General features: G+C 42.8%; 1 protein-coding gene and 1 long non-coding RNA gene across 2 annotated transcripts; one reads left to right on the top strand and one right to left on the bottom strand.

Annotated features, from left to right (window-relative positions):
* Positions 1 to 13,767: 13,767 nt before the first annotated feature.
* On the top strand, positions 13,768 to 43,172 carry LOC123154940 (putative fucosyltransferase-like protein). Its single transcript, XM_044573545.1, has 7 exons — positions 13,768 to 14,172; positions 24,395 to 24,555; positions 25,040 to 25,281; positions 40,509 to 40,613; positions 41,076 to 41,232; positions 42,140 to 42,367; positions 42,704 to 43,172. Exons 1-7 carry the CDS (start codon positions 13,858 to 13,860, stop codon positions 42,957 to 42,959), a joined length of 1,464 nt encoding a protein of 487 aa, XP_044429480.1. The 5' UTR covers positions 13,768 to 13,857; the 3' UTR covers positions 42,960 to 43,172.
* Positions 43,173 to 43,875: 703 nt separating this feature from the next.
* LOC123154941 (uncharacterized) lies at positions 43,876 to 45,329 on the bottom strand. The gene is made up of 2 exons (XR_006477130.1): positions 44,624 to 45,329; positions 43,876 to 44,526 (listed from the first exon to the last, which is right to left on the bottom strand). It is a non-coding gene; the product is annotated as an uncharacterized lncRNA (long non-coding RNA).
* Between the last annotated feature and the right edge of the window lie 26,760 nt (positions 45,330 to 72,089).

The raw sequence follows: 72,089 nt of genomic DNA, 5'->3' as shown, positions 1-72,089 counted from the left end.
GTCAAAGTCGACTCCCACAGAAAACGATAGCCACCATCTCATCGAAACATCGGGACCCTCGCCTCTATCTAACTTTTAACTAAACAAATCCCAAGGAAAAAGCTACTAGATGGATCTACTTATATAGGAGCAAGGGGTGGCGGCCAAGAAGGTGAGAGGACGTCCCAAGGCAGCCTAAAACTAACCCTAGGTCGTACAAGGCTCATGGGCCCAAGTGGAGGTGATGCAACACCTTTGGGCTTGTAGTTTGACTCGGATTCTGCTGCAATGTCAGATTGTTTCATCCGTAACTCAACGCTCCGGACGAATTTGAAGGTGAATCCAATTGGGTTGGAAAGAGCACGAAATCTAATTTCCAACAAAAAAAGAATCACCCAATTCGGAGTCCGTATGAAAAAGATGTTGGCGTTTTGAGTCAGGTATGTCTGTGTAGTCCGAATCTGAATCCAGAACGTGAGAGACTTGGATTCTATCTTCTCTTGGCCCAAAAGTGACGTGAGAGGACTTTTTGAACACAACCTAAACTTCTCCTTTTCCCTTATCTTCATATGTGGATTATACAAATGTCCCATACACCTGCAATTAGACAAAACACAAAAGTGTGTGAAGTATTTTTGTTCTGGATAACATAAATAGATTATTGAATAGCTTGCATTAGAAATCACCTGACAAATATGCATGTATGCAATATTTTTGGTCGTATCCAAGGTAGTCATGTCCTCATCATCCTCCCCTTTTTGAAAACAAAGCCGTCCTCGGTGTTGCTCAATCTGAAATGTGGCTAACAAGAGAGACAAGGTGTACATGTTGTATATGTATATGTCATCCAGTTTAACTTCCCTTGATTTTTGCACGTATGACACATGTATACATGAGTAACTTTCATAGTTCATAAAAACTAAAGCCAAAAAATTATCACAAGAAGTAGAAGGCATGAAAATATTAGAACTCAGTTTGCACATATAAGTGAAGCTCTTATTCATTTCAAAAGATTCGCAATGTTCATCCTTAAACCATCCCAACTTTGGTGAATAAACCTTACTTGCATCACATTTACATGCTACAACATGCTTAAATAAGCAAGCATGCAATAAGTCATTGGACACAGAATCACCACCAAGATTGGAGGCCATATCAAAATGATTAAACATTAGTTTTTTTGCATCAACAGTTAATTCAATGGGTGCACTCAAAATTGTTGATATTTCAGTTGTTTGATCACATGACGCATTCATGACAGTAACAAGATTCTCTAAAATAGGTGGTGTGCTCAAATCAACAGGTAACTCAATACATGACGCATTCAAGTTAACTAGGTATGCATCATTCTCATGTGAAGTTATATCATCAATACCTTTACTGTTACCTTGTGGCACAGATGTAGCTGATGTATGTACGAACGTTGACAATGTACCATACCCTTGAGATGATGCCGCGCTCATAATCCGAGGTGCAATGATGGAGGAACCCACCAGCGGTGGTGAGCATGAACTGGAATAGTAGTTGTTGTAGTCACCTAATGCATCCTCCTGTATCTGTCTCTCAAAGGTACAAGCATGGACATACATACCAGTAATGCAACGAGGAATATACTGAAATCTTGCCTGAATATCATGGTTCAAACCACCAAAAAATCTATTCATTGTATCATTCTCAGATTCTTCTATGTCACAATGATGCATATAAGATTTGAACTCTTGGTAGTAAGCATGAACAGTGTTGTTGCCTTGTTTAAATTGTTCAAATTTGCGAAGCAATTCACGACGATAATAAGGAGGAAAAAATTGTTGTCTCATTACAACTTTCAAAACTTTCCAAGTTGTGGTTGGTTATCAATGTTTTTCTTACAATGTACACTCCACCAAACAAAAGCAAAACCAGTAAATGCTCTAATGGTAGCTCGTACTCTCTCAAGTTCAGAAAAATCATGGTGACTAAAAACTTGTTCTACTTTAAGCTCCCAAGCTAGATAAATAGCAGGATTAAATATACCCTCAAATGATGGTAAAGAGATAACCTGACCATATGCTTGTGTGTGTTGTCCCAACTCTCGTGATGGTGAAGATGTGTCCGTCATCCAAGAACTTCTATCTCTGGAACCTGTCATGACTAGTAGAAACAAGAACCAAAATTCGAGAATAATGTTCCTATGAACTACTAGGATGTGGTTGTAAAGTGCTCACAGTAAAGCAAATATCAATATCTTACAAGTTCTTACCATGCGGCAGGTGGTGACAGGCAACCAGCGGTGTCAAATAACTCCGAAGATTGTGTAAAACGATTGCCAGGGGAACGTACGTATACACGATGTAGAAATATGTGGAGCTGGGTTGGCTATATATGGTAGCAAAAGATTAGCAATAATCAATTCAGAGATGCAATGTTGAATAAACGCTCAACAACGGTACTGTGCTGGTCCTAGGCTAGACCAAACTAGAGACGCGAGCCTAGAACACTAATGAGGTCACGTCGTAGCACAACTAGCATCAATAAAGGATATGAAGTAGCTCTGGACAGCAAGATATAAGTGAAGATCACAATAGCAGTAGACCTATTTAGAAGCTGATGTTGAGGTGCCAAATACTGAACTAGCTTCTGCAACTATTTAGATGCGGCTTGTCGCTAGCTTTCATTTGAGTACTCGCGGAGCCAAAACAGACTTCATATGAGGAAGTTATGCCTGTTTTACTGAACAGTGCACAAAACAGATTCCAATCCGAATTCAACTACGAGATTGAGTCTAGATAGATCCGAATTTTGTTTTTTTTCTCCTCTCTTTTTTTCTCACACTTTTTTTTCTTTTCCTTTCTTTTTTTTCCTCTGACTTTTTTTTTACTTTTTTTCTCTCGTTTTTTTTCTCTATCTTTTTTCTCTCTCTCCCTCTTTCCAAAACAAACTAGATAAGATGTAGATTGGATCAAGCGAAGATGGGAACGATCTCAACTATGATTATGACAATGAACGGTGGGTAGCACGTGGAGGAAATTGATGGATGGGTGGTGGACAGCGGAAGGGATAACGATGCAGCGGCGACGTGACTAATGTGAACAGAACTCGAAACTCTAAACGACCTAGACACTAAGACCAACAACTCGACACGACGATGCAACCGATAATTCAACTATGCAAGCAATGAAAATAAAATTGCAAAGGCTCAGACTGGCTTGGACAAAGGATGAATAGATCTAACTCTTTTTTGTGGATTTTTCTTGGATAATAGGTAAGAAAATAAATCTAATCTAGGAAAACTGGAAATTCTCACCGAGCAACCTGAAAACTGATACCACTTGATAGAGGCGAGGGTCCCGATCTTTCGATGAGATGATAACTATCGATTTGGTGGAGACGACTTTGACGATCCGACTACTAACGTGCACGACGTTGCGCCTTAGCAATCGCTAAACCAATCTCCTGAGGTTACTAACGATGCTGGAAGCATGATCAGCCTGACCACGAAGGTCTATTCCTGCAAGCAATCGAAGAACGAGCAAGAATATGATAAAGCAATCTAAATATTGCGAATATATATGAAGTATTGATAATGGTGGGGATCCGTAAGCGGTCTTGGTCTGGTTGTTGGACACAAACGAAGTACACGAAGTTGCAATGGCTAACTTTTAACTAAACAAATCCCAAGGAAAAAGCTACTAGATGGATCTACTTATATAGGAGCAAGGGGTGGTGGCCAAGGAGGTGAGAGGACGTCCCAAGGCAGCCTAAAACTAACCCTAGGTCGTACAAGGCTCATGGGCCCAAGTGGAGGTGATGCAACACCTTTGGGCTTGTAGTTTGACTCGGATTCTGCTACAATGTCAGATTGTTTCATCCGTAACTCAACGCTCCGGACGAATTTGATGGTGAATCCAATTGGGTTGGAAAGAGCACGAAATCTAGTTTCCAACAAAAAAAGAATCACCCAATTCAGAGTCCGTGTGAAAAAGATGTTGGCGTTTTGAGTCAGGTATGTCTGTGCAGTCCGAATCTGAATCCAGAACGTGAGAGACTTGGACTCTATCTTCTCTTGGCCCAAAAGTGACGTGAGAGGACTTTTTGAACACAACCTAAACTTCTCCTTTTCCCTTATCTTCATATGTGGATTATATAAATGTCCCATACACCTGCAATTAGACAAAACACAAAAGTGTGTGAAGTATTTTTGTTCTGGATAACATAAATAGATTATTGAATAGCTTGCATTAGAAATCACCTGACAAATATGCATGTATGCAATATTTTTGGTCGTATCCAAGGTAGTCATGTCCTCATCAGAGTCGAGAAAGGATCTCTGGCCGAGGTTGATAACACTACTGCTACTTTACTTTATGATACTCTACTCCCTCCTGTTGCTGCAAGATGATGGTATCCAGAAGATGCTAGTCATCGATAGGACTAGGCCTTTCCTCTATTCTGGCATTTTGCAGTTTAGTCCATAGATATAGCCCTTTTCCTTTGATACAGATTCATACTTAGTTTAGATCTGATGTAAGTCTTGCGAGTACTTTGGATAAGTACTCACGGCTGCTTTGCTACCTCTTTTTCCCCCACACCCGATTGTTGCGACCAGATTACGGATCCCAGGAGCCAGACGACACCACTGATGATTACTACTACCCCGAGGGTGCCTACTACAACGTGACGGCCGATGATGACTTGGAGTAGTTAGGAGACTCCCAGGCAGGAGGCCTTGCCTTTTCGATCATTGATGCTTTTGTGCTAGCCTTCTTAAGGCAAACATGTCTAACTCATGCATGTACTCAGATATTGTTGCTTCCGCTGACTCTTGTGTATTCGAGCTTATGTATTCGAGCCCTCGAGGCCCCTGGCTTGTAATATAAAGCTTGTATTATTTTCATTTGTGTCTAGAGTTGTGTTGTGATATCTTCTCGTGAGTCCTTGATCTTGATCGTACACATTTGCGTTTATGATTAGTGTAGGATTGAATCGAGGGCGTCACAATGGGCTAGCAACCTGACCTTGCTGACCAACCTCTTTATCTCTGCACTATCCTCCTCCTTGGGACTTCGGGGACGCCAGTTGAGGCGCTTCTTTAAAGGAGCACTGGAAAATTCTAGAAGGCCGCACCGTACGGGGTCCGACAGGGGGATGCCGTCTATATAGAACCATTCCGAAGACCACTTTGGGTATACCTCTTTGGGAGTTCCAATGGGGTATCCGGATCCAGCTATGCGCCATACTTCGGTGCCGCCCACTTCAAATATGGAGCCTCCTCGATGGTGGGGAATGAGGCAAAAGAACTTCTTCCATAATTCAAAATGGGCCTCAATGCTGAGGAACAGTTCGCAAAGGGCAACGAAACCTGAGATGTGCAGAATCGAACCTGGGGTAAGGTTGTGCAGTTGGATGCCGTAAAATTCCAATAGGCCCCTGAGAAAGGGATGCATTGGAAATCCTAGGCCCCGCAGCAGGAATGGAATGAAGCACACTCTCTCCTCCTTATTGGGGTTGGGGAAATTCCCAGCCATCACATCGTTGCCGAGTGAGGCCAATCCCGCTCGGATGAGGACTAGATCTGCGAGGGGGAGATAGCCCTGTGTCTAGAGGCGACTCAGCTGAAGATGAGGCACAAAGCAACTTTGCCAATCACCCTCTTGAGTGCCATGAGGGCGCGAAGAGGAGCCTGGGGCGCTGGCCATGTTGGAGAGCTTTGTTCGTTGCTAATCTTGACGGTTTTCATTTTTACGCGGTGTGAGATGGCATTTGGGGATCTACATCTCCTTATATAGATGTCGTCTGAGCGCGGTGAGGGGCTTATTTGCAAAAAAAGCATGGACCGTTCGTATTCACCCGACGCACGGAAATCGAAGCGATGAAAGGGAGGAATCATAAAAGACTGAAACATCGGGGTCGCAGCCGGACTGTCGTTAGTCCGAAGTATAATGAAGAACCCGCCTTGCAAAGCCGAAGACATAAGCCGGATACTACATCGTCATTGAAGGCAAGTTCGGGGGCTACTAAGGGAGTCCTGGATTAGGGGGTCCTCGGATGTCCGAGCCGTGTGTTATGGGCCGGACCAGTGAGCCATGAAGATACAAGGTAGAAGACCTTCCCCCATGTCTGGATAGGACTCTCCTCTGTGTGGATGGCAAGATTGGCGTCCGGATGTATAGTTTCCTTCCTCTATAAACTGACTCTGTACAACCCTAGGCCCCTCCGGTGTCTATATAAACCGAAGGGTTTAGTCCGTAGAGGCTATCAGAATTCATATAGGCTAGACATCTATGGTTTAGTCATTACAATCTTTAGGTAGATCAACTCTTGTAACCCCTATACTCATCAAATACAATCAAGCAGGATGTAGGGTTTTACCTCCATTAAGAGGGCCCGAACCTGGATAAACATCGTGTTCCCTTTGTCTCTTGTTACCTTCGATCCTCAGACGCACAGTTCGGGCCCCCCTACACGAGATCGGCCGGTTTTGACACCGATACCCCTCCCACCTATATATACGCGAGGAGGGGGCGCCTAGAACACACACCAACAATTGTTAGACGTGTGTGGCGCCCCCTCCATAGTTTACGGCTTTACGCCTCCACTCATATCTTCGTAGTGCTTAGGCGAAGCCCTGCGTGGGTCACTTCACCACCAGCACACCGTCGTGCTGACGGAGCTCATCTTCTTCCTCGACACCTTTGCTGGATCAAGAGGACGAGGGCGTTATCGAGCTGAACGTGTGTAGGACTTGGAGGTGTCGTACGTTCGGTGCTTGATTGGTCGGATCTTGAGAAGTTCGACTACATCAACCACATTGTCAAACGCTTCCGCTTTTGGTCTATGAGGGTACGTGGACACACTCTCCCCCTCTCGTCGCTATGCATCTCCTAGATAGATCTTGCATGAGTGTAGGATTTGTTTTTAAATTGCATGCTACGTTCCCCAACAGTACCATCGAGACATGGCCATTCATGGCATGCTTGTATTGCACCGTGGATACTCACTTGCTTCCTTCCTCATATAGTGCTTGCAACGATGAGGTACTGCCCCGGTAGCAGCGTAGGGAGTAGGTGAACTGCCCTATAGCCACTGTGAGCGATCTCATCCCTACATAGACCTTGCTGGAGCCCATGCGTACTGACTGGTCATTCAGCCCCCATCCCTCTACTGATGCTTGCAGCAGTGATCGAGGCATGGCACGCTTTGCAACCTCTCGAAGCTAGATTTCTTACCCCCCGGATGGGTCGATGATGCACAAACATAGCCTCCCGGGTGGTTCCTATGAAGAGCTTCCCTGGGCCATCCCGACTCTGCATCTGGAACCATTCCTCGATGGCCCATGTCATAGTCCACCGGGTAGATAGGGGTCTTCAAGGTTTATGATCCCGTTGAGGAGTATTCATGGGCCCACTATCAAGGCCCAGTACACCCGGCTAGCAATACCTCAGTTTTTTCTTACGCCGACATCCACCATGTAGACATCGTAGGTGGAGGTTGCCGTCCAGTTTGCCGGTGTTGGATGGTGCGATGCTAGGCAGATCGCCGACATCTTCAGCCATGTCGGTTGCCTCATCGAAGGCATAGTCTAGTACATCGGTTAAATCCTCGACTATAGCGACTAGGTAGGTGATGGGCGGGACGTAAATTTCCATGTCATCAGCTTTACATCCAATCTAGTCATTGATTGAAGACTGGCCGTCCGAAATCCCAAGATTCTGGATTCAGTCCAACATCTCGTTTAAAAGCAAGAGGTCCATTGGGCCTATCTCTTTATAGTAGGCAGGGCTAACTTGTAGTATGCTCGACGAAGCGGGTGACACAGCTTCAGAGCACGGATTAGCCAGGGAAAGGGCCTCGTCTGATGTTGAAGAGAACAAATCCAAACTTGAGGTTGGTTCCGAGGTGGGACCTGATCCGAAGATTGGATCTGAGGTTGGTTTTGAGGTTAAGACCATGGTGCCTGTAGGGTTCTCCAACCGATCCGGCGTCCATCCAGAGAGGGTGAGATCGCCACGGGAGTCGGCAGTGTATTCCAAACTCCCAAATCCGATGATCTGATCTAGGGCGAAGCCTTCAACACGACCGAGGTGTCCGGCCGAATCAACTGAATGACAATGTTGTCGTACGCGAAAAGCTAGATGGGGACGAAGATATCGCCATAGCCGATGCCACTGTTGATCTAAAGATGAGCCATTGATCCTTTTCGACCACACAGCGAGACCTATATGGGCCACCAAATTGGTGCTAAAACCGGTGGATCTTGGGTAGGGGGTCTCGAGCTATAGGTCTCGGAACAATGGTAACAAGGGACAAAGGGAGATGATGTTTACCTAGGTTCGAGCCCCCTCAAAGAGGTAAAACCCTATGTCCTACTCCGATTATATTGATGTGATGGAGTACAAAGTACAAGATGATCTACCTCGAGATCATATGATTGTGTTCTAAACGCAAGGTTGGTGATCGTGCCTCTAAAGACTAAACCCTCTGCTTATATATGCATCAGGGGTACCTAGGTTACACAAATGGTCGGTTGTCGATGCGCCGACTACACGGCAATCCTTGAAGTACATGCTAAGTCTTCAGAGGTTTCCATCTTGATCATTGATTGAAGACTGGCCGTCCGAAATCCCAAGATTCTGGATTCGGTCCAACATCTCGTTTAAAAGCAAGAGGTCTATCGGGCCCATCTCTTTACAGTAGGCAGGGCTAACTTGTAGTATGCTCGACGAAGCGGGTGACACAACTTTGGGGCGCGGATTATCCAGGGAAAGGGCCTCGTCTGATGTTGAAGAGAACTAATCCAAACCTGAGGTTGGTTCAGAGGTGGGACCTGATCCGAAGATCGGATCTGAGGTTGGGTTTGAGGTTAAGACCACGGTGCCTGCAGGGTTCTCCAACCGACCCGACGTTCATCCAGAGAGGGTGAGATTGCCACGGGAGTCGGCAGTGTATTCCAAACTTCCAAATCCGATGATCTGATATGGGGTGAAGCCTTCAACGCGACTGAGGTGTCCGGCCGAATCAACTGAAGGACAATGTTGTCGTACGCGAAAAGCTGGACGTGGACGAAGATGTCGCCACAGCCGATGTCATTGTTGATCTAAAGATGATCCATTGATCCCTTTCGACCACACAGTGAGACCTGTATGGGCCACCAATATCGGTGCTAAAATCGATGGATCTTGGGTAGGGGGTCCTGAGCTGTAGGTCTTGGAACAATGGTAACAAGGGACGAAGGGAGACGATGTTTACCCAGGTTTGAGCCCCCTCGAAGAGGTAAAACCCTACGTCCTACTCCGATTATATTGATGTGATGGAGTACAAAGTACAAGATGATCTACCTCGAGATTATATGACTATGTTCTAAATCCAAGGCTGGTGATCGTGCCTCTAAAGACTAAATCCTCTGCTTATATATGCATCAGGGGTACCTAGGTTACACAAATGGTAGGTTGTCGATGCGCCGACTGCACGGCAATCCTTGAAGTACATGCTAAGTCTTCAGAGGTTTCCATCTTGATCATGCCGAGGTTCACAACTTTAGTAGTCCTTCCTTTTAGTGATTGGTGGGCCATAAGCCCGACCCATGGACAGTAGGCCGTACAGGTTAGCACCCCTTAGTCAAGGACACCGTCAATGTCAACAATGAACAATGGCACAGTTTACTCGTGTTACAATTTGGCAACCATGGATTAGACCACCGCAAGGATTTATGAAAATAAATGTAGATGACGCGCTTCGAAGACATGGGGTGAGAGGTGTTGCGATTGCAATTTGTCGGGATCACCTTGGTAATCATATTGGTTTATCGGGGGTCACTTCTATGGGTATTACTGACATGCCAATGTTGGAAGCCCTTGCTTGCCATGAAGCTTTGACTTTGGCCAAGGATCTAGACATCTTCCTGGTCTTGATTTCTTCTGATTGTGCTACATTAATAAAAGATATTCAGGCAAAATAGGGTGTAAGACATGCAACTATTATCCAGAAGATTCATGCTCAAAATATCATACCTTGGGCTAGCGTCGTTGGAGCACACGATTGCGAGGCAGCGGGCACGTATCGCCACACTCAAGGATGGAGACGCCAACACGACATTCTTCCATCGATAGTGCTCTTTTCGCCGGCAGAAGAACCACATCCATAGCCTCACCGTGGATGGACACGTGATCGCGGATCAGGAGGGGATGGCGCAGGCGGCTTTCTCTCATTTTGATGAGCTGCTGGGCTCGGCCCTCAACTGCGGCCACTCGCTAGATCTATCGCAGCTCATAGAGCCCTGCGACCTGACTTGCCTCGACGCACCATTCAGCCATGAGGAGATATGGGACGCCGTCAAAAGCCTCCCGGCACGCAAGGCGCCCGGGCCCGACGGATTTACAGCCGAGTTCTTGCGGGCATGTTGGAGCACGGTCAAACATGACTTCCTGTACATCTTCCAGCAACTCTTTCTGCTACGCGGTCGCGTCTTCAGCAAACTTAACCAGGCCATGTTGACCCTGCTCCCGAAGCGCGCCGATGCCTGTCAGCTACGCGACTATCGGGCGATATGCCTGATACACCTCGTGGCCAAAATCTTCGCGAAAGTACTCTCGCTACGCCTCGTGCCAAGGTTGGGCGACCTGGTCAGTTGTAACCAGAATGCATTCATCCCATGTCGGAGCCTCCACGCCAATTTTGTCCTGGTCAGACAATCCATGAAGCTGTTGCACCAACTTGGGGTCCCAAGAGCCATGCTCAAACTTGACCTCACGCAAGCCTTCGACTCCCTATCTTGGCCCTTCCTCTTCGAGGTGCTAGACCAGTATGGGTTCGGACCTCGGTTCCGGGAGTGGCTTGCGATACTGCTCTCGACCTTGAGCACAAGGATCACGCTGAACGGCGAGCCAGGGCCGCTGATTTGGCACCGATGCGGACTGCGACAGGGCGACCCCGTGTCACCACAACTCTTTGTGCTCGCTATGGACACCCTCAGACGCCTCATCCGCCGCGCACACGAGTCCGGCATCCTGCAACAGCTGCACCCCCGACGAGCCATTCTGGCCATCTCCTTATACGCCGACGATGTGATGCTCTTATGCCACGCCACACCTGGAGACATGGAGGCCGTCAAGGGCATACTTACACTCTTCGGTGAAGCTAGCGGCCTCCGGGTGAACTACGCCAAGAGCTCGGCCACCATCCTCCATGGCGACCCCGACGCGACCGCGACGATCACCCATGTCGGATGCAGGACGGTCGACCTACCCATCACTTACCTCAGCATCCCGCTCATGTTGCGCCGCCCCACTACCGCCCAACTACAGCCCCTCGTAGATTCAGTGGCAGCCAGGCTTCCAGCTTGGAAAGCATGGCTCATGAACAAGGCTGGACGGCTCGCATTGGTCAAAGCGGTGCTCGAGGCCATCCCGGTTCACCAACTGCTCGCATTCGCCCCCCAAGAAGACCCTGAGTCAGCTGGAGAAGATACAACGGGGCTTCCTATGGGCCGGACGTGCAACTACCAACGGTGGGCACTGCCATGTCAATTGGCGCCATGTTTGCCGCCCACTGGAATATGGCGGCTTGGGGATACGGGACCTGGAGCGCGCTGGCCTGGCACTGAGGTTGCGATGGCTATGGTACACTCGCAAGGACGACAATCGCACATGGCAAGGGCTTGACTTGCAGTTCACTCAAGAGGAGCGTGCGCTGTTCTTTGCCTCCACCACCATGATCCTCGGTGATGGATTGACGACCTTGTTCTGGGAAGACCACTGGCTCCAGGGGCAATCCATCCGCGAGATCGCTCCTGCGCTTTACCAGTGCATACCCAAACAGAGGCGCAAAGCGAGAACGGTGGCGGAGGCCCTAACAGGCAATGCTTGGGCACGTGACATCCAGGGAGTGCTTGGGATACATGAAACCGGGCAATACCTGAGGCTTTGGCAGGCCGTGCAACGCATCACTCTCACGCATGTGCCTGACCAAATGCGCTGGAGGTGGACGACCAACGGCACCTACACGGCGCAGTCCTGCTACGCTGCGACCTTCCATGGATCCACAAGATGCCCCTCATGGAAGCTGACATGGAAGAGCTGGGCACCACCCAGAGTCCGATTCTTCCATTGGCTAGCTAGCCAGGACCGGTGCTGGACAGCAGAGCGGCTGGCCCGTCCCGGCCTGCAGCACCACCTCAGATGCCTCCTATGCGATCAAGAGCCGGAGACCATCCAACACCTGCTCCTGACCCGCCCTTTCACGCAGCAAGCCTGGCACGCCATCCTGGACTGGATGCGCATTCCAGCACAGCCACCACACAATGAGCCCTCACTTACAGACTGGTGGCAGCGAACGAAGGGAGAGACACCACACGCGCTGCGCAAAGGATTGAAGTCCATAGCCATGCTAGTCCCTTGGATGATCTGGAAGCAGCGCAATGAATGTGTCTTCGAAAACACGCGAACATCGATAGAAGCATTAGTGGATAGGATTAAAGCGGAAGCCAAAGGCTGGGCACAAGCCGGGGCAAAGGGGCTCAGGGTAGTCCTACCCACATCCTGGGACGTCCACTGATCGAGAGCACAATCTTTGTAACCCCAGCCTTCTAGGAGGATTGTACTATCCCTTCTCTTCAATGCAATGAAACGCAAAGATCTTTGCGTTTTCTCCAAAAAAAAGATTTGTGCTAGCAAATCAAGGTCTCGAAACTTTGAGGCTGATAGCTTAGCCAAATTTGTTTTGTCTTCAGATGTTGGTAGTTATGTGTGGTTACTTCAATCACATGACATTGTAACGATTTCGTTGAACTTGCTTGAATAAAGAAGATGTATACCCAAAAAATGCTTTTTTTGAACGCAGTACAGACGCAAGCGCTCATATACACGCGCATACACTTAACCCAATAAACGCACACACACACACCTCATCCCTATGAGCACCTTCGAAAGACCGTATCGGCATATCATCTTGAAATTTACGACGTCATCCTAGGCACCTCGTCGTCGACGGGAACGTCTCCTCCCACTAAATACGCATCGCCAGAAATCCTAAAATAAATTCAGAAATAAATGCGAGCACCAATATCAGAACCATGAACTACGAATACCATAGTCCCTCTAACCATCCAACCACAGATCGATTGAAAAAAATGCTGGATCATATTTGCGTAGTTGGGGTGCAGGTATACCTAGCCAAACGGGCCGGTTTTTTTGGGCCGGCATGTTAGCCCGCGTGCCTGGCCCGTCATGGGACGGCCCGGCACGAGACATAGTGGGCCGTGCCTGACACATGGCCCGGCTTGGGCCGTGCCTGGGCTGCCTTGCCCGGCACGCGTGCCAGCCCGGCCCGGCACGACTAGCAATTGATCGATCAGTGAGTCCAGCGACAGCGAGCGAGCATTTAAATAAAAAATAGAAAAAGGAGCGAGGGGAGCGTCCAACGAGGCAGCGATGGAGCCGTTGAAATAATAAACGTAGCTAAACCTACTGCTACCGTGCTAGTGCTACTGCACAGTGCTACCTACAGCCCTGCATGGCTGCATCGATGTGCCTCCACTCCTGGGCGCAATGCGGCTGCGGCGCTGCGCGCCTGCGCACGGTCAAGGGGTCAAACCTGGCCAGCGGGCAGGGGCAATGCCTTTTTTTTTTTAGCAAATTAGCAAATCGGGTGGGCGTGCCTCGATGGTCCCAGTCGTGCCGGTGTGCCAACCGGGCTAGCGTGCCAGCCCATATAGCCGAGGGGCCGTGCCTGGGCCACGGTGGTCAGCACGCGTGCCGGCCCATTTGGCCAGGTATAGGTGCAGGTGCTCTAACCTCGACTACGCCTTCGGCTCATCCCCGCGCCTCTATACCTCTCTTGCTCCCTGACCTGTCCACCGTAGCCGCCGCCAGCCAACGGAAAGAGCTGTGAGGCTCACTGACGCCCATGAAGGGTTCCCACTCGCAGTCCCAGGCGGCAAGCCGTCGGCGGCGCTGTGGGTGGCTGCTCCCGCTTCTCGTTGGTGCTGCTTTTGTCGGCGAGATCGCGTTCCTCGGTCGCCTCGACATGTCGAAGAACGCTGCGGCGGTGGAGAGCTGGACCACCTCCTTCTACCGCCTCTCTTCGACCTGGGGCGCGGACGCACCTCCGGGTAGCGGGGACGACGACGACGAGTGCGAGGAGCGGCTCGAGAGGGAGGATGCCGTGCCCTACGACCGCGATTTTGAAAGGGATCCCGTACTTGTCGGCGGTGCTGCTAAGGCATGTTCCTTCCTTGCAATTTGGTATCGACGTTGACGGACTTGCCGGATCTGGTGCTTAATTCGTTCAACGCTTCATTGGGGGTAACATTAGCAGGTGTATAAGTTCCAGTGATCTCTCCCGAAAAAAATCTAGATAATCTTGCTAGACAATCGTCATATGAACTTTTGGGAACGGGCTCGTCTACCGTGCTGAAGGCACGGCAGGGAGCTACAGTGGCCACGCAGTGGGAGTCGCAGAAGGCACTGCAGGGCCCTATAGCACTATGTACTGTAGCGAATCTACTGTAGTAAATCTGTACTATAGCGGGCACCCTGTAGCACCACACTGTTCATAAGTTCCTGTAGCGCGCAGTGGAAAATCACAGAGGCACTGCAGGCTACTGTAGCTCCCCTACCGTGCCTTCAGCACGGTAGACGAGCCGGTTCCGAACTTTTGGGAGGTTAGAGTTCCTAGATCGGCATTTTAACCAACCAAATAGGAGTTATATGCGACAACAAAGTGTTGCAATTGAATTATTATTCGCAAGTACTAGTTTCTTATGGTATATTTTTTATGACATATAACTTGTATTCCATTGGCCAAGTTGCTGATCTAGAAATATGTGTGGATCTTAATAACCAGAAGGGAGGGACTAGATATTTTGACAGAAGCTTGTAGAGCTCGTGAGGGTGGAACATAGACCTAGTGCCATACTTGGTGAAACACAATGCCAGTTTGGACTTGCTATTAGAACTGTAAGTTCATAATTGTGAATTTAATGCAGTGTCTTGTAATAGTTGGAACTTCGAAAACTATCAGAAGAGAGCATGGTTAATAGTATAGCCAATAACCGGCTATTTGAAGTTGCCACGTCACCTAGAGTCAACCTAATAGCCCACTCATATAGTAGTTGGTCATACTTTTTTTTACGGAACGTGCAAGAGAATTGCGCGTCATTTCATTAAGGATGGAAGAAAGGTTTTGTAACAGCCGTCCTGCACGAGTGCAGGCAAGCACAGCAAGAGAAAAACAAAAGTCCGTCCTGCACGAGTTAGTCATACTTGTATATTATGTTATTACTATGCGGCCCACCTTTCTCTCTCGGACCAGTACGAAGCCACAACGGAATGACAAGGCCTACAAATATTGGGAGGCAGCTACGCACAACTCGGCTTGGATGGATCGGGCGACTTTGGCCAAGGCATGGCACTGGCTTAGGATAGGCACTGTTGAATTAGTAGTTGGTTGCTAACATTTGCCATTAGAGCTGCTCGACCCCCCTTCCTCCCAATTTTCCACAAAATCCCCACCAAATTTCTTCTTCCACCACCACTATGACTTTGATGCGAGCCATGATTGAAGAGTGCCCGAGGATGAAGGCGCTACATGCCTTCCTCGTGGCAAACCCATGTGATTCCGACCAGAAGTGAGATGAGTATGTCGCCCTCGCCCCTGCCCTCGCCGGCTTCCTCGACCCCAAGCGGGACTCCGCAAAGGTGTCGTCGGCCTCATCAACAACGCTCTCACATAGAGCGTTTGACACAACATCGTCATCACCAACCCAACCCATACCTTTGCTTTGGACGTCTTGCTCGCTTCCTTCGCGTCGGCTTCGTCAACATCGAACTCGACTGCGGCTACACCTGCAAGGAGCGATGTCGAGGAGGCTCTCGTGGATCTTGTCCCTGCAACTAGTGGGTTTTGCACCATAGCGCACACCACTTGTTCGACCTCGGGTTTGATCCCCATCAACATCGCCATCCAAGTCGCCGAGCTGCATCACCGATCCGCCTCTGCTCGTGGTGATCATGCCTCGAACGATCTGGTGCGTGTGGAATCGTCGCCTCCCATGAACCGGTCATTCCTCGCCCCTGGCCATGACATTGGCAAGGCTTTGCCCAAGTCTATATCGGGCTAGATTGTCCGTTGTTCGACCTCGGGTTTGATCCCCATCAACATCGCCATCCAAGTCACCTGAGCCGCCTCTGCTCGTGGCGATCGTGCCTCGAACGATCTGGTGCGTGTGGAATCGTTGTCTCCCGTGAACCGGTCATTCCTCGCCACTGGCCATGACATCAGCAAGGCTTTGCCCAAGTCTATATCAGGCTAGATCATCTGTTGCAGCGGGATGCGTGGGTCGCCCGGTTCAATGTCGAGTTCAATAGGAGCTCCACTGATTTGTTGGCAGCCATGACGGAGACGGACTCGCCGGCCTTGCTCGAGCTCGTGTCCACTTTGGAGCATCCTTGCAACACAGGCGCATGTGCCACTGTGGTGGAAATAGATGACCTCAACCTTGCAGCGTATGTCTTCGACGATTGGTCAAAACCTTGCCACTCTCTCATTGGTGCTCACATTCTCTCCTGCATTGGATATCATTGATATGGCCATGACCGAGCAACAGGACAACTCTGAGGAGAAGGGTAAATCTGTTCAGAATGGACATCTCCTCAGTGCAGCATGCCATCGCAGTTTGTGAGTTCCTTCCATTTCATGCTCGCCAGTTTTTAACCTGTGAATTGCCCTAAACTACTGCTGCATTCATTGATCCGCCCTTTACTGCAATGGGATGACAAACCTGTGTGACGAACCCATTTTTCTCTGAATGTGTCGTCACTGAAATTGCAATTCTGCCAGCAGAGTTTGCCTATTGCCGCTCCATTGGATAGGAAGCGCAGTGACCATACTGCCATGGGCTGCAACTTCCCGTACAATCTTTCTATTCTGCGCTGGTTCATCTGAAGATGTTCTCATAATTGTTTCTGAACAATTCCAACTGGCAATTGACTGGGTAATCCAGTTAGAGTGTTTGGAGTCGTGGGACTTCCATTCTTCAACAACCCTGCAACTGACTGTTTTTCATGGCTATTGCAACAAATGTAGTGCCTATTCAAGCTTCGGAATGGTGGTAACAGACAACTGTACTTTGCTATATGACCGTGGGCTGCTCCAGTCGGAGATTGCTTGGTTTTTCAGGATGGGCACTTTCCAACTTGAACTCTTGTTATGCATTCTAGGGCAGGAAATTACTGCGAAGGGTTGCTTGCATATGACATGGAATTCTGGTGGTTTGGCATCTGCTATTCTTGGAATTCTGTTTACTTCCTAATGTCTCAATTGGCACACCAAGTAAGCAGAGATACTAGTACTGCCTCCACAAATGAGAGGAACTTGTCTCAAGAAACTGATGGAAGATCTAGACCCTTGAATGGTTATATTGCCTCATTCCGGGTCTCACAAGCAGCTGCAAACCATGGTGGATCTGCTACAGAGGGACCTGAAGTCACCCCTGTTATGATTTCTCCATCACAACCAGATGACCATGCTTGTGAGAAAAACCGGAACATCTTCCTTCAGAACAAGACAGGAACAAGACAGCCTGCTTGTGACCAACTTAAAGCTCGAACCACCAATGGACCATCTTTAGGGAACAAAAAAGTTTACATGTCACCTTCTTCTGATAATGTTAAGACACCTGATCTGCTGAACCGTCAAATAGCTAGCTATGCACAGAGTCAGATTCTGATAGCTCACAAATAATGGAGATAAGGCCTGCTACCCGCACCTTTAGTCACAAGAAAGCACCAGAACCTCCAAGCAGCAGAATAAGAGCCATAGCATTCAAATCATGGTCTGCTCAGTTCACATGGTCTTCTATGTCACTCAATGCTGCAGCAAACTCTGTGTTGGTACAGTATCTGCACTGTAAAGGTCCCCAGCGTGGCTAATTGCGTGGCCTCAAATATTGGGTGGTTTGTGGTCCAATTGTATGTCCAAATCTACCTTCCCCACGGTCTGGAATGATGGTAAATTTTCCTTCAGGACCTGATGATGGGCAGGAAAGTTATATGCTTCAGATTATGGAATTCTGTTCCGAAGGAATGATCCCGTGGAATTATGCGATACCCCAGAGCTACTGCCTCACTAGTGATCATAATCGATGGGATCCTGAATTAATGCAATGGAAGATTCCATGCTTACATCCACTACTGGAGGGTTGGTTACAGTTTTGTCCTGCTGGAAAAACTTCCTTCCATGGGTACGATTATTCAGATCTTGGGAGATTGCATGGTAAACTGCAACATTGGCAATACTTTATTTCTTACGGGGTATGCACCCGCACCTTACCTTGGAGTGCTTCATTGTGACCTGCCACTTAGTGATTGGGATCAAATGCTCGGATGTTGATAGAGGCGGGGTGTCCCGATCTTTCGATGAGATGATAACTATCGATTTGGTGGAGACGACTTTGACGATCCGACTACAAACGTGCAACGACGTTGTGCCTTAGCAATCGCTAAACCAACTTCGAGAGGTTATTGACCACGCCGGAGCACGATCAACCTGACCACGAAGGTCTATTCCTGCAAGCAATCGAAGAACAAGCAAGAATATGATAAAAGCAATCTGAATATCGCGAATATGTATGAAGTATTGATAATGGTGGGGATCCGAAAAGTGGTCTTGGTCTGGTCGTTGGACACAAACGAAGCACACGAAGTTGCAATGGCTAACTTTTAACTAAACAAATCCCAAGGAAAAGCTACTAGATGGATCTACTTATATAGGAGCAAGGGGTGGCGGCCAAGGAGGTGGGAGGACGTCCCAAGGCAGCCTAAAACTAAATCTAGGTCGTACAAGGCCAATGGGCCCAAGTGGAGGTGATGTAACACCTTTGGACTTGTAGTTTGACTCGGATTCTGCTGCAGCATCAGATTGTTTCGTCCACAACTCAACGCTCCGGACGAATTTGAAGGGAATTCCAATTGGCTTGGAAATCTAGTTTCCAACAAAAAAAGAATCACCCAATTCGGAGTCCGTATGAAAAACTTGTGTGCGTTTTGAGTCAGGTATGTCTGTGCAGTCCGAATCTGAATCCAGAACGTGAGAGACTTGGACTCTATCTTCTCTTGGGCCAAAAGTGACGTGAGAGAACTTTTTGGACAGCAAATAAACATCTCTTTCTTCCTTATCTTCATATGTGGATTGTACAAATGTCCCATACACCTGCAATTAGACAAAACACAAAAGTGTGTGAAGTATTTTTGTTCTGGATAACATAAATAGATTATTGAATAGTTTGCACTAGAAATCACCTGACAAATATGCATATATGCAATATTTTTGGTCATATCCAAGGTAGTCATGTCCTCATCATCCTCCCCTTCTTGAAAATAAAGCCGTCCTCGGCGTTGCTTAATCTGAAATGTGGCTAACAAAAGAGACAAGGTGTACATGTTGTATATGTATATGTCATCCATTTTTACTTCCCTTGATTTTTGCATATATGACACATGAATAGATGAGTAACTTGCATAGTTCATCAAATCTAAAGCCAAAAAATTAGCACAAGAAGTAGAAGGCATGAAAATATTGCAACTCAGTTTGCACATATAAGTGAAGCTCTTATTCATTTCAAAAGATTGACAATGTTCATCATTAAACCATCCCAACATTGGTGAATAAACCTTACTTGCATCAAATTTACATGCTACAACATGCTTAAATAAGCAAACATGCAATAAGTCATTCAACACAGAATCATCACCAAGATTACATGTCATATCAAAATGATTAAACATTGGTTCTTTTGCATCAATAGTTAATTCAATGGGTGCACTCAAAAATGTTGGTATTTCAGTTGTTTGATCACATGGCAAAGTCAAATTATCAACGTAGTCCTCTAAAATAGGTGGTGTGATCAAAGTAGTGGGTAGCTCATCAGATGGTGCATTCAAATTGACAAGGCATTCATCATTCTCATGTAGAGATGGAAGATCAGTACCTTTGTCATTACCTCTTATGATCAACTCAGATGATGTAGCCACTCTCGGGGGCGATGTGTCACATGGTGGAGGTGATGTAGTCCTGACAACAACGGATGTGGTTGTCATAGTATGCCTAGTAGTTGAAGGAACAATCATATCAACTCTTGGAATGTGCACCGTGCGCTTGTTCTCCTCGTGGCCAAAACGTCGTTTTATTTCCTGTTCAGCTTTGCAAGCAAGATGAAACAAATGGTCCATAGGATAACACTCTTCATGAATTAGTATCTCTTGAATATCACGGTTTAATCCTCCCCAAAATCTATCCATAAAATCATCTTCACTTTCTTCTAAAGAGGAATGCAACAAGGTAGTTTGTAAATCATCATAATATTTTGTTACAGTTTCACTACCTTGTTTTAAGTGTTGCAACTTCTTAATCATGTCACGAGTATAATAAGCAGGGACGAAAGTATGTCTCATGGCAAGTTTCAAATCATCCCAAGTAGTAGGTATATAATCAGGGTGTAACCGACAATATTCACTCCACCAAACCAAAGCATAACCAGTGAAAGAACCAACCGCAACCTTAACCTTTTTATGTTCATTGAAATTATGGGAAGCAAATATATTTTTTATGTCGAACTCCCATTCAATATATAAAGCAGGTTTAAAACGGCCATTAAATGGTGGTATAGATACATTAACCTGATCACGTGCATTTGGATGTTTGTGCACCTCTCGTGACGGTTGTGGTATTTGCAAAGGTGGTGGCACGTCTCCCGCGATCGACAAAGCCCATGAATTGACTCTGGATCCTGTCATGATTAGTAGAACAAGAAACAAAATCCAAAAATAATGTTCCTATAACTACTAGGATGTGGTGGTAAAACGCTCACAGTAAAGCAAATATCAATGTCTTACAAGTTCTTACCATGCAGCAGGCGGTGATCGGCAACCAGCGGTGTCAAGTAACTTCAAATATTGAGTAAAGCGATTGCCAGGGGAGCGTACGTATACACGGTGTAGAAATATGTGGAGCTGGGTTGGCTATATATGGTAGCAAAAGATTAGCAATAATCAATTCAAAGATGCAATGTTGAATAAACGCTCAACGACGGTACTGTGCTGGTCCTAGGCTAGACCGGACTAGAGACGCGAGCCTAGAACACTAATGAGGTCACGGCGTAGCACAACTAGCATCAATGAAGGATACTAAGTAGCTCTTGACAGCAAGATATAAGTGAAGATCACAACGGCAGTGAAGATAATGATGAAAAACAACTGCCAAGCAGGATATACAACAACTCTCTCTCCACTTTCCTCTTGAAAAGTTTGAGACAATTTTCTGATAAATTCTTTCAAAGAATGCTACTAACTCAAGCTTTCCAATGCAAAAAGAATCACTCAATTCCGAGTTGATATGAGGAGTCAAAGAATTCTAAAACTGGCCTGAAAAATTGGAACAAGTTGTGTTCACGAACTTCGGAGGGCAAAAAGACCTATTTAGAAGCCGATTTTGAGGTGTCGAATATTGAACTAGCTTCTGCAACTATTTAGATGCGGCTCGTCGCTATCTTCAATTTGAGTACTCACGGAGCCAAAACTGACTTCGTATGAGGAAGATACACCTGTTTTACTGAACAGTGCGCAAAACAGATTCCAATCCGAATTCAGGTACGAGATTGATTCTAGATAGATCCAATTTTTTTTCTTCTCTTTTTTTTTTCTCATGCCTTTTTTTTCTTTTTCTTCTCCCTCTTTTTCTTTTTTTTTCTTTCCTTTTTTCTCTCTTTTTTTTTCTTTATCTTCTTTTTCTCCCTCTTTCCAAGACAAACTAGATAAGATGCAGATTCGATCAGGCGAAGATGTGAGTGACCTCAACTATGATTATGACAATAAATAGTGCGTAGCACATGGTGGAAATTGGTGGATGGGATGGTGGACAGCGGATGGGATAATGATGCAGCGGCTGCGTGACTAATGTGAACAGAACTCGAAACTCTAAAGGAACTAGACACTAAGACCAGCAACTCGACACGGCGATGCAACCGATAATTCAATAATGCAAACAATGAAAAGAAAATTGCAAAGGCTCAGTCTGGCTAGGACAAAGGATGAATAGATCTAACTTTTGTTTTGTGGCTTTTTCTTGGACAATAGGTAAGAAAATAAATCTAATCTAGAAAAAACTAGAAATTCTCACCAAGCAACTTGAAAACTGATACCACTTGATAGAGGCGGGGTGTCCCGATCTTTCGATGAGATGATAACCATCGATTTGGTGGAGACGACTTTGACGATCCGACTACAAACGTGCAACGACGTTGTGCCTTAGCAATCGCTAAACCAACTCCGAGAGGTTATTGACCACGCCGGAGCACGATCAACCTGACCACGAAGGTCTATTCCTGCAAGCAATCGAAGAACAAGCAAGAATATGATAAAAGCAATCTGAATATCGCGAATATGTATGAAGTATTGATAATGGTGGGGATCCGAAAAGTGGTCTTGGTCTGGTCGTTGGACACAAACGAAGCACACGAAGTTGCAATGGCTAACTTTTAACTAAACAAATCCCAAGGAAAAGCTACTAGATGGATCTACTTATATAGGAGCAAGGGGTGGCGGCCAAGGAGGTGGGAGGACGTCCCAAGGCAGCCTAAAACTAAATCTAGGTCGTACAAGGCCAATGGGCCCAAGTGGAGGTGATGTAACACCTTTGGACTTGTAGTTTGACTCGGATTCTGCTGCAGCATCAGATTGTTTCGTCCACAACTCAACGCTCCGGACGAATTTGAAGGTGATTCCAATTGGGTTGGAAAGTGCACGAAATCTAGTTTCCAACAAAAAAAGAATCACCTAATTCGGAGTCCGTATGAAAAACTTGTGTGCGTTTTGAGTCAGGTATGTCTGTGCAGTCCGAATCTGAATCCAGAACGTGAGACTTGGACTCTATCTTCTCTTGGGCCAAAAGTGACGTGAGAGAACTTTTTGGACAGCAAATAAACATCTCTTTCTTCCTTATCTTCATATGTGGATTGTACAAATGTCCCATACACCTGCAATTAGACAAAACACAAAAGTGTGTGAAGTATTTTTGTTCTGGATAACATAAATAGATTATTGAATAGTTTGCACTAGAAATCACCTGACAAATATGCATATATGCAATATTTTTGGTCATATCCAAGGTAGTCATGTCCTCATCAGATGTTCATTCAATCTATGTGCTGCACTTGCCCTCGAACCCTGGTGGCCTTACTCGACATCGGTTTGGGATCAAGCCAAAATTCATGGAATTTGCTCGGTGGGTGCGAGGAGGGCAGATGTTTGTGGCGCTGACGTTCTGCTGTGACCACTCCTTCGACGGTTTGACCACGCGCTCTCCTTCGATCAAGTCCGTGCCAACCAAGACTGCTATCTCAATGCATTTTTCGACCTAGTCCCCGTCGACCACGACGACTAAATTGACCTCGTACAAGGAATTACAAATACCATGAGATTTTTGCTTGAAGGCAAGCCGAATTTTATGGAGGGGTAATTGTGAGCCACCTGGGTCTTGCCGGCTTTGAACAATTACCCGGCCCAGCTCAAAGCCACGAAGGAAGGACAACGTTTACAAATATTGGGATGCAGCTACACACAACCTGGCTTGGACGGATTGGGCGGCTTCGGCCGAGGCATGGCGTTGGCTTAGGATAGGCATTGTTCATCTTCTTTCTCTGATCTCCACCTTCCTCTCAAATTCTCCTCTGTAATTCCAGAGTTGCAACCAAATTCATGTCAATCAAGTGAATTAGTAGTTTGGTTGCTAACATACAGGACAATGGGGAAAAAATGCAGCTTGCGGAATTCTGAGTGGGTCATGTCATGTCCGTATCACTAGTTCGCTACATGCACGTAATATTTAGGGATGCGATTTTGCTGACCTCCGATCCATCTCACTTAACTGGTCGTTCACTTTATGCACATGGTTCTTGATTGGTTATGAAGCAACTAATACTCTGGTAGGCCCATTAATTAGCCTGACCCAATTCACTTGCATGCCTAATTTGTAGTTGTACTGCAAAATTTGGAAATTGTGTAACACGACTTGGTAATTGTCATTGGCATCATTTATCATAGTATTGAAGAAGCTCCTGGGAATCAGGATTGTTCACATGTTGCTAATAGATTCGAACGCACATGGTGCCATGCTGATGCAATCATATAAACAAGCGGGGGTAGTGCACTAGTGTGTTAATCAAGGAACACTTTCTTAGTACAAAGTGCTAGTATATTAAATGTTCCCCTTTAGAATGCTTTGGGCGTACTTTGTTCATTACAATGCTTTGGGCGTTTTATTGTTTGTACCATTGTCCACATGACCATATTTGATGCATCATATCTATGGCATTAATGTTCCTCTCCCTTTTTTCTTTTGCTTTATTTGCTGTTTCCACCTATATGCTCATGCATTTCCCCCCTCTCAGGATTGGAATAGATGTTCTGTAGGATGTGAATTCGGGTTTCCAGCTAGTAAGACACCTGATGCTACTTTCGGAATCGCTCCAGATCCTTCCGTAGAGAGTATCCTCAGATCAATGGAATCGTCTCAATATTATTCCGAGAACAATATTAATGCGGCTCGAGGGTGGGTAAGATGTTTCCAGTTACTTTGTTTGCCTGCTGGAAATGACATGTCAAAAATTATGTACTGTGCTCTCTGCTCAGAGTAAATAATAGTGTTGATGAACCAGAAACTCATGATTGTCATATGCTTCCATATATACAACATAATCCGTCACTCCTTCCCTGGCTCCTAGCTCCTTATGATATCCATATTAAGTGCATTATTTACTGCGCTAATTTGTTTGTAGGTTCCATTGTTGTTTAAACTTTCAAAATAGCATAAGAAAGTATGGTGGTAACTATTTGGCTATTGGATCAGTTATCACTTCAAAGGAAATCTAAAAATGAACACTGCTTTTGTCTTATATTATACTCACTCATTACCATATTATTTTCATGTATGTCCAGCTGTTGAACCATCCATTGTCTGTGGTCCTTGTAGGCTTTGTTCGTTCTGATAATTATAATTCTAATATATTGGGTGATTCTAATCCTTTCTATCACAGAAGAGGGTACCAAATTGTGATGACAACCAGCCTTTCCTCAGATGTGCCGGTTGGCTACTTTTCATGGGCTGAATATGATATCATGGCACCTGTGCCTCCAAAGACTGAAGAAGCCCTAGCTGCAGCCTTTATTTCCAACTGCGGTGCACGCAACTTTCGTTTGCAAGCCCTTGAGATGCTTGAAAGCTTAGATGTAAAAATTGATTCCTATGGTAGCTGTCATCGTAATCGTGATGGCAAAGGTACACTTTTCTCTCAGTACTTTGCTAGACATATACTTATATTATTAAATATTATAGCTTATAAGCAAATGCTAGATATGCTCTGTTATGCTTAGAAGACTATCTAGTGACCAGCTTCTGCAAATTTGGTATGATGGTATTAGTTGCAATGCAGGTGATAATAATACTGGATACCGAATATAGCAGTTGTGATGCTGTCAGTGTGAATTTTGAATTGAGATGAATTACTTATCGAATCTTACTTTGTATGGCATGACGAAGACAGATAGGACAAACACATTCACAGAGAGGAGAGTTTTGCAACGCGTAATCTCTGCGTCTTTTCTGTTTTCCCTTTGTTCGGAGATAACCAGCTTACCGGACTTGTACCAAGGTAGAGGATGACTCCATTTCTACTCTTCCTGTCATCTACGTCACCCCAAGCTGCTGTCACTACAATCGAGCAGTTTCTTCACTTCTCCCACAGAAACAGCCCAGCTTTAGTGTTCCCTTCACGCATGATGAGGACCGAACCTCGTGGCAAGATCTGATCTGTTGCGGCCCGACCTTTAACGACACACCACCTTCAGTAGCAGCAACCTCTCGCCTGCGCATGCGATGTACACGAGTAGAGGGTTTGAACCTTGCGCTCCATCACGAGAGAACCAATCTCGACGAAGGAACTCACACGCAAAACAATTTCCTCGCAGAGAAATCGCAACACAAAGGTTTTCTAAAGCTTCCTCCAAAACTTAGGGATTTTAGACAGCTTCCCCCAAAACTTGATACGGGTATTTACCCGAAAAACACATCGTGTTTATTCATAAAATATATCCTCCGTTTGCACCCCTTTGTCAACGACTGCCGCAGATGCCTGCAACCCCTTGTCAATGATCGGTGTATTCATCATGACCTGTGTACTATGAATGTTTGCGCTAGGGTATTGCCGCATCATCCTCCCTTTCTTGAAAAGAAAACGTCCGCGTTTTCAAGTTGTCTTTCAAAGCTTTTTCCTTGCATACTGTCGGCACCATATTTGAGCAAATCAATTTCTCTTCCATTGGCTTTGTGTCCTTTGCTTCCCGTCGTGAACACAAGTATATGTATTCATCCTTCTGGCATGTGTTGCATTGCGGTCGTACTGCCATGGTCGTCCAAGCAATAAATCGCAAACTTCCAGTGGCAAAACGTTGCACTCCACCTCATCAATATATTGTCCAACTGAAAATGACACACGCACCTTATGTGTAATTTTGAGCTGTCCACAACTGTTCAACCGCTCCAAATGACGTGGTTCGTCGCATCGCCACGTGGATAAACCAAGCTTTGCAACCAATGCCCTGCTAATGCCATTTGTGCAGCTACCTCCATCGATAATCAATTTGCAGGAAATTCCCTTGATATCGCACTGAGTTTGAAACAAACTCGCTGTCCTTTGTCCACCTTATTATTACTATACTGTACCCTCTTGATTTGTATGTTCAGCTCAGTGAGTCGTATTGCCTCTCCCTCCTTTATTTTAATGGCCGCATGTGCTTCCTGAACCTTGCCCGTAGCAGGTACTATTTTTTTTATTCTCATCTCTATTAATCACCATTGCCCCTGACTTGTTGAGCTCCTCATGTGAAGAAATATTTTTAACTACAACAAGATCACTCTCAGCCCCTTTCTTTTCTGGTAATATTTCAGCTTTGTTTTTCTTTGCATCAATTGTAGCGTGTGCATGGTCTCGCCTCTTGCGGTCTACCAAATATTTTTCGGAAGTGTAGGATTCAAAAGAAACCCACTGCCCCTTATGAAGAAACTGAATTTTCCTCCAAGAAAAACTGCAAGATTTGTCGCTCCGTAGCTCCCTCTTTTTTGTCCATGGTTGACCCAAAATCATAGAACATACGTACATATGGTGAGGAAACACATCACAAACAACCAAGTCGGTAAATCCACATAATTTGAAGCGCACCTCCTCTTGATATTTGATAGTTAGGAATTGGCCCTGCCACGGGAGCTTATATGGACCCCTCAAAAACAAAAAGAGAGCTTATATGGGTCAGGATGTTCTATCACTGATAACTTCAACACATCCACCATGGTTTGACTCGCCAAATTTATTTTTGAAGAACGATCCATCATTGTAGTACAAGTAATTCTTCCCACTTGCACCCTTCTGTAGATCTGAAACCAAGAAAGTGCAGTTGCCGGATCCTTCTCACTTCATGACATCTCACCTTCAAAGTAATACTCCGTCCTCATTGCAATTTTAGAATCTGTACCAACAAATTATTGGGGAAATGTGCACCGTAATAAACCTAGTATTCTGCTACCAGTTGATGAGATTTTTAGACAGCTTCCTCTCAAAACTCGATACGGGTATTTTACCCTAAAAACACATTGTCTTTATTCATAAAATATATCCTCCGTTTACACCCCTTTGTCAACGACTGCCGCAGATGCCTGCAACCCCTTGTCAATGATCGGTGTATTCATCATGACCTGTGTACTATGCATGTTTGCGCTAGGGTATGCCGCATCAACGCAGGATATGCTTCACGGCCGCCGAGTGATCTGTTGCAGGTTTGTCCATGTATCGGCTAACCTCTGAAGTTTCCGACAGCAAACATACTGGGTCAGATTTCTCAATATTCAGAATATAGAGCTTCTTGGGTGATCTCCTGACTTCTGCAAGGACCTTGCACTCCTTACCCAACATAATCATCAGTCCTTGATCAAACAGCGTACTTGCAACCAAACTCATCCAACTGCCCAAGACTGTTTATATTGCTCTTCAGCTAAAGTTCAGTTAACAGTTGGTATTCACCATTGTGTGCAAGAAAGAGAGCTGGACCACATCCCTCGACGCCCACAACTAATCCATCTCGAATCAAACTGAACTTTTAATCTTTTGGTCCAGCTTGACGTACTTCTCCACACAGCTTGTTATGTGGTTGCTTGCTCCAGTATCAAGATACCAAGACTTGTTTCGTGACCCTGTCATTTTGGGTGTGACCTTTTCTTTGTGCAGTATCACCTGGTCACCTGTGACTTCAGTGTTCTCAACCAGTTCACACACCTCGGTTATGAGCAGCGCAACATCTTCATCAGTTTGGGTGTTGACTTTTTCTTTGTGCAGCATCACCTTGTCACATGTGGCTTCAGTGTTCTTAACCAGCTCACACACCTCGGTCATGAGCAGTGCAACATCTTCATCGGTTTGCTTCTGTGTCAGGTTTGCACGCTCCTGCTTTGGCTCTGCACAGTCGGAGGCAAAATGTCCATGCTCATCTTAGTTAAACACTTTACCTTCGAAATATCGAACTTCCTATGTTTCTTTTGCTTCCCTTTTCCGCTGTTCTCATGTGGTTGCTTGTTCCAGTATAAAGATACAAGGACTTGTTTGGTGACCCTGTTAGTTTGGATGTGACTTTTTCTTCGTGCTGCATCACCTTGTCACCCGTGAATTAAGTATTCTCAGCTACCTCACATACCTTGGTCATGAGCGGTGCTGCATCTGCATCTTAATCGGTTTGCTTCTGTGTCAGGTCGCTCACTACCGTTTCTGCTTGGATAGTTAGAGGTGAAATGTCCATGCTCATCGTAGTTAAAACACTCCACCTTTGAAATGACGAACTTCCTATGTTTCTTCCATTGTTCTTAAGACCGTAAGCCAAGGCAAGGAGCCTAAGCCCCACATTACCTTTGAAGTGTGTAAGTCGAGGCAAGGTTACTCCTTAGACATAGAAGGAACAGGGCAATCAAGTAGTTTAGCAGCAGTTTAGCACGTACTATGCACTTCCTTGTATTGCAAGGAAGGCCACGACCTATGCACTTCCCAGCGGCCCAAAAGCCCATCTAGTAGCTATATACTCCCGTGACCTAATTCCACTATCCTCACTCCCCCTCCCATTTCTAGATAATATCTAGAATGTTGAATCTTAACTAATGTTTTTAGAGTGTTTTAGCTATCAGTAGAAGTTGATATCTGAAGGCTTCCCAAAGCCCTATAAATAAAGGTCCTCACCTCTAGTTTGTAACCAGACTGTGTACCCCACTATCTATAATAGAACCTGGTGTTCTTATCTAAGATCTTGGATTAGATCTTGTGCTCTAGGAGTTTTGATTGAACTGCTGCTGCCACATTGGCCTGTTTCCGCCTAGCTATATCTAGCACATCATGTTTTCCTTCAACACATGTGATGTACACTTTGTAGCAGCAAGGTGGAGTTTCTCCTCCACAACCTTGTTTTGTTTCAGGTGGTACCAGACCCCTGTTGATCCGTAGTAGTTCTTGATGTCCTCTTTGAGAGAGCTGTAGCAAGCGATAGAGCAATTGGAGGAGAGTATGGATGCTGCAGAACAAAAAATTGAAACGCTGCGTAAAGATCGTAATTCAAGATTCGATCAACTAGTTCAGATGATAAGAAAGGGTGCCCCTCTGTTGCCAATGATGAAAATTCATAGATGGTGGACGAAGATGTTCAACAGGAAATAAAGGGAGGTAGTCTTCAAGCAAGACTACCACAACAACGTGCATTGTTTTTAAGGTGTTCGTAAGGCGTTGCCTAGGCGACGCTTAGGCGTCAGGGCGCCCTGCAAGCCCAAGGCGTCCACTTTTCCTTAGGTACCTACGTAAGGTGTCCGCCTTAAGCTTTAAGGCGTCTGAAGCGTCTGCATAGACGTCCAGGTTGGCCCCCTAGTCTATATTGGACGCCTTGAGCTTGCCAGGCAGGCATGGGAGCAGTTTTAGGCGGGAAACAGAGTCTTGGCAGGAAACAGAGATGTTGTTGGCGCCAACAGGTAAGAGAGGGGAGATAGAGAGAGAAACAACCCCCAATCCACATGCACCTCCTCCTCTCCAGTGGCTCTCACTCACATCCCTCAAATCTCTTTTAGTGGCTAGTAGAACTAAGTTTTTCTTGTCACTCTTCATGGAGTCACTCAATTTTGGATTGTGGCACTCACTCTCTTTTTGGCGGTTCACTCTCTCACTAGTCTCTCCACGATGGCTCGATGCTTGCTTGTCGGCGATCACTTGACTTGGCGACATGGGTCGAAGCACGTACTCCTTGCCCTTCATCTTGAAGCTATAGTGATTGGTTCGCCCGTTGTGGATGACACCGTGTTCGAATTGCTAAGGTCGTTCTAGGAGGAGATGACACACAGACATAGGAACCACATCACACTCCAAGGTGTCTTCGTATGAATCTTGAAGGATACTTGAACGGTGTGCTCCACTTGAATGGTACAAGAGTCACTTAGCCATTGGACCTTGTAGGGGCGAGGGTGCTTCTTCTTCACCAATTGTAGCTTGGAGCATAATTCTTCACTTGCCAAATTGTGGCAATTTCCGCCGTCGATGATCACCTTGACAGAACGTCCTTGGATGCCCGCATTGGTGTGGAAGATAGGGCAACATTGGTCTTCATCTTATTGTTGTTGAAGTGTCAAGATCTTGGAGCAACAAGAGCGGGGGGCTCGGATCGTTGTCGCAAAAGATTTGCGCATCTTCATCTTCATTCACTTGGCGATGCATGGCCACGTGCTCTAGTGCTTCCATGTCCTCTTCGCTCATGGAGTCATAGGTGCCGTCATCATTGGCAATCATGGTGCACCGTGTGGGGCACTCGAATATCTTGTGGCCATGGCCCTTGCAAGTGAAACATTGAATTGAACTTGCCTTGGCGGTAGCATCCGTTGGAGTAGTTGACGAGGAAGCTCTTGGCTTGTAGGTTCTTGAAAGTGGACGACTCGAAGATGTTGTAGCTTGCTTAGAACTTGATTTGTCACTGGTGTGGGGTGAAGCTCGTGTAGTAGTTGTAGGTGCCGTAGTTGTGGAAGCTTGGGAATAGGAGCCGTAGGTCTTGGAAGAGTACTTGGCGTACTTGAAGTGATCTTGCACTTATCGCTCCGCCTTGGTCGCTTGGTACACTAGTTCAAGGAGATTGGAGTAAGGTTGGAAATAGGCAATCTTCTTGATTGGGTGGTTGAGGCCATTCAAGAAGCGTGCCATAGTTTGCTCGTCATCTTCCTTGACGTTGGCTCGTATCATGGCAATCTCCCATCTCTTGGTAGTATTCTTCCACCGACTTTGTGCCTTGCTTTACGAGTTGCAACGAGCTCTCATGATATCCTTCATTTGGTTCCAAGTCGTGATGGGTGGATCGCCTTTCTCCCTTCGTCGCTCGATCGCTTGCTCCCACCAAATGAGGATAGTCAACTCGAGGGAGGCCATGGTGATTTTCTTCTCCTCTTCATAATTGTGTAGCCGGAATATCTTGTCGACCTTCATTGCCCATGAGAGGTATTTCTCGGGATCGATGCTCCCGGAAAACTTTGGCATGGTGAATTTGAGCTTGTCGTAGCGTTGTTCATCATAGTGACGATGATGATGTCGCTCATGTCTTGGAGGTGGGTCTTCAACCTCTTGTTCCTTGTGATTGGCTTGACGTTGAGGGTGAGTGATTCTTGCCTGGTTCCTCCTTTCTTGGCGCTCCTCAAGACGAGTGGCTTCATCTTGTTGCTCTTGACAGAGCTCTTCTTGTTCACGTACTCGGTTGCGCTCATTGACGGCGCGAGTGGCTTCTTGGAGAGCACGTTGTGCTTCAAGCGCTTGTTCCTCACAGTGTTGTTGTTCTTGCCGTAGTGCGTCACCGTCTTGGTCGCCTTGGCGTCGGCGTTGTCGAGCTTGCCCTTGGTCCATGGCATCTTGTTCTTGGCGACGATGTCGTCCGCGCTCTCGAAGACGGTCTTGCAACCCCTTGCCATGGAATGGATTTTATGAAGCTTGATGATCATCTCGATGATGAGAACGATGTTGTGGAGGACTTGCATCGGAAGAGGTGTCCGAAGAGTGGTGACTCGAGTGGCGCCGTCTTGATGAAGAAGATGTGGAAGAAGTGCGGTTGGCCATTAAGGCACGAAATTCTTCCATTTGAGTGGATAGCTTGGCGTCAAGGTAGTCCCGGGTCCTTGCTTTTGAGTGGCGTAAGTCGGTGGCGAGTTGCTCGATGCGTTCGCCCAAAGCTTCACTTTCTTGATGTAGTGCTCGTTGAACGCCGAAGAGATGACCTTTGGTGACGTAGTCATTCGTGTCATCTTGCTCCTCGAATAGTGGGTTCGATGTACTTGGCCTATCCGTCATGGTCAAGTAGAGGTGAGTAGGAAATGAGGGAACAATACCAAAGTTACCTTTCCCAAAGATTGAGGATGTATTGAGTATAACTCAATGTAGTGCTATAATAGTAGAATTGGTATCGGGTTTGTTTCTCACACCTACAAAAGTAAAGGCTTGTTGAGGAGCTTGGTTAGGAGGCACAAAATTCAAGCAAGTGTTAGTCAAGATATTGATAATGTTGGAGATTCACAAATTTTGCAAGTAAAACAAATAGATTAAAACCGAGGATGTCACTTGGAAGTTGGAACACACACACGAAAGATAAGTGGAATCCGCGCAATCAAGGAATGAGCACAAAATGCGATGTCACCAGAAATGCTCGTGTTGCACGGATACTAGAGATGATAACTCGATTGCTCAATGGGCTAGATACGCTATCCACCAACCTATTAGAGTAACGTGCCGTCTTCAATCCCAAATATGCTATGTGTATATGATCCAATATGATGTAATTATGCAAAATGGCTCAATGTTGTTGCTTACAAGCTCTTTGTTTCTCTTCTTTTGCTTAAAAGCCTTTTCCGTTTTTTTGTATATACTATGCCAAAATGCTTGATGCTCGAGCCAATATATGAGACAAGTATGTAAGATATGCACGGGAGACACTTACGTCACAATGATGGTAGCAAGATGATTGCACGCTAAAAGTAGCTATGCGGCGTAAGCGTATCACTAAGGTGCACAAAAGAGCGTGGCCAGGCAATTCTCAACTCGCTAGTCTCGACAGGGAAGGAACACAAAATGGCTTGGGGCTATCAATGCGATAGCAAGGAATGTACAAAGATGTTGAGGTTATTGTCCTTGCTTACGGTTGGTATGAAGGTGAAGAGGTTGTTGTCGATGTCGAGTCCGCGGCGATGATGAATGGCGGTGATGTTGATGTCGAACCGTCCCTAATTAGCCAAAACACCTTAGGAAACGAAAATCGCATGGGCACGGGGTTGAGGATAAGTGAGGCCCGTGTGCACGGGGTTGTCAGGGGCCCATGCGCACGGGATGTTCCGCTAGCACAAGAACACACCCAAATTGGTGGTAAAAGAAAATTTTCGAAGAAAATTTGATGGTGGAAGAGGTTGAGGATGGAGGGGAGGGTCTGATCCACTTGCCAAACCACAAATTCATGGACCAAATCAACAAAATCTCACAAGATCTAACAAATTGCAAATTTTTTGGTAGGGCTATTTGTGGGGATTTAAGAATTGGGACAAAAATCAACAAAATTATGCTAGAAAAGTGGGGGTAGGTACTCCAAGATGTGAATCAACCTTGCTCTGATCCAAGATGATGTAGGGTGGAACCCTAGTTCATGATCTTTTCACATTTGGAGGGGAAAAAGGGGAAGAATCAAGAGGAACACAAGAGAAATCACTCGAACAAAACCCAGATCACACATCCACTAGAATAGCATACATGAGATCCACAAGTATAACATGAACAATCAAGGGAAAATAGCACAAAGGTAAGGTTCTTCTCAAATCCAAAGGAGATGAGGTCTTGATGATAGTCTTCCAAGAGGAGGTCTTGATATCCATTTGGGGATCTTCTCCTAAGAGGTCTTGATCTCCAAGAGTAGTGGTAGATGAGCAAAGCTCTCTCTAGATCATATCATATACTTTGCTATCCCTAACAAATGGCCTAGGTACGAAATATATAGGTGGCTGGAGGTGAGGGACGAGTGGAGGGGCAAAAGAGGCAATCCACGGCCAGCTCGCTGGAGAGTCCGTGCGCACGGGCTAAGTGGACCCCGTGGGCATGGTACACGCCCGTGCGCACGGGGTGCCCAGCTGCTGCAGTGGAGGGCCCGTGCGCATGGGGTCCTGGAGGTATCCAGAAACTCTCTGGATAGGCCGTGCGCACGACTCTGGACAGGCCGTGCACACAGGGTCACCTGGGTGCGCCTTTTCCTTGCTGCTGGCCTCCACCTTCCGTGCAATCTTCTCGTCCTTCTTGGACTTGACGAGGCTCCTTAGCTCTATGGTGGGGGTCGTTCTCGTATCTAATGATACACAATGTTCCACGGTGAGGTAGCAACCAAGTCCCATCCATATTTTCATGTCGAGCTCGAAGAGGAGTGATTCACCTCGCTTTCGATGGCACGTGCACGTGCTCTTGTCATTGGTCCACTTGGTGCTTGACGAGTCGGTGTGGTGTCCATGGCGATGACCAAAGGATGCCTCGCATCACAAGACGACCTATCCCGAAGCAAACTAGAAGCAAGGGTAAGGCAAAGAAGGCCCAAATGTTATAAATGCGGTGAAGGGAGACACATCGAACAATTGGCCACCGAGGAAATTTGTTTAACACAACTATCCATGATGGTGAAGACGATAAGGAATAATACAAATCTGAAGAGAGGGACAAGGTGAAGAGGTGGTATGTGTGATTCAACATCTGCTATGTTCCATACCGCAACCTGATAACACACAACGAAAGAAAATGTTTGATAGCAAATGCATGGTAAATCGCAAGGTATGCAAATTAGTGATTGATAGTTGCAATTGCGAGAATCTCATCTCCTAGAATTTGGTGAACCATTTGAAGCTTGAAACTCATGATCATGCCAATCCCTACACTATTGGGTGGATCAAGAAAGGAGTGAATATGAGGATCACCAAACAATGCAACCTGCCATTTTCTTCGGGCAAGTATTATCGCTCGAATGTGTTATCTGATGTGGTTGATATGGGTGCCAGCCATGTTCTTTTTGGAAGACCTTGGCAATTTGATGTGGATACGTTAAGGGAAGGAATTACACTTTCATTTGGAACAAGAGAAAGATAATTATTTTTACCAAGCAATACTCATAGTAAGACCTCTAAGGAGGAAAGGAAAAGTATGTTAAATATCTCCTACACCTCTAATGAGTTTATGGAAGACTTGAAGGAGGCAGATTTGTGTGCTGCACTTATTGTGAAAGGAGAGGAGCAACCAGTTGTCGAAATTCCAACGACGGTACATTGCTTATCAGCAGAATTTCAGAACATACTTGGAGAGCCACAAGGCTTACCACTGATGAGAGGAATTCAACATAGAATTGACTTAATTATGGAAGCAAGTCTTCCTGATCCTCCACACTACCGAATGTGCCCAAAAGAGCATGATATATTGAAGGAGAAAGTTGAGGAATTGCCATAGGAGGCACATTCCAGAAAGTATTAGCCGGTGTGCTGTACTAGCCCTGCTCACAACAAAGAAAAATGGATCTTGGCGCATGTGTGTGGATAGTAGAGCCATCAACAAAATCATCATAAGGTACATATTCCCTATTACCCACCTGGATGATATGTTGAATCAACTTAGTGGGGCTAGAGTGTTCACAAAGCTAGATTTAAGGAGCTGATATCATCAAATTCATATTAGACCTGGGGATGAATGGAAAGCAACCTTCAAGACAAAGGGTTGCTTGAATGGATGACCATGCCATTTGGACATTCAGAATGCACCAAGCACCTTTATGTACTTGATGAATCAGGTCCTTTGGCCCTTCTTATCCCCCTTTGTTGTGGTTTATTTTGACCGTGTTGACGATGTTGGCGAACCAGTTTGGAACGATGCTGAACAATCGCTGCACCATGGCCTTGTCCGCGGGAGTCATGCCAATGGAACGGATCTTTCTCACTAGCATGGTAAGCTTTCTGGCGAACTTCGGGATCGTCTCCCCATCCGCCATGTCGAGGTGATCAAACTGCCTCTTGAGCTGGGGTGCACACGCCTTTTCACTCCTCGCCGATGAGCACACACCGGATCGGCTTCCATGCCTCCTCCGCGGTGCCGTAGTTACAACCTACATCATCAACGTGATCTGGGACAGATTGAGAGAGCGCGGCGAACACTCCCTCATTTGCCGGCTGGTTGAACTCCTTGGTCGCCGACCAGATGGAGAGTGCCTTCATCTACACCTTCATCTTCAAGGCCCACAATAAATACATTTCTGTCAGCATCGATATTGCACTGGCACATTAGTGGCCCTCGATGCGGCAGCTAGCACCAGGACGCTGACGTCTGCATTGCTTGCACCGGTCTTCCTGGCCGGTGGTGGCGTGTACTTTTCGCCGCTGCCTTTTCCACCACACTTCTTAGGTAAATCTGGGAATGGGTTTTGATTAACTGGGGCCAATGGTTTGGTTTTTTGCTCTGGGCTTAATTGGTTCGGGTTGTGATGGGCCAGACTGTTATCAGTTTGGTTTGGTTTGGGTTTACATAAAAACAAGTTAGGTATGGCTGGGTGTGGGTCTAAATGGTTTGGTCGCTAACAGTTGCAAATCCTGGTTTAGAACCGGTTCTTGAAGTGGGTGTATGCACGCGACGTGACGTGGCTGTTCACACACGTATGTACGCGACGCGACGCTTCTGGACACATACGTATTGGGCTGCTACTATGGATCAATTAAGCTACTAGCTAGCTTGTTTGTTTCTTGGTTAGCTTTGTACATGCAGCAGATTGATTTGGTTTCAACCCAAAACTAAGAACTAGGTTAAACCCATAGTTTGAATAGTGGTTTGGTTTTGGTTGAGGTGGACAGGGCGTACGGTTTGGTTTGGTTTTGGTTCTGCATGATAATTGGAGGTGTGGTTTAGTTCTGATTCAAACTCCGCGTTGACTGGTTATGGTTTAGGTTTGGTTGAGTTGTATAACCATTGCCAGGTTTATTCTTAGGAGATGTATCCCCCATCGTCGCCCCCAAACACCTCTGATCATCGCCACCACACGCCCAAAAGTCCTAACCTAAAGGCTATGGTACCAATTGATGGTTTTTGTGGGTGATCTGCTCTCTCTCTATCTGAACCAAGCTGGACAAAGACAGAGTGGATGAACGCAGTCACAGGGATAAGAGGTTTTTGAGACGTGTAAACTCTGCGTCTTTTATTTTTTACCCTCACCACGGTCCTACAATTGTGCACGCCATCCCACGAGCTGGGATCATGCCGAGTCAAGAGCTTAACTAAACGAGCTAAAGACTAGGCCTGGCCACAGCTGGAACGCAGCAAGCTTCTGGCCCATGCAGACTACTTGCAGGCTAAAGAAAGTGCGGGTACGCTTATATAGCTACTATGAAGATAGCGAGACATGAAAGATGCAGATACCTTGAAGTTAACATTAACACTGTATTCTTGATCAACATCGTGTCCACATTTTGGGATTTAGAATGTACTTTAGTCTTCGATAATGAGCTACTAGTAACTTCACATTTGACTTTGTACATTTGTTTTTTCAACATACATATGTGCTCGTAATTGTGTTTATGAGGTATTGGCAATCCCATCCTCCCAGGCTCAAACCTGGGACAACTAACCTCTCTCTAAAATCAAATTGCATGTGTGCCTGCCTGGAGCTTACAAAATGGTTTTCTTAGTAAGTATTGTTAGAAAATACGGAAAATCTATGTTGAAACCGTGAGAATACATGTCTTCCCATGCTGCTCCTTTTCCAGTGGGTTTTACCTATATATGGAGAGAGCATATGCATGAATGCAGCAATTGTACACAGCATGCTGACATCATCACATTAATTGCTTTTTATGAATTTTTGAAATGATTCATCTCACAAACAGTTAATCTGATTAGCGATCCGTCTTAACTAGCGGGTTTGCCTCGACGAGGGCTTTGAAACAAGATCGCTTGTTGACATGTTTTGATGATTTTTGTCGTCGCCACAAGTCGCCAGATTATTACCATAGTTGCCATCTTAACGGTGAACAGTTGCCATGATGATTGTATATAATTATCAGATAATAGTAGCGTATGTTCAAGAACACTGCAATGTTATGCATAGCTAGACAGTGTATTCAAGAGCAAGAATTAGGAGTGCACGAGTCGATCCGAGGTTGAGACTCATAGACTAATTGTTAGTAGTCTAGGCTAATGCTGGACTACTCAACATGGTACTGTAATACCCAACTTACAGAACTCAATTACTAATACCTAGTATGTAGTATATACTATATAGTACAGTACAGTATACAATAAAAAATGAATGCATGGGAAGTGGATGCAGAACCTGAGGCTGTGCCAATTGTAATAGCTATTCATGAGGAAGTGGATGAAGTACTCAACTGCTCACTTGTCCCTCCCAATTTCCCCTAAAAAACCTTATCCCTCCCAAATTGAGTTGATCGACTCATACACCCAGACTAGTCTGGACTAGTCACTCCACCACTCGACTCAACAAGCTAGTCTACATGAAGAAGCTAGTCGACAGTCAGATTGAGACTACTAGACTAGTCACGCGACTAGTCAAGACTAGTCGTGAGACTCATAATCCATGTTCAAGTGTTAACAATTGGTAAGAAGAGACATAAACCAACACAAGTACCAGGAAGCAAGTCTTGTAGTGGTGTATATCGACGTCCAGAAATCTGAGAACTAAGTTAATTTAATCTGGCAATGAAGTGGGAAACAACATGGCGTGTACTTGATACTAATCTGGCAAGTATCGACAAAAAAATGTCGTCGAAACATGCCGACATGGGATCTCGTCCCGAAGATCTCATCACGAGGAAACTAATTGTGAAAGCGGATTGTAGATCGATTCAAGAGATAAAACTATTTAATAATGCACAATCAAAAGAATCTTTGCTGATATCATGCTTACTAGATTGTGATGCGCGCCTTGCTGCGCTATTTTTCTGGCGCGTTGTTGTTTTTAAATTTTATTTTTGAATTATTATGGTTGCTTGGTTCACTTTAAGTGTGTTGGGCCGTTTCTGGGATTATTGCCCCTTGATTCTGCGATTTGTGCATGGTGCTCGTCCTGAAGGATCCGCGGTTAGTCGGTTTGATATTGAGTTTTGTGACATGTTTAAGCTTGGTTATCAAGGTTCGTTGGTTGCGAGAGTCGTCGACACGTACATAAAAGTTTCTTGTGGTGGAACCAGCCCATCAGGGTTCAAGTCAGACTTGGCACTGGTGCTCGTATTTTCCTGGATTTATTTCAGTTTTTCCACTGATGTTCGTTCAGTGGGGGGAGACGTTCACGTCGACTATGACGCACCTGTGATGACTTCGTCAATCTCAAGATGTTGTGCCGGCTCAGTATCTCGGAGGTGCTCATAGAGATAGGGTGTCCGTGCGTGCATTCATAGGGGTAAGTGCATGTCCGTGTATGTGAGCATCTGCAAATGTACTGTGTTAAAAAAGAAGTGGTCAGCTAACAGCCCACACGACCGCCACAAATACATGCAACACAAAAGCAACGCCCCATCCACTTTACACATGGACCCCACCATGAGGCTCCAGTCCGGTTTCACCAGAACGCTTCCCTTAAAGCGAGCTTAGAGTTTTAGGTGATGCCTTGTTGCATGCATGCAAGAAAGAGATGGGAGGGTGCCGGCGCATGGGTGGGCAAAAATGCGGCGCCGCTCTCTGGTGCAGTCCGAGAAAATATGTTGCTGCTAGATGTTTGTGATAGCTGTGATGTCAGCACTGCTAAAACTCACACATGGATTGTCTATTCAGTCCTTTTCTGCCTCGGTATGTTCTCAAATTTTGTGTTTATCTTGAAAAAGAGGCTATCGCAAGAATTTAGTGATGCGAGTGGCGGTGACATCGAGCACATTGTTTGATTTCCGAAGGTTAAAGCTTAATGGCCATGGTTCCCTTTTCTTGTTTAAATTGAGTAATTGACAAGGGCTTTGACTATATTATATACATCAGTTGTTTATAGGTTCAACTAATTGCAACAATGAGGATTGTTAGGTCCAACTTCGTTAATTAAGGTTCTAATTTGTATCATTATGTAGTTATTTACTCCCACCTATTGCAAACATAAGCAGTTTTTGACATTGCTAATTATACCATATTACAATGCCTCAATGAAACGTGAATTTGTATATTTCTTGATGAGTCTAGTAATACCAATTTCATGTGGCCAGTCTAGATATGTTGTTCTTCACTAAAATTGCTTGCATCGGCATGATTCTAGGGTGACTTATGTTTGTCATTGTTGGGCCTACATGCTTTTACTACCCATGAAAACAACGGCACATGATGCTTTTGTCTTGGATGCATAATTTTTGTTGTTATATTACACTTGAGTTGAAATATAATTGTAATGCCTACTTCGTTTGCTGCTTGGATGCAGTGGACAAAGTGGAGACTCTAAAGCGCTACAAATTCAGCTTGGCTTTTGAGAATTCTAATGAGGAAGATTATGTTACAGAAAAGTTTTTTCAGTCACTGGTAACAGGTAATACTGTATGCTATAACCACTCACCCAAATCCCAGTGCACTCCTACGACTCACACAATTTGCACCGTGTAACTCTCATTGAGCATAGCAGGCTGAGTATATGTAACTAGGTTGTGCCTCATGACTTCAATTAGTTGAGTAATGAATTCTATGAACTGCATGTGCTAGTTGATTCGAAAATATTTTGTTCACATGGAAAAAAGTCTATGATCTCAACAATTGAAATGTATTGTAAAAATGCCATCTTCAAGAAACTAGACATACTGTGAAACAAAAGGAGTTGCATTCTCAAGTGATTAGAAGAATCACCATTTTTCTAATATTCTCCATGTTTACTCATTGACACTTTCTTATTTTGTTGCTATATTCCAGAAGTCGATTTACATTTTAAGTTTATGAAGTTTTAACTGTAGATGGAATGGAAGTGATTTTCCAATATTTGATTTGCACTTCATTACAGGGGCCATTCCAGTTGTCGTTGGCGCACCGAATATTCAAGAGTTTTCTCCAGGAGAAGGTGCAATATTACACATTAAGGAGCTTGATGATGTCATTTCAGTTGCTAAGACAATGAAACATATTGCATCAAATCCTGATGCTTTTAATCAATCTTTGAGGTAGATATCCTTCTTTGCCAGTTGACCACATCCCTTAAGTAACATGTGTATCATGCACCAATCATTTTGTTGGAACAGCCTATGTTCTCTAGCTAAATTTGGAACAACCATGATCCATATTTGCAAGATCAAGTACTTAATTAGCATGAGAGCAATGGAAAATATGGGAGCCTTGTTTTTCTTTTCTGAAGCTATATTCCAGTTTGCTGGGGAGTAGGCTGTGTTGCATTATGAACTTCAGTATGATGATGCTTTTGCCTATTTATTTTTGTTGCATCAGGATCAGGCATCAATCGGCAATCATCATATTTGGTTAATATGTGACTTGTTCAGGAACCAAATTGCTGCATACTTAAATCAAGGAATGAATTTCCCCATCTAGATAGGCTTTAGTGTGGCTCTGGCACTTTGTATTAAAGATAAGGATGCAATCCTAGACTGAACATGACCAACCACTTAGAGCCTACAAGCTTGAAGCACGCGGCAGTTGCTTGAATTAGGCTTTATATTATAACCAACGGGAACTTCACTCTAACTTACTAATACTTTTGAAATAATCTGTTGCTCTGAATGAAGGTAATAGTACAGTGTACTGCTATTAGTGTCTACTGGGAATAGATGTGATCTCTTTCACGTCCTAGTCTCTCGGATCTCTTTATTTATTTCTACCATGATGTAATCTCTTTCACGTCCTAGTCTCTCTGATCTCTTTATTTATTTCTACCATGATGTGATCTCTTTCACGTCCTAGTCTCTCGGGTATCATCGAGTAAACTTTAGAAGATGCATGAAAATTCATGTTTTTATTGACAAAATCTTACGTTACAATTTTGTCAGAGATCTTCTAGCAGCCATAGCGTCATCATGTTTCTGTACTCAAATCATACCATTTGTTTTGCATCTGTAGGTGGAAGTATGATGGTCCATCTGATTCTTTCAAGGCACTTATTGACATGGCAGCGGTTCATTCATCCTGTCGCCTTTGCATACATATCGCTACGAAGATTCACGAAAAAGAAGAAAGAACGCCAAAATTTATGAATCGCTCATGTAGTTGCTCCAGCAAAAGAGGAACAGTATACCACTTATTTGTCAGAGAGAGAGGGCGGTTTAAGACAGAGAGCATTTATCTAAGGTATGGAAATACGGTTGTGCTTACCATGTACTCCCTCCGTTCCAAAATAGATGACTCAACTTTGTACTAACTTTAGTTAGTACAAAGTTGGGTCATCTATTTTAGAACGGAGGGAGTATTAGTGACTGGTATTTGCAGTTAACATCATTAAGAACCAAGAGAAAAACAGCAACTTATCATTTTGTATTCCGTAGTCTCAGCTTCTGCTATGTTGTTGCCTAATTAATTATAATTACTAGTTTCCTTGCATTATGAAATTATTAAGTTTTTTTACTGCATCTTTTTGCTTGTTTCTGTTCTGCGTTCTTACAGATGTTCCCTGTGTATACCATGCAGATCAGATCAGTTAACTTTAGGAGCTTTGGAGTCTGCCGTGCATGGTAAATTTAGATCCCTCAAGCATGTTCCTGTATGGAAGGATGAAAGGCCATCAAGTATTCGAGGCGGGGATGAGTTGAAGGTGTACAAAATTTACCCAATAGGTCTTACAGAAAGACAAGCGTTATATAAATTTCAATTCAGTGATGATGCTGAAGTTGCTAGATATATTAAGGGCCATCCATGTGCAAAGCTTGAGGTGATTTTTGTATAACTACAATATTGCCATCTTCGCTACCTTTTGCAACTGCAAACTAGTTCTGTGTGTATTGAGTTTCTGCTGTACTGTAATAGATCCCCGTTTATGTAACGTCAACCTTGATACAAGTCACAACTTTGTAGGCTTTGTGATACTGGGATGTAAATTTCTATTGACAGGCAAGTACATCTTTTGCGGGAAACAATTAACATGGATTGCGTAACACAAGTAGAAACGTTGTGCTTTGTAATGACAGTGTCGGACATGCATTGTGAGTAAATCTGTGTGTGGTTCTGTTAGAAATACTAGCAAAAGTGCCTGTGCGTTGCAATGGGAGAAACAAATTATGACTCGAAGCTTCCCCATCCATGTTATCACTTCTCTTCTTTGTCTTCATTGTCGATGGTGGTCATGTTGTCATCTAAACCTAAGAATTGCAGCGTGTGGACGTGTTTGAGATCTCAGTCTTGGCCACATCTGGACAATCTAATTCTCACGTGTTGCGTTTGTGTTATCTTGCTTTTACGTCCGCGTTTGTGTTATCTTGCTTTTACGTCGTACTCCCTTCGTTCGGAAATACTTATCATCAAAATGAATAAAAGGGGATGTATCTAGATATATTTTAATTTTAAATACATCCTTTTTTGTCCATTTTGATGACAAGTATTTTCGGACAGAGGTAGTAGTTTAGTACCAGTTCGTGTAGGACAAAAACAAATATTAAATCCAACTTCAGTTAAAACGATCATTACCAAAGGCTTTGTTTATTTTTTCTTGAGACTTTCAACCACGTGCATGCAGTCGAGTTTGAATTAGTCCCGACTCGTAGATCCCCTTTTGATACCTTTTTCATTCATTGATCAGGGCATATGATTGCATGCATTGTCTCAGGAATGTCCATCTTTAAATTATGCAGGGTACATGTATCTCATGAACTAGTTGATTTCCCGCGCGTTGCAGCGGGATGTTTTGCAATCAGCTTATATGTGAGAGATGCACATCAAGAAAGAAAATAAGAAAAAATTTGATAATTGTTTGCTAACCTGCATGAAAGGATTAACAAAGAGACTATTCGGTAAACATCTCCTCCAATAAGAATTTTTTCACGGTATCTCCTCAAATGAAGTTGCTTGGTGATCAAGTGAGTTGATGAAATAATGCTTTTTACGAACTCGATCTCAAGAGAATAACACTAAGGCATTAGGGGAGAGGTAAACACATTGACGGAGCTCCAGCGGGGTGTCTGGGACATCTACCTGTTTGGATAATGATAGAAGCATATGCGACGATGAAGCTATGTTAGTATATCACCTACAGTGAAGCTGTGTTATGTCAGAGAAAGTGCGGATGGGATCGAAAAAGGGAAGTAAAAAAAATGAACGAATCCTTACTTGTTAGTGAGGCCATTAGAAATGCTCATTCGATCATGCTCTCATCATGATGGTCGCCATGCTACTACTCCAATTAAGATGAGACCCATGGACCCGCAACTTTGGATCGCGCAACATGAGGATCAGCCCAGGTCAAACGGCGGCAAGAGGAGATACCTGTCACCGCCGCCATGTGCGGACTCCTCCGCATGCTGTCGGAGCCACATAAGCCAGATTCGGGCTTTAGGACCGGCAAACATAGGGCATCGATGGAGGCTTAGGCAAGTCTTGAGGCAACGACGACCTCACCGTCATAAAGTGATGTCCCCATAGACTTGAGAGCGGCAGTGCACGTCCTCGACGACTGTGCGTGCAACCGTGGCCTCCCTGTAATGCTCCCGCGATATGGTGCGATTGGACATCTCCCCTCCCTTTTTGTTCGTTATATAATAGTAGAGCTTTGCTAATATTACATCATCTATATGGTCTGATCAGATAAACCAATCACCAAACAAATCAATCCAAAACTAATCTAAACTATGATTTGCTGGTTTGGAGTCTAAATTTTTGATAAAGAACTTGATTGATTTTCTGGCTTACCTTCGCTGCTCTAGCGAGTTCAGTAGACGATCGATGTCTCCGGCTCGTGGCGCCAAGCTCCGCTACTACGTCTGCAGAACTGATTGCCATCCAGCCTATTTCTCTGGTCGATGGGCATCAGTGCACTATATTCGTTCGTGATTTGTATGTAGATCTCTACAGTAGTGTGGGGAATGCATGTGGAAGCCGAATTGCGCTTCAAGCCTGCAGATTTCTGGTGAAGGCAACCAGAGGAAGCTTGACCAGTGGCATCGCAATATGAAGAGTGTCACGAATAAAGAAGGAAGGTGAAGAATTAGGAAGATATGGTGGAGTTTTATTGGTGGATGGTAGATGGAAGGAACCATCAGGCGAAGAGGCAAACAAAACATATTGATTTGCTCACATTGAAGGCTGCATGTTACAGATTAGTTGATTGGTGTTTACGGCTGGAAACAAAACACATGTCGTCATGCATGTGGAGAGTTGTTGATCTGCATGCATGTGGAGTTGCTGATTTGGATGGACTGATGAGGTGGATAGGCCTAGGGAAAGAGATCGAGAGGGGCTGGAGACTGATTGGTGGATTGAAAACTGAATGCTGATGTGGCATTATGATGATGTGGATAGTGTGCATGTTGAGAGGATTGCTAGTAGTGAGGATCAACTTCTTAAGAATGTAAGATATGTTTTATATAGGATATAGAATTTTAATTATCCCTCTCAAATACGTTTAATAGCCCGCCACATATATAAAAGGTATATAATTAGTCTCTCTTTCCTTGCTTATTTCTCGCTCCCTTGTTTCGTTTGAAATCCTCTAAGCCAATCAATCTTATTGCTTTAATTGGCCGTGCAGGTACTTAGCAGCCACTATTTCCTTTCTTAGCCTCTCTTTCCTTTCATATTTCTAATCCCTCAGACTGCTTCCTGATACCAAGGAAACTTAAAGATAAATTGGGTTATATGTAAAGGGGCAATGTGGGATTTTTTTTTGAGAATTGCAAACACTTTATTGATCAATGTGAATGTTTAAAGGGATACAGGATGGGTCATAAGGAGAGATAAGCTACATGTGGTGACCCTGATCAAGCATAGCAAAATATTTGGCAAATAAATGAGCTTCACATTTCGAAGCTCTACCTTGAAAAGTAACTAAGAAACTACCTAAGTTACTAGCCCGGTCAATAAACTCCTTTATAATGGCCCCATAAACGCCTCCTTTTCCCTTTGTGATATCTCTAACAACCGTCTTGCAGTTGCATGCAATAATGATCTTAGAGAGCGAAAGATCTCCAGCAAGTGCTAGCGCCTCACGACAAGCAATAATCTCCAGCGTGGCCGTGTCAATGGTGCCCGGAAGAACCATAAAAGATGATCCCGGGTAGTTGCCGACCGTACCTTTGCAAGTAGCTACTGACGCACCGGTTTTCCCGTCTCTCGAGAGACCTTCATTCATCCACATGAATTTTGTAGAAACCTTCGTCCGGCTGTTTCCACGTACTTTGCACAGTAGGTCGGGGGATTCTCCTGGTCGCCGGTGTAGAACTGACTACCTTGATGGAATCAAGCTCCCTAATGAACTGTTCAATGAACAAGTGGGCGTACATTGGACTCTAAAATATATTCTCGTGTATAGCCCTCCTTCGAGCAGTCCAAATCGCCCACAAAGTCACAACCATCTTGACAAACTGTGCATGCGATAATGAGTCCCAGAGCTCAAAAATCCATCTCTTCGCACTTGGATCAGTCATCTCCATAGTTTTTCAGAAAGTCCCTCGTCCACGAGAGCCCAAACACACCTAGTTGTTGTACATTCCACTAGCGAGTGTTTCCATGAGTCCACAACACCACAAAGCTGGCAATTATCAGTGTTGGCGATGATGACGGACATCCTTGATGACCCACAAGTATAGGGAATCAATTGTAGCTCTTTTCGATAAGTAAGAGTGTCGAACCCAGCGAGGAGCAGAAGGAAATGACAAGTGGTTTTGAACAACGTAATGTCTGCAAGTGCTGAAATTGTAAGTAACAGAGTAGTTTGATAGCAAGATATTTTGTAACGAGCAAGTAATGATAATAGTAACAAAAGTTCAGCAAGGTAGCCCAATCCTTTTTAGGCAAAGGACGGGCCAAAACGGTCTCTTATAGTAAGCAAAGAGTTCTTGAGGGTACATGGGAATTTCATCTAGTCCTTTCTTCATGTTGATTCGATTTGTGTTCGCTGCTTTGATAATTTGATATGTGGGTGGACCGGTGCTTAGGTGCTGTTCTTACTTAAACAAACCTCCTACTTATAATTAACCCCCTCGCAAACATCCTCAACTACGAGAAAAGTATTAAGGATAAATCCTAACCATATCATTAAACTTTTGGATCTAATCGGTCCCTTATGGAATAGAGCATAAACTAGGGTTTAAGCTTCTGTCACTCTCGCAATCCATCATCTAATAAGTACTCCATAATGCATTCCCTTAGGCCCAAATATGGTGAAGTGTCATGTAGTCGACGTTCACATGACACCACTAAGGGAATCACAACATACATACTATCAAAATATCGAACACATATCAAGTTCACATGATTACTTGCAACATGATTTCTCCCATGACCTCAAGAAGAAAAGTAACTACTCAGAAGTGATAAACATGCTCAAGATCTTAAATATCATATGGATCTGAACATATAATCTTCCACTAAATAAACCATATAGTAATCAACTACAAGATGTAGTCGACACTACTAGTCACCCACAAGCACCAATCTATAGTTCCGGTAACAAGATTGGACACAAGAGATGAACCAGGGTTTGAGATGAGATGGTGATGTTGAAGATGTTGATGGAGATTTCCTTCCCCAAGATGGGAGAGTTGTTGGTGATGATGAGGACGATGATTTTCCCCTCCGGGAGGGAAGCTCCCCAGGCAGAATTGCTCCGCTAGAGGGCAAAAGTGCTCCTGCCCAAGTTCCGCCTCGAGATGGCGGCGCTCCGTCAAGTCCTTACCTTATTTTTTCTAGGTCAAAATGATTTATATACCAGAAGATGGGCACCGGAGGTGGGCCTGGGTGAGCACAACCCACCAGGGCGTGCCTGGGCTCCCTGGCGCGCCCAGGTGGGTTGTGCCCACCTACTGGGCCCCCTCTGGTACTTATTTGCTTCAATATTCTTCATATATTCCATAAAAATTCTCTGTAAAGTTTCGGCTTGTTTGAAGTTGTGCAGAATAGGTAGCCTGACGTAGCTTTTCCAGGTCCAGATTTCCAGCTGCCGGAATTCTCCCTCTTTGTCTGTACCTTGCAAATTATGAGTGAAGAGGCATTAGAATTACTCCAAAAAGCATTATTATGCATAAAAACATCATAAATAACAGTAGGAAAATATGATGCAAAATGGACGTATCAACTCCCCCAAGCTTAGACCTTGCTTGTCCTCAAGCGAAAACCGAAATCGAAAAACATGTCCACATGCTTAGAGAGAGAGGTGTCGATAAAAAAATACGAACATGGAAGCACTATGTGAATTATTATAACAACAAAAAACTTAAACATACGACTTTTATCATAGAACTTTTATCATAAAATTCATCACACTATCGAAGTATGAAGCATAAACTCTATTAGAAACCAACAAACTATGTTCTCAGTCAACTTTGCAACTACAATTCATCATCTTTTCAAGAAGGGTCATGTGCCGGAGCCTTTAGGAAACTCCACATACTCAATCATCATTTAGTCTTCTATGATTGCTAACACTCACCGCATACACATGAGCAAAACGTTTCAACTGGACACATAGAAAGATAGGGGCTTATAGTTTCACCTCCCAACATATTCACCTCAAGGGTGATGTCAACAAAAGTAACTTATGCTACCCATATTCAGCTGGACATATGTGCCTAGATCTTTCCTCACCACATGATGCTTTCGAAAGGAGAAAAATAAAAAGGAATAGAGAGAAAATTTTGACTCTTTACATAAAAGTAAATACACAAAAGTAAAAGATAGGCCCTTCGCAGAGGGAAGCGGAGGTTGCTATGTGCTTATTTGTTTGTATGCTCAACCCCTTAGTGCAAAAGAACGTCACGTTGTATTGCCCCTTGTGATGGCAACCTTTATTATGCAGTCTGTCGCTTTTATTCTTCACCATCACAAGTTCGTACAATGCTCAATTTTCTCTTACACTAAATGATCTCACACTTTTAGAAGAAATTTTTATTGCCTTATTGCACCGATGACAACTTACTTGAAGGATCTAACTCAATCCTTAGGTGGGTTTTTGGATGCACAAGTAGTATCTCTACTTAGTGCGGAATTTTTGACTAGCAAAGATAGGGAGCAAGCACCACATGTTAAAGGATCCATGACAATATGACTTCTATGTGAATATGAACAAACATAAATCATTAAGTTGTCTTCCTTGTCCAACGTCAACAATTTTGGCATATAATATTTTGATGGGGGCTCACAATCACAAAATATTTTCATGATAGTATATTTATATGTGAATCTTCTCTTCCCTTAATAATTCTTTCATGAGTTGCATCATTGACTAATGCTATGTTTGTCAATCTCTAATAAAAATTTCTACTTATACTTTTCCTTATGTGGTGTCATCACCTACCATAAGATTAGCATATGATCTTTTTCATTTATTTCCTTTCTCTTTATTGGAACATGAAAGTAAAGAAAGAAAAAACTCAAACTAAACTTTATTATATATCTCGCACACGATTACAAGTATAGATCACTAAGCAAACTCTCAAAAAGAAAGGATCAAACTAAATTTTTATTCATGTAAAGCAAAAAATAACTATGGATCGAACTAAGATAAGTAAAGGCTAAATATAGTGGGGATGATACGATACCGAGGCACCTCCCCCAAGCTTGGCAGAAGCCAAGGGGAGTGCCCATACCCGATACTCAACTTTCTTTTGGTGATGAAGAAGAAGGTGGTGGTGATGAAGAAGAGATCTTGTCCTCGGGTTTCCATGGTAGAGGTCCACCATCATAAGAGGAGGAGTGAGTCTCACGGGTCCTGCAACCGGCAGCCAAACTCATACCTTTAAACCTTGCCTCATATTCAAAGACTTGGTTTTGGAGATCGTAGATCTGGCTTTGGAAGAAGTTGATTTGCTCGTTGAGGGTGAAGACAATGTCCTTCATGGACTTGCCATCCACCTTGAGATCACGGGAAAGGTCTGTGATCATGAGGTGATTGGCATTGAGTCTGAGCTCCACCATCCCCTTGCACCGGAAGACTGATGACCCACAAGTATATGGGATCTATCATAGTCCTTTCGATAAGTAAGAGTGTCGAACCAAACGAGGAGCAGAAGGAAATGATAAGCGCTTTCCAGCAAGGTATTCTCTGCAAGTACTGAAATAAGTGGTAACAGATAGTTTTGTGATAGGATAATTTGCAACGAGCAACAAGTAACGAAAGTAAATAAAGTGCAGCAAGGTGGCCCAATCCTTTTTGTAGCAAAGGACAAGCCTGGACAAACTCTTATATAGAGAAAAGCGCTCCCGAGGACACATGGGAATATCGTCAAGCTAGTTTTCATCACGTTCATATGATCCGCGTTCGGTACTTTGATGATTTGGTATGTGGGTGGACCGGTGCTTGGGTGCTGTCCTTAATTGGACAAGCATCCCACTTATGATTAACCTCTATTGCAAGCATCCACAACTACAACAAAAGTATTAAGTTAAACCTAACCATAGCATGAAACATATGAATCCATTAGCCCCTTAGGAAGCAACGCATAAACTAGGGTTTAAGCTTCTGTCACTCTAGAAACCCATCATCTACTTATTACTTCCCAATGCCTTCCTCTAGGCCCAAATAATGGTGAAGTGTTATGTAGTCGACGTTCACATAACACCACTAGAGGAGATACAACATACATCTCATCAAAATATCGAACGAATACCAAATTCACACGAGTACTAATAGCAAGACTTCTCCCATGTCCTCAGGAACAACCGTAATTACTCACAAAGCATATTCATGTTCATAATCAGAGGGGTATTAATATGCATATAGGATCTGAACATATGATTTTCCACCAAATAAACCAACTAGCATCAACTACAAGGAGTAATTAACACTACTAGCAACCTACTAGTACCAATCCCGGACTTGGAGACAAGAATTGGATACAAGAGATTAACTAGGGTTTTGAGAGGAGATGGTGCTGGTGAAGATGTTGATGGAGATTGCCCTCTCCCGATGAGAGGAGCGTTGGTGATGACGATGGCGATGATTTCCCCCTCCGGGAGGGAAGTTTCCCCGGCAGAACAGCTCCGCCAGAGCCCTAGATTGGTTCCACCAAGGTTCCGCCTCGTGGCGGCGGAGTTTCGTCCGAGAAGATGGCTTATGATTTTTTCCTCATCGAAAGACTTCATATAGCAGAAGATGAACATCGGAGGGCCACTAGGGGGCCCATGAGGTAGGGGGGCGCGCCCCCACCCTCGTGGGCAGGGTGTGGCCCCCCTGGTGAACTTCTTGCGCTTCGTATTTTTTATATATTCTGAAAACTTCTTCCGTGAAGTTTCAGGACTTTTGGAGCTGTGCAGAATAGGTCTCTAATATTTGCTCCTTTTCCAGCCCAGAATCCCAGCTGCTGGCATTCTCCCTCTTTATGTAAACCTTGTAAAATAAGAGAGAATAGGCATAAGTATTGTGACATAATGTGTAATAACAGCCCATAATGCAATAAATATCGATATAAAAGCATGATGCAAAATGGACATATCAACTCCCCCAAGCTTAGACCTCGCTTGTCCTCAAGCGAAAGCCGAAATCGAAAAACATGTCCACATGTTTAGAGATAGAGGTGTCAATAAAAATAAAATACGGACATGAGGGCATCATGATCATTCTTAGAACAACAACTTACATAATTCTTGTCATATGATTTCTTATGCTAGAGTAATAATTCAATCACAATCTCAGTCATTGGAGCAATTGCAATTTATCATAACATAGGAAAGAGTCAATATATAAGAGCTTTTCAGCAAGTCCACATACTCAACTATCATATAGTCTTTCACAATTACTGATACTCACGCAATACTTATGGGTATGGAGTTTTAACCGGACACAGAGAAAGATAGGGGCTTATAGTTTTGCCTCCCAACGTTTTACCTCAAGGGTAATGCCAACAATTATAGTTCATGAAAACTCACATCCAATTAGCCATATATACCAGGATCTTTCCAACATACTGTGCTTGCCAAAGGATAAATTGTAAAAAGGAAGGGTGAAGATCACCATGATTCTTATGCAAGGTAGGAGATAAAAGTAAAAGATAAGCCCTTCGCAGAGGGAAGCAGAGGTTGTCATGCGCTTTATGGTTGGATGTACAAAATCTTAATGCGAAAGAACGTCACTTTATATTGCCACTTGCGATATGGTCCTTTATTATGCAGTCTGTCGCTTTTATTTCTTCCATATCACACGATTGTATAAAGCTTATTTTCTCCCACACTAATAAGTCATACATATTTAGAGAGAAATTTTTATTGCTTGCACCGATGACAACTTACTTGGAGGATCTTACTCTATCCATAGGTAGGTATGGTGGACTCTCATGGTAAAACTGGTTTAAGGGTATTTGGAAGCACAAGTAGTATCTCTACTTGGTGCGATGAATTTGGCTAGCATGAGGGGGTAAAGGCAAGCTCAACCATGTTGGATGATCCATGACAATATAATTTATCTCAGATGTAAGAAAACATAACCCATTACGTTGTCTTCCTTGTCCAATGTCAACTCTTTAGCATATCATATTTTAATGAGTGCTCACAATCATAAAAGATGTCCAAGATAGTATATTTATACGTGAAGACCTCTCTTTCTTTATTACTTCCTATTAATTGCAACGATGACCAAAACTATGTTTGTCAACTCTCAACAATTTTTATTCATCATACTTTTTCTATGTGAGCTCATTACTCTTCGTAAGATCCATATGATCTCTTTGTTTCCTTTTTTTATTTATTTCTCTTTTCTTTTATTCACTTAGGATCATGGCAAAATAATCAAGCCCTTGACTCAACACTAATCTTTATTATATATAGCTCACGGACTCGATTACATAGAGGGATCATAAAGCAAACTCACAACTAGATCATACTAAAACTTTATTCTACTAGATTAAGATATTATGAAAAGGATCAAACTAAGGAAAACGGTAAAGATAAAAGTGATGGTGATACGATACCGGGGCACCCCCCAAGCTTGGCAGTTGCCAAGGGGAGTGCCCATACCCATGTGATTATGTCTCCTTTGTTGGTGAAGAAGGTGGAGTTGTTGATGATGGATAGTCGCACATCGAGCGTAGGAGGTCTTCTAACTTGCGGATAATGCCTTTGAGTGCGATGATATGCTCCTTCAACAAAATATTTTCACGTGTGAGATACTTATTTTGTATACGGGCTAACTCAATCATCTTGAAAGCTTCGATATAAGTTGGGGTAAGAAGATTGTGATCAAGTTGAAGGATGTCTTCTGTTGCCGGAACTTGGTCCTCCGTGGCCTTCTTGGTCCCTTCATCCTTGTTGATCTCCATGGGTTCTTCTCTCTTCAGCTCTATCTTCATTAGCCAAGCATCGTTGCCCTCATTGTTGGAGGAGGAGGGAGACGACATGATGCTTAGCTTTGACAACCCTGGCAGAAAACAGCTCGAAACTAGAACAAGAGATTTTTGCGTGATACGGTGGTCAAAACCTCCGGGAGATTATATAATGAATTTTTACCGACCAAAATACGTAACGTGTAAGAAAACGGAGTCCGGAGAGCGCACGAGGTGCCCACGAGGTAGGGGGGCACGCCCAGTAGGGTAGGGCGCGCCCTCCACCCTCGTGGAGGCCGCGTGTCCTTCCCGGACTGCCTCTTATTTTTCTATTTTTCTAAATATTCCAAAACGGTGAAATATTGCCTTAAAAACTGTTTTGGAGTCGGTTTACTTACCGTACCACATACATATTCCTTTTCGGAGTCTGAAATGTTCCGGAAAGTGTCCCTTATGTATTCCTCCTGGGTATGGTTTCAACAACATTGGTTTCAACATTTATGGGATTACCTGAGATATAATGTTTGATTCTTTGACCGTTCATCACCTTCGAAGTTGTTGATTTTTATGGCACCGGAACGATAGACCTCCTCGATAACATAAGGACCTTCCTATTCAGAGAGAAGTGTTCCTGCAAAAAATCTTAAACGAGAGTTGTATAGCAATACATAATCACCTACATTAAACTCACGCTTTTGTATCCTTTTATCATGCCATCTTTTAACCTTTTCTTTAAACAACTTGGCATTTTCGTAGGCTTGGGTTCTCCATTCATCGAGTGAGCTAATATCAAATAACCTCTTCTCACCGGCAAGTTTAAAATCACAATTGAGCTCTTTAATAGCCCAATATGCTTTGTGTTCTAGTTCGAGAGGTAAGTGACATGCTTTTCCATAAACCATTTTATACGGAGACATACCCATAGGATTTTTATATGCAGTTCTATCGGCCCATAATGCATCATCAAGTTTCTTGGACCAATTCTTTCTAGATCTATTAACAGTCTTTTGCAAAATTAATTTGAGCTCTCTATTACTCAATTCTACTTGACCACTAGACTAAGGGTGATAAGGGGATGCAATTCTATGATTAACATCATACTTAGCAAGCATTTTACGGAAAGTACCATAAATAAAATGTGAACCACCATTAGTCATTAAATATCTAGGGACTCCAAATCTTGGAAAAATAACTTCTTTCAGCATTTTAATAGAAGTGTTATGATCGGCACTACTAGTTGGAATAGCTTCTACCCACTTAGTAACGTAATCAACAACAACCAAAATATGTGTATAACCATTAGAAGCAGGAAAAGGTCCCATATAGTCAAAGCCCCAAACACCAAATGGTTCAATAACGAGTGAATAGTTCATAGGCATTTCTTGACATCTACTAATATTACCAATTCTTTGACATTCATCACAAGATAAGACAAACTTACGGGCATCCTTGAAGAGAGTAGGCCAATAAAAACCAGATTGCAATACCTTATGTGCAGTTCTATCTCCAGCATGGTGTCCTCCATAAGCTTCGGAGTGACACTTGCGTAGGATTTGTTCCTGTTCATGCTCAGGTACACAACGTCTAATAACACCATCTACTCCTTTATAAAGATGTGGGTCATCCCAAAAGTAATGCCTCAAATCATAGACGAACTTTTTCTTTTGCTGGTATGTGAAACTAGGTGGTATAAACTTAGCAACAATGTAATTAGCATAATTAGCATACCATGGAGCAGTATGAGAAGCATTTATGACATTAAAGCTATCATCAATAGGTAGTGGGTCATCAAGCACATTTTCTAACCTATACAAGTTGTCTGCAACGGGGTTCTCAGCTCCCTTTCTATCAACAATATGTAAGTCAAATTCTTGTAGCAAGAGAACCCATCTAATAAGTCTAGGTTTAGCATCTTTCTTTTCCATAAGATATTTAATAGCAACATGATCAGTGTGAATAGTTACTTTAGAATCAACAATACAGGGTCTGAACTTATCACAAGCAAATACAACTGCTAAGAATTCTTTTTTAGTAGTAGCATAATTTCTTTGAGCATTGTCTAGGGTTTTACTAGCATATTGAATAATGTTTAATTTCTTATCAACTCTTTGCCCTAGAACAACACCTACAACATAATCACTAACATCACACATAATTTCAAAGGGTAAATTCCAATCAGGTGGCTGAACAATAGGTGCTGAGATCAATGCTTTCTTAAGTATTTCAAATGCTTCTACACAATCATCACCAAAGATAAATGGTATATCTTTTTGTAATAAATTAGTCAGAGGCCATGAAATTTTTGAGAAGTCCTTAATGAACCTCCTATAAAATCCGGTGTGACCAAGGAAACTTCTTATACCTTTGATGTCCTTGGGGCTGGCATCTTTTCAATAACATCAACCTTGGCTTTATCAACTTCAATACCTCTTTCAGTAACTTTATGCCCCAAGACAATACCTTCATTAACCATAAAGTGGCACTTTTCCCAATTCAAGACAAGATTAGTTTCTTCACATCTTTGCAAAACTCGATCAAGGTTGCTCAAGCAATCATCAAAAGAAGATCCATAGACGAAGAAATCATCCATGAAAACCTCACAAATCTTTTCACAAAAGTCAGAGAATATAGCCATCATGCATCTTTGAAAGATAGCAGGTGCATTACATAAACCAAAAGGCATACGTCTATAAGCAAAAGTACCAAAGGGGCAAGTAAAGGTAGTCTTTGATTGATCCTTGGCTGACACAGGTATTTGAGAGAAACCAGAACAACCATCTAGAAAGCGGTGTATGTTTGGATAATCTTTCTAGCATTTGATCGATAAAAGGTAAGGGGTAATGGTCCTTTTTAGTGGCCTTATTTAATTTGCGGAAATCAATTACCATCCTATATCATGTAATAATTCTTTGAGGAATCAATTCATCTTTATCATTAGGAACGATAGTAATACCTCCATTCTCAGGGACACAATGGACATGACTTACCCACTGACTATCAGCAATGGGATAGATTATACCTGCCTCAAGGAGCTTTAGTATTTCCTTTCTTACCACTTCTTTCATTTTAGGATTCAGCCATCGTTGATGATCACGAACTGGTTTAGCATCTTCTTCCAAATTTATTTTATGTTGACATAGAGTGGGACTAATGCCCTTAAGATCATCAAGAGTATACCCAATAGCAACACGGTGCTTCTTCAGAGTTTTCAATAATCTCTCTTCCTCATGCTCTGAAAGGTTAGCACAAATAATAACATGATATATCTTTTTCTCATCAAGATAAGCATATTTAAGAGTATCAGGAAACGGTTTAAGATCAAACACGGGATCACCCTTGGGTGGAGGAGGATCCCCTAGGATTTCAACAGGCAAATTGTGTTTCAGAATAGGTTCCTGTTTAAAGAATACTTCATCTATGTCCCTTCTTTCATTCATGAACATACCATTTTCATGGTCTAGCAAATATTGTTCTAAAGGATAACTAGGAGGTACGGCAATAGAAGCAAGACCAATAATTTCATCCTTACTAGGTAATTATTCTTCACGGTGTTGTCTACTAAATTTGGAGAAATTAAATTCATGAGACATATCATCTAAACCGATAGTAACAACATCCTTTTTGCAATCTATCCTAGCATTAACAGTGTTCAAGAAGGGTCTACCAAATATAATGGGACAAAAGCTATCTTGTGGGGAACCAAGAACAAGAAAATCAGTAGGATATTTAGTTTTCCCACACAAGACTTCAACATCTCTAACAATTCCCATTGGTGAAATATTATCTCTATTGGCAAGTTTAATTGTGACATCAATATCTTCTATCTCAGCAGGTGCAATATCATGCATAATTTCTTTGTATAAGGCGTAAGGTACTGCACTAGCACTAGAACCCATATCACATAAGCCATGATAACAATGATCTCCTATTTTAACAGAAATAACAGGCATGCCTACCACAGGTCTGTTTTTATCTTCTGCACAAGGTTTAGCAATTCTAGCAGTCTCATCAAGGAAATGAATAACACACCCATCAATATTATCAGATAAGAGATCTTTAACAATAGCAATATCAGGTTCAACTTTAATTTGATCAGAAGGTGTATAAGTTTTAGTATTGCTTTTACGGACCACAGTTGAAGCTTTAGCATGATCCTTTATCCTAACAGGGAAAGGTGGTTTCTCAACATAAGAAGTAGGAACAATAGGATCATTATAAGTGATAGTATTTTCTTCAACTTTAATAGGTGCAACTACTTTTACTTCTATAGGAGGATGATATTTAAACCACTTCTCCTTAGAGAGATCAACATAAGTAGCAAAAGATTCACAGAAATAAGCTACTACCTCAGAGTCAAGTCCATATTAAGTGCTAAATTTACGGAAAACATCGGTATCCATAAAAGATTTAACACAATCAAACTTAGGTGTCATACCTGACTCCTTACCTTCGTCGACGTCCCAATCTTCAGAGTTGCGTTTAATTGTTTCCAATAAATCCCATTTGAATTCAATAGTCTTCGTCATAAAAGAGCCAACACAAGAAGTATCGAGCATGGTGCGATTGTTATCGGAAAGCCGAGCATATAAATTTTGAATAATCATTTCTCTTGAGAGATCATGATTGGGGCATGAATATAACATTGATTTAAGCCTCCCCCAAGCTTGAGCGATGCTTTCTCCTTCGCGAGGCCAAAAATTATATATATAATTACGATCACGATGAACAAGATGCATAGGATAAAACTTCTGATGAAATTCCAATTTCAATCGTTTGTAGTTCCATGACCCTGTATCATCACATAGCCTATACCATGTCAATGCATCTTCCTTCAAAGATAAAGGGAAGACCTTCTTATTAACAACATCTCCGGGTACACCTGCAAGCTTAAATAATCCACAAACTTCATCCACATATATTAGGTGCTCATCAGGATGCATTGTTCCGTCTCCTGCAAAAGGATTATCTAGCAGTTTTCTATCATACCCGAAGGAATTTCAAAGCAGACATTTTCATTTTCATTTTCAGTAGGTTCAGTAGGTTGAGGAGCAACTCTTTGCTCTACTGGTCGGGGTGAAGATACCCCGAACAAGCCCCTCAGAGGATTACTTTCCATAGTAACAAGTGACAGTAAATTTCAGCACACTATATAAATTTTCCTTACCAAATTCCACCTACCAAAGGCGCTTCACTCCCCGGCAACGACGCTAGAAAAGAGTCTTGATGACCCACAAGTATAGGGGATCTATACTAGTCCTTTCGATAAGTAAGAGTGTCGAACCCAACGAGGAGCAGAAGGAAATGATAAGCGGTTTCCAGCAAGGTATTCTCTGCAAGTACTGAAATAAGTGGTAACAGATAGTTTTGTGATAGGATAATTTGCAACGAGCAACAAGTAACGAAAGTAAATAAAGTGCAGCAAGGTGGCCCAATCCTTTTTGTAGCAAAGGACAAGCCTGGACAAACTCTTATATAGACAAAAGCACTCCCGAGGACACATGGGAATACCGTCAAGCTAGTTTTCATCACGTTCATATGATTCACGTTTGGTACTTTGATGATTTGGTATGTGGGTGGACCGGTGCTTGGGTGCTGTACTTACTTGGACAAGCATCCCACTTATGATTAACCTCTATTGCAAGCATCCGCAACTACAACAAAAGTATTAAGTTAAACCTAACCATAGCATGAAACATATGGATCCAAATCAGCCCCTTACGAAGCAACGCATAAACTAGGGTTTAAGCTTCTGTCACTCTAGCAACCCATCATCTACTTATTACTTCCCAATGCCTTCCTCTAGGCCCAAATAATGGTGAAGTGTTATGTAGTCGATGTTCACATAACACCACTAGAGGAGAGACAACATACATCTCATCAAAATATCGAACGAATACCAAATTCACATGACTACTAATAGCAAGACTTCTCCCATGTCCTCAGGAACAACCGTAATTACTCACAAAGCATATTCATGTTCATAATCAGAGGGGTATTAATATGCATATAGGATCTGAACATATGATTTTCCACCAAATAAACCAACTAGCATCAACTACAAGGATTAATTAACACTACTAGCAACCTACTAGTACCAATCCCGGACTTGGAGACAAGAATTGGATACAAGAGATTAACTAGGGTTTTGAGAGGAGATGGTGCTGGTGAAGATGTTGATGGAGATTGACCTCTCCCGATGAGAGGAGTGTTGGTGATGACGATGGCGATGATTTCCCCCTCCGGGAGGGAAGTTTCCCCGGCAGAACAGCTCCGCCGGAGCCCTAGATTGGTTCCGCCAAGGTTCCGCCTCGTGGCGGTGGAGTTTCGTCCGAGAAGATGGCTTATGATTTTTTCCTCATCGAAAGACTTCATATAGCAGAAGATGGACATCGGAGGGCCACTAGGGGGCCCATGAGGTAGGGGGCGCGCCCCCACCCTCGTGGGCAGGGTGTGGCCCCCCTGGTGAACTTCTTGCACTCCATATTTTTTATATATTCTGAAAAAGTCTTCTGTGAGGTTTCAGGACTTTTGGAGCTGTACAGAACAGGTCTCTAATATTTGCTCCTTTTCCAGCCCAGAATCCCAGCTGCTGGCATTCTCGCTCTTTATGTAAACCTTATAAAATAAGAGAGAATATGCATAAGTATTGTGACATAATGTGTAATAAAACCAATAATGCAATAAATATCGATATAAAAGCATGATGCAAAATGGACGTATCAAAGACCTCCTGCTCCATAGCTTCAAGCCTGGCCTCCATGGTTCCCATCCCCTTAGGACCTGGCACATCGTGGAGGTGAAGCACCCCCTGATCATTCTGGATGACTTGAGGGTGCTGCACCACCTCCTGCAAATACAAGTTGATGACGTTCTTGAAGAACTTGTCCTTGGAGGAACTTGAAGCCGCCATGGCAGATGGGATCTGACAAAAAACAACAAGGAAAAGAAAACAAAAGATTTCTTCGCGATACGGTGATCAATAGGTTCGGGGGGTATATAAAGATTTTTTATCTTGTGAAACAAGCAAGTTGTAGAAAAATGGAGTCCGGAAAGTACCCGAGGTGGGCACAACCCACCTGGGCGCGCCTGGCTGGTGTCTTGTGCCCACCAGGGTACACTTCCTGGTTGTTTCTTATTTTCCTAATTTTTGTTATATTCCAAAACTGACAAAAATTATTTTGGCGGATTTTTCGGAGTCCGTTTACTTACCGTATCACGTACCTCCTTATTTTCACGATTATGGATTGTTCCGGAAGGACTCTTTTATGTGTTCTTCTAGTGTCAAGGTTTGGGTAATATTACTTTCAACATTAATGGGCGTACCTAAGATATAATGTTTTATTCGTTGCCCATTAACAACCTTTGGGTTTGTACCTTTGGCATTATTTATTTTGATAGTTCCAGACCGATAAACCTCCTCGATAACATAGGGTCCTTCCCATTTGGGGAGGAGTTTTCTTGCAAAGAATCTGAAACGAGAGTTGTACAAAAGAACATATTCTCCAACTTAAACTCATGCTTTTGGATTTTTTATCATGCCATATTTTAACTTTTTTTTAAATGACTTGGCATTTTCATAAGTTTGGGTTCTCCATTCATCTAATGAACTAATATCAAACAACCGCTTTTCACCAGCAAGTTTGAAATCATATTTGAGTTCTTTGATTGCCCAATATGCTTTATGTTCTAACTCAAGAGGCAGATGACAAGCTTTTCCATAAACCATTTTATAAGGATACATACCCATAGGATTTTTATACGCTGTTCTATAAGCCCAAAGTGCATCATATAATTTCTTAGACCAATTCTTCCGGGACCTATTGACAGTCTTTTGCAAAATTAATTTTATTTCTCTATTGCTAAGTTCAACTTGACCACTAGACTGAGGATGATAAGGTGATGCAATTATATGGTTAACATCATACTTGGCAAGCATTTTACGGAAATCACCATGAATAAAGTGTGAACCAACATGAGTCATTAAATATTTAGAGACTCCAAACCTTGGGAAAATAACTTCCTTAAGCATTTTAATAGAGGTGTTGTGATCAACACTACTAGTTCGAATAGCTTCTACCCACTTAGTAACATAATCAACAACAACCAAAATATGTGTATACCCATTAGAGGAAGGAAAATGTCCCATGTAATCAAATCCCCAAACATCAAATGGTTCAACAGCAAGTGAATAATCCATAGGCATTTCTTGACGCTTATCGATATTACCTATTCTTTGGCATTCATCACAAGGTAAGACGAACTTACAGGCATCCTTGAAGAGAGTAGGCCAATAAAATCCAGATTGCAATACCTTGTGAGCAGTTCTATCTCCAGCATGATGTCCTCCATATGCTTCGGAGTGACATTTCCATAGGATTTGTCCCTATTCATGCTCAGGTACACAACGTCTAATAATACCATCTACTCCTTCTTTATAAAGATGTCGGTCATCCCAAAAGTAATGTCTTAAATCATAGAAGAATTTTTTCTTCTATTGATATGTAAAGCTAGGTGGTAAATATTTAGCAACAATGTAATTAGCATAATCAACATACCAAGGAGTGCTATGAGCAACATTTATTGCAGCTAACTGCTCATCAGGAAAACTATCATAAATAGGTAGTGGGTCATCAAGCACATTTTCAATCCTAGACAAGTTATCAGCTATGGGGTTCTCAGCTCCCTTTCTATCAGTGATATGTAAATCAAATTCTTGTAGCAAGAGAACCCATCGAATAAGTCTAGGTTTAGCATCTTTCTTTTCCATAAGATATTTAATAGCAACATGGTCGGTGTGAACAATTACTTTTGAATCAACAATGTAAGATCTAAATTTATCACAAGCAAACACCACTGCTAGAAATTCTTTTTCAGTAGTAGCATAATTTCGTTGAGCACCATCTAGAGTTTTACTAGCATAATGAATGACATTCAGTTCTTATCAACTCTTTGTCCTAGAACAGCACCAACAACATAATCACTAGCATCACACATAATTTCAAAAGGCAAGTTCCAATCAGGTGGTTGAACGACATGTGCTGAAATTAAGGCTTTCTTGAGTGTTTCAAAGGCTTCTAAACAATCATCATAAAATACAAAAGGAACATCCTTTTGCAAAAGGTTTGTAAGAGTCCTAGAAATTTTAGAAAAGTCTTTGATAAATCTCCTATAGAAACCAGCATGACCTAGGAAACTACGAATACCTTTGATATCTTTAGGACATGGCATTTTTTCAATTGCATCAACCTTAGCTTTGTCCACTTCAATACCTTTTTCAGAAATTTTATGACCCAAGACAATACCTTCATTAACCATAAAGTGACACTTCTCCCAATTCAAGACTAGATTTGTTTGTTCACATCTCTGCAAAACTCGATCAAGATTTCTTAAACAATCATCAAAAGACTTCCCGTAAACAGAGAAGTCATCCATGAGAACCTCAACAATCTTTTCACAAAAGTCAGAAATATAGCAGTCATACATCTTTGAAAGGTAGCAGGTGCATTGCATAAACTAAAAGGCATACGTCTATAAGCATAAGTTCCAAAGGGACAAGTGAAAGTGGTCTTTTCTTGATCAGGTTGAGAAACATGTATTTGTGAAAAACCAGAGTACCCATCCAGGAAGCAGAAATGTGTGTGCTTAGATAATATTTCCAGCATTTGATCAATAAATGGCAGAGGGTAATGATCTTTTCTAGTTGCTTTATTTAATTTTCTAAAATAAATTACCATTCTATAGCATGTAACAATTCTTTGTAGAATAAATTTATTATTATCATTAGGAACAACAGTAATACCTCCTTTCTTAGGGACACAATGAACAAGACTTAGCCATCTACTATCAGCTATATGATAGATTATACCTGCTTGCAGAAGTTTTAATATTTCCATTCTTTACACTTCTTTCATCTTTGGATTTAACCAACGTTGGTGATCAACAATGGGTTTAGCATTAGGTCCCATATTAATCTTGTGCTGACATAGAGTGGGACTAATGCCCTTTAAATCATCAAGAGTATATCCAATAGCAGCTCGGTGCTTCCTTAGAACTTTCAATAATCTTTCTTCTTCATGTTCTGAAAGGTTAGCACTAATGATAACATGATATATCTTCTTCTCATGAAGATAAGCATATTTCAAAGTGTTTGACAATTGTTTTAATTCAAACACAGGATCACCTTTAGGTGGAGGAGGACCTCCTAGAGTTTCAATAGGCAAATTGTGTTTAAGCAGAGGTCGTTGTTCAAAGAAAATCTTATCTATTTCATTTCTTTCATGCACATGTAAATCATTTTCATGGTCTAGCAGATATTGTTCTAGATGATCAGTAGGAGGCACAACAATAGAAGCAAGACCAATTATATCATCCTTACTAGGCAATTATTTTTCATGAAGCTTTCTACTAAGCTTGGAAAAATTAAACTCATGAGATTCATCACCAAAGCTAACACCGATAGTTTGCTTCTCACAATCTATTTTAGCATTAACGGTGTTCAAGAAAGGTCTACCAAAGATAATGGGACAAAAGTCATCTTGTGGGGAACCAAGAACAAGAAAATTAGTAGGGTATTTTATTTTCCCACACAAGACTACAACATCTCTAACAATCCCAATTGGTGATATAGTATCTCTATTAGCAAGTTTAATAGTAACATCTATGTCTTCTATCGCTGCGGGTGCTATGTCATTCATAATTTCTTGATATAAGGAATAAGAAATATCACTCACGCTAGCACCTAAGTCACATAAACCATGGTAACAGTGATCTCCTATTGTAACTGAGACAACAAGCATGCCAACAACAGGTCTATGTTTATCCTTTTTATCAGGTTTGGCAACTTCTTCACAGAAGTAAATAACATGCCCATCTATATTTCTTCCAAGAGAACCTTAACCATAGCAACACTAGGTTCTACTTTAATTTGTTCATCAGGTTTAGGTGTTCTAATATAACTTTTGTTGACCACATTTGAAACTTTAGCATGTTCCTTATCCTAACAGGGAAAGGTGGTTTCTCAATATAAGCAATAGGAACAACTAGATTAACAGTATAAAGTATAGTTTCTTCCTTAGCTAGTTCTAGTTCTTTAATTTCTTCTTTAATAGGTGGGTGATATTTAAACCACTTCTCTTTAGAGATATCAACATGAGTAGCAAATCATTCACAAAGGAGGCTACTATCTCAGAGTCAAGTCCATATTTAGTGCTAAACTTTTGAAAAGCATCGGTATTCATAAAAGATTTAACACAATCATACTTAACCCAATCTTCAGAGTTGCGTTTAATTCTTTCCAAAAGATCCCACCAGAATTCAATAGTCTTCTGCATAAAAGAACCAATAAAAGAAGTATCTAGCATGGATTGATCATCACGAGAAAGCCGAGCATAAAAATTCTGAATAATAATTTCTCTTGAGAGCTCATGATTGGGGTATGAATATAACATTGACTTAAGCCTCCACCAAGCTAGAGTGATACTTTCTTCTTCACGAGGCCAAAAATTATATATGTAATTCCGATCACGATGAACTAGATGCATGGGATAATTTTTTTGATGGAACTCCAATTTCAATTGATTCCAATTCCAAGATCCAATATCATCCCATAGCCTGTACCATGCCAATTCTTTTCCCTTCAAAGATAAAGGGAAAACCTTTTTTTAACTTCATCTCGGGGTAAACCTGCAAGCTTAAACAATCCACAAATTTGTTCCACATATATCAAGTGCATATCAGGATGTTCGGTTCCATCTCCTACATAAGGATTAGCTAGCAGTTGTGCTATCATACCCGAAGGAATTTCATATTAAATATTTTCAGTAGGTGCAGTAGGTTGAGGGGTAGCTAATTGTGGTTCCAGTCAAGGTGAAGATACCCCGAACAAACCCCTCAAAGGTTTGTTTTCCATAGTAACAAGTGACAATAAATTTCAGCACACTATATAAACATTTCCTTACCAAATTCCACTTACCAAAGGCGCTTCACTCCCCGGCAATGGCGCCATAAAATAGCATTGATTACCCACAAGTATAGGGGATCAATTGTAGCACTTTTCGATAAGTAAGAGTGTCGAACCCAACGAGGAGCAGAAGGAAATGACAAGTGGTTTTTAGCAAGGTAATGTGTGCAAGTGCTGAAATTGTAATTAGTAGAGTAGTTTGATAGCACGATATTTTGTAACAAGCAAGTAATGATAATAGTAACAAAGTGCAGCAAGGTAGCCCAATCCTTTTGAGGCAAAGGACAATCCAAAATGGTCTCTTATAGTAAGCAAAGCATTCTTGAGGGTACACGGGAATTTCATCTAGTCACTTTCATCATGTTGATTCGATTCGTGTTCGCTACTTTGATAATTTGATATGTGGGTGGACCGGTGCTTAGGTGCTGTTCTTACTTGAACAAACCTCCTACTTATGGTTAACCCCCTCGCAAGCATCCGCAACTATGAGAAAGTATTAAGGATAATCCTAACCATAACATTAAACTTTTGGATCCAATCGGTCCCTTATGGAATAGTGCATAAACTAGGGTTTAAGCTTCTGTCACTCTCGCAACCCATCATCTAATAAATACTCCACAATGCATTCCCTTAGGCCCAAATATAGTGAAGTTTCATGTAGTCGACGTTCACAGGACACCACTAAGGGAATCAAAACATACATACTATCAAAATATCGAACACATATCAAGTTCACATGATTACTTGCAACATGATTTCTCCCATGACCTCAAAAACAAAAGTAACTACTCATAACTAATAAACATGCTCAAGATCAGGGGGGTATTAAATAGCATAATGGATCTGAACATATAATCTTCCACCAAATAAACCATATAGTAATCAACTACGAGATGTAATCAACACTACTAGTCACCCACAAGCACCAATCTATAGTTCCGCTAACAAGATTGAACACAACAGATGAACTAGGGTTTGAGATGAGATGGTGATGTTGAAGATGTTGATGGAGATTGCCCTCCCCAATATGGGAGAGTTGTTGTGATGATGAGGACGATGATTTTCCCCTCCGGGAGGGAAGTTCCCCAGGCGGAATCGCTCCGCCGGAGGGCAAAAGTGCTCCTACCCAAGTTCCGCCTCGAGACGGCGGCGCTCTGTCCCGAAAGTCCCCCCCTTATTTTTTCTAGGTCAAAATGACTTATACACCAGAAGATGGGCACCGGAGGTGGTCCTGGGTGAGCACAACCCACCAGGGCGCGCCTGGGCTCCCTGGTGCGCCTAGGTGGGTTGTGCCCACCTGGTAGGCCCCCTCTGGCACTTATTTGGTCCAATATTCTTCATATATTCCATAAAAATCTCCGTAAAGTTTCAGCTTGTTTGGAGTTGTGAAGAATAGGTAGCCTGACGTAGCTTTTCCAGGTCCAGATTTCCAGCTGCTGGAATTCTCCCTCTTTCTGTGTACCTTGCAAATTATGAGAGAAAAGGCATTAGAATTACTCCAAAAATCATTATTATGCATAAAAACATCATAAATAACTATAGGAATACATGATGCAAAATGGACGTATCAATCCTCTGTAGGGAGTGAATATCTCGCTGATGACCCATAAGTATAGGGGATCAATCGTAGTCCTTTCAATAAGTAGGAGTATCGAACCCAACGAGGAGCAGAAGGAAATGACGAGCGGTTTTCAACAACGTATTTTCTACAAGCACTGAAATTATCGGTAACGAGTAGTCTAATAGCAAGATAATTTGTAACAAGTGACAAGTAGCAATAGTAACTAAGGTGCCACAAGGTAACCCAATCCTTTTTGTTGCAAAGGACAGGCCGAAACAATCTCTTATAATAAGCTAAGCATTCTTGAGGACACACGGGAATTTCATCTAGTCACTTTCATCATGTTCGTTTGATTCGCGTTTGCTACTTTGATAATTTGATATGTGGGTGGACCGGTGCTTGGGTGATGCTCTTACTTGAATAAGCCTCCACTTATGATTACCCCCTCTCGCAAGCATCGGCAACCATGAAAGAAGAATTAAGATAAATCTAACCATAGCATTAAACATATGGATCCAAACCAGCCCCTTACGGAATAATGCATAAACTAGGGTTCAAGTTTCTGTCACTCTAGCAACACATCATCTAATTACTACTCCACAATGCATTCCCTTAGGCCCAAAATGGTGAAGTGTCACGTAGTTGACGTTCACATAACACTACTAAAGGAATCAACAACATACATATCATCAAAATATCGAACGAATACCAAATTCACATGATTACTTATGACAAGACTTCTCCCATGTCCTCAAGAACCAAAGTAAATACTCACACATCATATTCATGTCCAAGATCATAGGGGTATTGAATAGCATAATAATCTGAACATATGATCTTCCACCAAATAAACCAACTAGCATCAATTACAAGATGTAATCAACACTATTAGCAACCCACAAGTACCAATTTGAGGTTTTGATACAAAGATTGAATAGAAGAGATGAACTAGGGTTTGAGATGAGATGGTGCTAGTGAAGATGTTGATGAAGATTGGTCCTCCCGTGACGAGAGGGTTGTTGGTGATGACGATGGCTTTGATTTCCCCCTCCCGGAGGGAAGTATCCCCGGTGGAATCGCTCTGCCGGAGAGCAAAAGTGCTCCTGCCCAAGTTCCGCCTCGAGACGGCGGCGCTCCCTATATACTATAAGATGGGCACCATAGGCTGGCCAGGGGCCCCACAAGCCACCAGGGCACGCCATAGGGGGGGGGGGCGCTCTGGTACTTCTTTGCTCCAATATTTTTTTATTTATTCCAAAATCTCCATGAAGTTTCATCTCATTTGGAGATGTGCAGAATAGGTAGCCCTAACATACTTTTTCAGGTCTAGAATTCCAGCTGTCGACAATCTCCCTCTTCATGTAAATCTTGCATATTAAGAGAGAAAAGGCATTAGAATTGCTCCATAAAGTGTTATATTGATTAACAACACTATAAACAACTGTAAGAAATCATGATGCAAAATGGACATATCAACTCCCCCAAGTTTAGACCTCGCGTGTCCTCAAATGAAAGTCGATATCGATAATCATGTCCACATGTTTAGAGAGATAGGTGTCAATAAAAACAAAATACGAACATAGTAACATCTTGATCATTATTATAACAACAATATTCATTATCATAGAACTTCTTATAAGCAAGTAACAATTCATCACAACAACGAAGTACGTATAAGGCATAAACTTTCTTGAAAACTAACAAACTATGTTCTCGATCAACAATGTAATTGCAATTCATCATATTTTTAGGAAGGGTTTCATGTCAGAGCTTATTAGCAAGTCCACATACTCAACCATCATTTAGTCCTCTATGATTGCTAACACTCACAACATATATATGGAGCAAAAAGTTTCAGCCAGACACATAGAAACATAGGGGCTTATAATTTTGCCTCCCAATTTATTCACCTCAAGGGTGATGTCAACAATAATAACTCATGATCACTCATATCCAACTGGATATATATTCCTAGATCTTTCCCCACCACATGATGCTTACAAAAGAACAAATAAAAAGGAATAGAGGAGAACAATATTGAATCTTGCATAAAAAGTAAATACGTAAAAGTAAAAGATAGGCCCTTCGCAGAGGGAAGTAGAGGTTGTCATGCACTTTTTTGTTTTTGGATGCACAAGCTCTTATTGCAAAGGAACATAACTTTATATTGCCCCTTTTGATAGCAACCTTTATTATGCGGTCCGTCTCTTTTATTTCTTTACCATCACAAGATCATACACATCTTATTTTCCCTTACGATAAAAGATCATACATATATAGGAGAAACTTTTATTGCTTTATGTACTGATGACAAATTACTTGAAGGATCTTATTCAATCCATAGGTAGATATAGTGGACTCTCATGACATGAAACTGGGTTTAAGATCTTTGGATGCACAAGTAGTATCTCAACTTGGTGTGGATTTTTGGCTAGCAAAGATATTGGGCAAGCACCACATGTTGGGGGATTTATGACAATATAACTTCTATGTGAATATAAGCAAACATAATTCATCACGTTGTCTTCCCTGTCCAACGTCAACAATTTGGCATAAAATACTTAATGGGGGCTCACAATCATAAAAATGTCCAAGATAGTGTACTTGCATGTGAATCTTCTCTTCCCTTATTAATTTTTCATGAATTGCATCATTAGCCAATGCTATGTTTGTCAATTTTCAATAAATTTTACCACTTATACTTTTCCTTATGTAATGTCATTACTTTCCATAAGATTAGCATATGATCTTTTTCATTATTTTCATTGCTAGGATTGAAATATAAATGTAAAGAAGCAAAAACTCAAACTACTCTTTGTTATATAACTCTCAACTCGATTACATAGATAGATATATTACGAAACTAACACTTGAAAATAGATCATACTAAACTTTTATTCAACTACTAGTGCTGAAATAGCTTCCGCATAAGATTTAGTCCTCTTAAGTATAGGAACATCATCAAGACTTAAATTTCCAATGCAATTGAAAAATTCTTGCATACGTTCTTTTCCTATAACATTCCCTTGTCCCAAAACAAAAGTTTTAGCATCCAGATTGCCAGATCTTCCAATTTTAGGAGTTAGGCCATCATCTGTTTCTGCCATACCAAAGTCACTCATGATTGCAAACAAAGGGTAGATGTGACGAGAAAACGGCGAACGAAAAAGAGGGCGAATAAAACGACAAATTTTTGTGAAGTGGGGGAGAGGAAAACGGGAGGCAAATGGCAAATAATGTAAATTTCAAGGAGATGAGATTTGTGATTAGGAACCTGGTAGATGTTGATGATGTCTCCTCAACAACGGCGCCAGAAATTCCTTTTGATGTTTGCTTGAACTACGTCGGTATTTCCCCAAAGAGGAAGGAGTGATGCGGCACAACCACGGTAGGTATTTCCCTCATTAATGAGACCAAGGTTATTGAACCAGTAGGAGAACCACGCAACACTACGTGAACGACACCTGCACACAAATAACAAATACTCGTAACGCAACAATATTGTCAATCCCTTTCAGGCAACACTGCCAGAAATTGGCAAGTAGACGGGATAAAAAATATGATAGATTGGATAAATAGATCTCGCGGGAACGCGAGATAAAATAAATAAGTAAAAATTGCAGCAATGTATTTTTGTATTTTTGGTTTAATAGATCTGAAAATAAAAGCAAATAAAAATAGACCGTGAAGGAAAATATAATAAAGAAGAGACCCGAGGGCCGTAGATTTCGCTAGTGGCTTCTCTCGAGAAAAATAGCAAACGATGGGTAAACGAATTACTGTTGGGCAATTGATAAAACTTCGAATAATCATGACGATATCCAGGCAATGATCATTATATAGGCATCACATCGAAGATTAGTATACCGACTCCTGCCTGCATCTACTACTATTACTCCACACATCGACCGCTATCCAGCATGCATCTAGTGTATTAAGTTCATGGAGAAACGTAATAATGCAATAAGAATGATGACATGATGTAGACAAGATCTATTTATGTAGAAATAGACCCCATCTTGTTATCCTTAATAGCAATGATACATACGTGTCGGTTCCCCTTCTGTCACTTGGATCAAGCACCGTAAGATCGAACCCATCACAAAGCACCTCTTGCCATTACAAGATAAATAGATCAAGTTGGCCAAACAAAACCCAAATATCAGAGAAGAAATACAAGGCTATAAGAAATCATGCATATAAGAGATCAAAGAAGACTCAAATAACTTTCATGGATAAAAAGATAGATCTGATCATAAACTCAAAGTTCATCGTATCCCAACAGACACACCGCAAAAAGATTTACATCATATGGATCTCCAAGAGACCATTGTATTGATAATCAAGAGAGAGAGGGAGGAAGTCATCTAGCTACTAACTATAGACCCATAGGTCTATAATGAACTACTCACGCATCATCGGAGAGGCACTAATGGACACGATGAACACCTCCGTGATGGTGTCTAGATTGGATCTGGTGGTTCTGGAACTTATGGTGGCTGGAATTGATTTTCGTCGGCTCCCTTAGAGTTTCTAGAATATTGGGGTATTTATAGAGCAAAGAGGCGGTGCGGGAGGCCACCAAGGTGGGAACAACCCACTTGGGCATGCCTGGGCCTAGGCGCGCCCAGGTGGGCTGTGCCCCCTTGGGGCACCCCCCAGGTGCTTCTCCAGCCCATTGGGTGTCTTTTGGTCCATAAAAATTCCACAAAAAGTTTCTTTGCATTTGGACTCCATTTGGTATTGATTTCCTGCGATGTAAAAAACATGCAGAAAACAGCAACTGGCACTTGGCACTATGTTAATAGGTTAGTACCAAAAAATGATATAAAATGACTATAAAATGATTGTAAAACATCCAAGAATGATAATATAACAACATGGAACAATCAGAAATTATAGATACGTTGGAGACGTATCAATCATCTCCATCCGAGCTTGCGTCTTCCGTTCCTCTTCGAGTTAACATCTTGCTCCTCCTCCGTGAACCACCCATAGGGATCTATGTCCCCATAGATCCTTGGATTTGCAACATAGTGGGATACAAAGCTCTCTCCATCCGAGTCTTCGGAGGACATACTTTCAGATCTGGCAGAA

Source organism: Triticum aestivum, chromosome 7A (assembly GCF_018294505.1).
Source record: "Triticum aestivum cultivar Chinese Spring chromosome 7A, IWGSC CS RefSeq v2.1, whole genome shotgun sequence".
Classification (NCBI taxonomy): domain Eukaryota; kingdom Viridiplantae; phylum Streptophyta; class Magnoliopsida; order Poales; family Poaceae; genus Triticum; species Triticum aestivum.
The sequence above is the reverse complement of the archived record's forward strand: the minus strand, read 5'-3'. Positions and strand labels throughout refer to the sequence as shown.

Bases quoted from the DNA above. Each gene is read 5' to 3' on its own strand.
- LOC123154940 (XM_044573545.1), top strand. From the start codon at position 13,858: ATGAAGGGTTCCCACTCGCAGTCCCAGGCGGCAAGCCGTCGGCGGCGC. The intron at 41,233-42,139 runs GTAGATATCCTT...TTGCATCTGTAG, and splicing joins GCTTTTAATCAATCTTTGAG to GTGGAAGTATGATGGTCCAT. The intron at 42,368-42,703 runs GTATGGAAATAC...TATACCATGCAG, and splicing joins ACAGAGAGCATTTATCTAAG to ATCAGATCAGTTAACTTTAG.